The sequence below is a fragment of the Arachis hypogaea genome, chromosome 2, assembly GCF_003086295.3.
Source record: "Arachis hypogaea cultivar Tifrunner chromosome 2, arahy.Tifrunner.gnm2.J5K5, whole genome shotgun sequence".
NCBI classification, from domain to species: domain Eukaryota; kingdom Viridiplantae; phylum Streptophyta; class Magnoliopsida; order Fabales; family Fabaceae; genus Arachis; species Arachis hypogaea.
Window position 1 is genome coordinate 29,724,841 of NC_092037.1, and position 72,089 is coordinate 29,796,929.

Below are 72,089 nucleotides of genomic sequence, written 5' to 3' on the forward strand. Positions count from 1 at the left end.
TCCCTTAATAACTTTTGTTCCCACAATTTCCCATACTTAACTAGCATACACAATTCTATCTTAAGCTAACCAAAGATTCAATTTGGGATATACAATTGTTTTTCAGCTTAAGGTTAGTAATGTGGTAACATATAGAACAAATGAGATTTAAAGGCTCAAAGTGGTTAACAAAGGTATTTGAAAAGGGTAGGCTTAATTTGGATAAGTGAGTTTAAACAAATAATGGCCTCAATCATATGCAAGCATACAAACATAATAAATATTGGACATATAGGATGAAACAAAATATAGATTACAATCATAGAGAAGTAAACACACAAGAATAAAATAATTATGATTAAATAATGTAACCATGCATAAAGGCTCAAATCTTTACAGGTTGTGTGTTCTTTAGCTCAAAAATCATGTTCCAAATACAACTTCAAGCAGATTTATCAAACAAAATTTTTAATTAAAATTAGTGAAATTTTGTTCCAAAGATAGAGTCTTAGAAGAAACTTATTGTCTTTTCAATCAAGTAGAACATGCATGCAACTAACCTATTACTATGCAATTTATCCTATTCTATAAAAGAAAGAAAATCTAACTAAAATATCCTGATTTATTGGTGCTAGGGAAGAGAAATTACCTCCGGAAGTCAGGTACTGACCGACCTCCCCACACTTAAGGCTTTGCACCGTCCTCGGTGCCATCTGTCAGGAACAATGGTGTGCTGGTGGCAATGTCTCCATAGTCGGGGCCGTCATGGCTCCCTGTGCTGGTGAAGGAAGTGGAGTCTGGAGTCCCTGGATCGTCATCGGGTCGGTGATTGCCTGTAAGTAGCTCCTTGAGGTATTTGAAACGGCGGTGGTTGCGGCGTTCTCGGAGCTTTCTTTCTTTTCTTGTTGGTCGAACCGCTTCAGTATTTGATGCAGCAGCTGACTAGTAGATGGGGGAGGAGCTGTAGCATCCTCTGTGGACTAGCTGGTAGTGGTAAGTTGTGGCCTGAGATATCTCCCGTTAGGGACATACTGATCATCCTGTGGAAGAATGGCTTTGGTGTCTTAATGAGCGGATAATTTATACGCTTTTTGGCATTGTTTTTAGTATATTTTTAGTATGTTTTAGTTAGTTTTGAGTATAGTTTTATTAGTTTTTAGTTAAAATTCACTTTTCTGGACTTTACTATGAGTTTGTGTGTTTTTCTGTGATTTCATGTATTTTCTGGCTGAAATTGAGGGACCTGAGCAAAAATCTGATTCAGAGGCTGAAAAGGACTGCAGATGTTGTTGGATTCTGACCTCCCTGCACCCGAAGTGGATTTTCCGGAGCTACAAAAGCCCAATTGGCGCGCTCTCAACGGCGTTGGAAAGTAGACATCATGGGCTTTCCAGCAATATATAATAGTCCATACTTTGTCCAAGATTTGATGGCCCAAACTGGCATTTCAAATCAGCTCAAAACTGCCCGGCGTTAAACGCCGGAACTGGCACAAGAATGGGAGTTAAACGCCCAAACTGGCACAAAAGCTGGCGTTTAACTCCAAGAAAAGTCTCTACATGAAAATGCTTCAATGCTCAGCCCAAGAACACACCAAGTGGGCTCGGAAGTGGATTTTTATGTAATTTACTCATCTTTGTAAACCCTAGGCTACTAGTTCTCTACAAATAGGACCTTTTACTATTGTATTTTCATCTTGGTTCTTCTGGTTCCTTCTCTGTGGCCGAAGCCAATGATCACTATTATCACTTATGTATTTTCAACGGTCGAGTTTCTACACACCATAGATTAAGGTGTGGAGCTCTGCTGTACCTCGAGTATTAATGCAATTACTATTGTTCTTCTATTCAATTCAGCTTGTTCTTATTCCAAGATATTCATTTGCACTCAAGAACTTGATGAATGTGATGATTATGTGAGGCTCATCATCATTCTCAACTATGAACGCGTGCCTGACAACCACTCCTGTTCTACAAGCAAACAAGGCTTGAATGTTTATCTCTTGGATTCCTTAATCGGAATCTTCGTGGTATAAGCTAGAACTGATGGCGGCATTCAAGAGAATCCGGAAGGTCTAAACCTTGTCTGTGGTATTCTGAGTAGGATTCAATGATTGAATGACTGTGACGAGCTTCAAACTCCTGAAGGCTGGGCATTAGTGACAGACGCAAAAGAATCAATGGATTCTATTCCAACCTGATTGAGAACCGACAGATGATTAGCCGTGCCGTGACAGGGTGCGTTGAACATTTTCACTAAGAGGATGGGAGGTAGCCACTAACAATGGTGAAACCCTACATACAGCTTGCCATGGAAAGGAGTAAGAAGGATTGGATGAAGACAGTAGGAAAGCAGAGAGATGGAAGGGACAAAGCATCTCCATACGCTTATCTGAAATTCTTACCAATGAATTACATAAGTATCTCTATCTTTATCTTTATGTTTTATTCATCATCCATAACCATTTGAGTCTGCCTGACTGAGATTTACAAGATGACCATAGCTTGCTTCATACCAACAATCTCCGTGGGATATACCCTTACTCGCGTAAGGTTTATTACTTGGACGACCCAGTACACTTGCTGGTTAGTTGTGCGAAGTTGTGATAAATAGTTGAGATTGCAATTGAGCGTACCATGTTGATGGCGCCATTGATGATCACAATTTCGTGAACCAAGTTTTTGGCGCCGTTGCTGGGGATTGTTCGAGTTTGGACAACTGACGGTTCATCTTGTTGCTAGATTAGGTATTTATCTTCAGAGTTCTTAAGAATGAATTCTAGTGTTTCAAGGTGATGTTCTCATCATCACCAAAGCTGATTGATTCTCATCAATTTAGCTCTTGAATGCAATGTCCTGCTAAAGCTTGGCTAGGCATGTCTAATTCGTTTAGACTGAAGCTTTAGACTAACATTGCATGATTCCTGGAATTCTCATTAAGAATTTTGATATCTTTATTTTCTTTTCAATAAATTTTTGAAAAATCCAAAAAAAATTACAAAATCATAAAAACCAAAAATATTGTATGTTTCTTGTTGAGTCTAGTGTCTCATGTTAAGTTTGGTGTCAATTGCATGTTTCTGTTCTTCTTGCATTCATTCATGTGTCTTAAGTGATCTTCAAGATGTTCTTGATGATTTCATTGCTCTGATCTTTAAATTCTTTTGACTTGAGTGTTTTGTTGTTTCTCATATGCATTCTCATTTTGTTAGTCTCAAATGGTATACAAACTGCTAAGTCTGGTGTTTTGCATGCATTGTTATTTGATTTTAGTTGCATTTTGATTATTCCTTATTATTAAAAATCTAAAAATATTTTTAACTTGTGTCTTTTCAAGTCAATAATACAGAGAATTGAAGATTCAGAATATACAGCGGAGGAATTATACAGAAAAAGCTGGGCGTTCAAAACGCCCAGTGAAGAAGGCAAACTGGCGTTTAAACGCCAGCCAGGGTGCCTGGCTGGGCGTTTAACGCCCAAAAGGGTAGTGGTTTGGGCATTTAATGCCAGGATGGCACAAGAGGGAAGATTTTGTTATTAATTCAATTTTTTTTCAAGTTTTCAAAATTTTTCAAAATCAAATCTTTTTCAAATCATATCTTTTCAATCATATGTTTTCAAAATCAATTTCTTTCCATTTTCAAAAATACTTGCTATCAATTAATGATTTGATTCAACATTTCAAGTATGTTGCCTTTTCTGTTGAGAAAGGTTTAATGTCTGAATCATATCTTTTCTTGTTAGTCAAGTCATTAATTTTTAAAATCAAATCTTTTTAAATTGTTTTTCAAATCATATCTTCTCAATCACATCTTTTTAAAAAACCATAACTTTTAAATCATATCTTTTTAATCACATCTTTTTCAAAATAGTTTTCAATCATATCTTTTTGATTTCTAATTTCAAAATCTTTTTCAAAAATCACTTGATTTCTTTTCCACTCTTGGTTTTCGAAAATCAACTAGTGTTTTTCAAAATGTTTTCAAAATGTTTTTAATTTATTTTCAAAAATATCTTCCCCTCTTCTCACATCCTTCCATTTATGGACTAACACTACTCCTCAATGCACAATTTGAACTCCATCTTTCCTTGATAAGTTCGAATTTTCTACCTCTTCCTTCTATTTTTCTTTTCCTCTGACATCTTAAGGAATCTCTATACTGTGACATAGAGGATTTCATATTTTCTTGTTCTCTTCTCTTTCATATGAGCAGGAGCAAAGACAAAAGCATTCTTGTTGAGGCTGACCCTGAACCTGAAAGGACCTTGAAGCGAAAGCTAAGAGAAGCTAAGGCACAACTCTCTATAGAGGATCTAACAGAAATCTTCAAAGAAGAAGACATGGCAGCCGAAAACAACAACAATGTCAACAAGGCAAGGAAGGTGCTGGGTGACTTTACTGCACCTACTCCCGACTTCTATGGGAGAAGTATCTCTATCCCTGCCATTGGAGCAAACAACCTTGAGCTTAAGCCTCAATTAGTTTCTCTAATGCAACAAAATTACAAGTTCCATGGACTTCCATTGGAAGATCCTCATCGGTTTTTAGCTGAGTTCTTGCAAATCTGTGACACTGTCAAGACCAATGGGGTTGACCCTGAGGTCTACAGACTTATGCTATTCCCCTTTGCTGTAAGAGACAGAGCTAGGATATGGTTGGACTCACAACCTAAAGAAAGCCTGAACTCTTGGGAAAAGCTAGTCAATGCCTTCTTGGCAAAGTTCTTTGCACCTCAAAAATTGAGTAAGCTTAGAGTGGAAGTCCAAACCTTCAGACAGAAGGAAGGAGAGTCCCTCTATGAAGCTTGGGGAAGATACAAACAATTAATCAGGAAGTGTCCCTCTCATATGCTTTCTGAATGGAGCATCATAGGTATTTTCTATGATGGTCTATCTGAACAGTCCAAGATGTCATTGGATAGCTCTGCTGGAGGATCTCTTCATCTAAAGAAGACGCCTACAAAAGCTCAAGAACTAATTGAAATCGTTGCAAATAACCAATTCATGTACACTTCTGAAAGGAATCCTGTGAACAATGGGACTAATCAGAAGAAAGGAGTTCTTGAGATTGATACTCTGAATGCCACACTGGCTCAGAATAAAATATTGACTCAGCAAGTCAATATGATTTCTCAAAGTCTGTCTGGAATGCAAAATGCACCAGGCAGTACTAAGGATGCTTCATCTGAGGAAGAAGCTTATGATCCTGAGAACTCTTCAATGGAAGAGGTGAATTACATGGGAGAACCCTATGGAAACACCTATAATTCTTCATGGAGAAATCATCCAAATCTCTCATGGAAGGATCAACAGAGACCTCAACAAGGTTTCAACAACAATAATGGTGGAAGAAACAGGTTTAGCAATGGCAAGCCTTTTCCATCATCTTCTCAGCAACAGACAGAGAATTCTAAGCAGAGCCACTCTGACTTAGCAACCATGGTCTCTGATCTAATCAAAACCACCCAGAGTTTCATGACTGAAACAAGGTCCTCCATTAGAAACTTGGAGGCACAAGTGGGGCAGCTGAGCAAGAAAATTACTGAACTCCCTCCTAGTACTCTTCCAAGCAATACAGAAGAAAATCCAAAAGGAGAGTGCAAGGCCATCAACATGGCTGAATTAAGAGAGGAGGAAGAGGCAGTGAACGCCACTGAGGAAGACCTCAATGGATGACCACTGGCCTCCAATGAGTTCCCCAATGAGGAACCATGGGAATCTGAGGCTCACACTGAGACCATAGAGATCCCATTGGATTTACTTCTGCCATTCATGAGCTCTGATGAGTATTCTTCCTTTGAAGAGGATGAGTATGTCACTGAAGAGCAAGTTGCTAAATACCTTGGAGCAATCATGAAGCTAAATGAGAAGTTATTTGGTAATGAGACTTGGGAGGATGAACCCCCTTTGCTCACCAAAGAACTGGATGACTTGTCTAGGCAGAGATTACCTCAAAAGAGACAGGATCCTGGGAAGTTTTCAATACCTTGTACCATAGGCACCATGACCTTTAAGAAGGCTCTGTGTGACTTAGGGTCAAGTGTAAACCTCATGCCTCTCTCTGTAATGGAGAAGCTAGGGATCTTTGAGGTACAAGCTGCAAGAATCTCACTAGAGATGGCAGATAACTCAAGAAAACAAGCTTATGGACTTATAGAGGATGTTTTGGTGAAAGTTGAAAACCATTACATCCCTGCTGATTTCATAGTCCTAGAGATTGGGAAGTGCATGGATGAATCCATCATCCTTGGCAGACCCTTCCTAGCCACAGCAAAGGCTGTGATTGATGTGGACAGAGGAGAATTGATCATTCAAGTGAATGAAGAATCCTTTGTGTTTAAGGCTCAAGGATATCCCTCTGTCACCATGGAGAGGAAGCATGAAGAGCTTCTCTCAAAACAAAGTCAAACAGAGCCCCCACGGTCAAACTCTAAGTTTGGTGTTGGGAGGCCACAACCAACTTCTAAGTTTGGTGTTGAACCCCCACATTCAAACACTAAGTTTGGTGTTGGGAGGTTCCAACATTGCTCTGAGCATCTGTGAGGCTCCATGAGAGCCCTCTGTCAAGCTAATGACATTAAAGAAGCGCTTGTTGGGAGGCAACCCAATCTTATTATATTTATCTATTTTCCTTTGTTATTTTATGTTTTCTGTAGGTTAATGATTATGGGAAGTCACAAAATTAATTGAAAAAGCAAAAATAGAATGAAAAACAGAAAGAAAAATAGCACACCCTGGAGGAAGATCTTGCTGGTGTTTAAACGCCAGTAAGGGTAGCAAATGGGTGTTTAACGCCCAGTCTGGCACCATTCTGGGCTTTTAACGCTAGAAAGGGGCACCAGACTGGCGTTAAACGCCAGGAAAGGGCAAGAAGCTGGCGTTAAACGCCAGAAATGGGCACCAGCCCGGCGTTTAACGCCAGAATTGGCATAAAGGGCAATTTTGCTCGCCACTTGGTGCAGGGATAACTTTTCCTTGACACCTCAGGATCTGTGGACCCCACAGGATCCCCACCTACCCCACCACCCTCTCTCTTCTTCTTCACCCATTCACCAATCACCTCAACCACTCTTCCCCAAAAACCCCTCACCTATCAAATCCCATCTTTCTCTTCACCACTCACACCCATCCTTCATAAAATCCTACCTACCTCACCATTCAAATTCAAACCACTTTCCCACCCAAACACACCCTCTCATAGCCGAACCCTACCCCTCTCCTCACCCCTATATAAACCCATCTTCTCTCCTTCATTTTCACACAACCTAAACACTACTTCTCCCCCTTTGGCCGAACCACAGAGCCATCCCCATCTCCTTCATTTCTTCTTCTTCTACTCTCTTCTTTCTTCTTTTGCTCGAGGACGAGCAAACCTTTTAAGTTTGGTGTGGTAAAAGCATTGCTTTTTTTTTTTCCATAACCATTTATGGCATCCAAGGCCGGAGAAACTGGTGGACGAAATTGTGATTCCTATTTTCTTGTAATTGGATTTTAGAAATTGGCACTAGTGGACACAACTCCGTTCAACTAACCAGCAAGTGTACTGGGTCGTCCAAGTAATAAACCTTACGTGAGTAAGGGTCGAATCCACAGAGATTGTTGGTATGAAGCAAGCTATGGTCACCTTGCAAATCTCAGTTAGGCAGAAAAAAAGGGGGAATTGTAATTATTGGAATAATTAATAAAAAGAAATAATAAAAGGATAGAAGACTTATGCAGATTCATTGGTGGGAATTTCAGATAAGCGGATGGAGATGCTGTAGAGCTCTTGGACGCCTGCTCTTCTACTGCTTCTACTCAGTCCTTCTTACTCCCTTCCATGGCAAGCTTTGTATAGGGGTTCACCATCAACTGTGGCTACTTTCATTCCTCACGGGGAAATATCCTGTGCGGCTGTCACTCGCACAGCTAACCAGTCTGGAGGCATCACCCATGGCTGATGGCTACATCCCATCCTCGCAGTGAAAACTATGCTAACGCACTCTGTCACAGTACGGCTAATCACCGGTTGGTTTCCGCTCCTACTGGAATAGAATCCCTCTTTTGCGTCTGTCACTAACGCCCAGCAGGTTAAAGTTTGAAGCCCGTCACGGTCATTCATTACCGGAATCCTACTCGGAACACCACAGACAAGGTTGGACTTTCCGGATTCCCAGGATCCTACTCGGAATACCACAGACAAGGTGAGACTTTCCGGATCCTCATAAATTCCGCCATCTATCTAGCTTATACCACGAAGATTCTGTTGGGGAATCTAAGAGATACGCATTCAAGCTCTGTTGCATGTAGAACGGAAGTGGTTGTTAATCACGTGCGTTCATAAGTGAGAATGATGATGAGGGTAATTTGACTCATAGCATTCATCATGTTCTTGGGTACGAATGAATATCTTGGAATAAGAATAAGAGAGATTTGAATAAAAGAAGATAGAATTTCATTAATACTTGAGGTACAGCAGAGCTCCACACCCTTAATCTATGGTGTGCAGAAACTCCACCGTTGAAAATACATAAGCAAAGAGTTCAGGCATGGCCGAATGGCCAGCCCTCTCTAACATGATCAATGATCCCCTAAGATGAAGAATAAAACAAAACTGAGATCAAAGATGTCTAATACAATAGATAAATGTCCTATATATACTAGACTAGCTACTAGGGTTTACATGAGTAAGTAATTGATGCATAAATCCACTTCCGGGGCCCACTTGGTGTATGCTTGGGCTGAGCTTGATCATTCCACGAGCTAAGGCATTTCTTGGCGTTAAACTTTGAGTTATGACGTGTTTTGGGCGTTTAACTCCGGATCATGACGTTTTTCTGGCGTTTAACTCCAGACAGCAGCGTGTACTTGGCGTTTAACGCCAAGTTACGTCGTCATTCTTCGAATAAAGTATGGACTATTATATATTGCTGGAAAGCCCTGGATGTCGACCTTCCAACGCCATTGAGAGCGCGCCAATTGGAGTTCTGTAGCTCCAGAAAATCCATTTCGAGTGCAGGGAGGTCAGATTCCAACAGCATCAGCAGTCCTTTTGTCAGCCTTCTTCAGAGTTTTGCTCAAATCCCTCAATTTCAGTCAGAATTTACCTGAAATCATAGAAAAACACACAAACTCATAGTAAAGTCCAGAAATGTGAATTTAACATAAAAACTAATGAAAACATCCCTAAAAGTAGCTTAAACTTACTAAAAACTATATAAAAACAATGCCAAAAAGCGTATAAATTATCCGCTCATCACAACACCAAACTTAAATTGTTGCTTGTCCCCAAGCAACTGAAAATCAAATAGGATAAAAAGAAGAGAATATACTATAAAGTTCAAAATATCAATGAATATTAATTTAATTACATGAGCGGGACTTGTAGCTTTTTGCTTCTGAACAGTTTTGGCATCTCACTTTTTCCTTTGAAGTTTAGAGTGATTGGCTTCTCTAGGAACTTAGAATTTCGGATAGTGTTATTGACTCTCCTAGTTAAGCATGTTGATTCTTGAACACAGCTACTTATGAGTCTTGGCCGTGGCTCTAAGCACTTTGTCTTCCAGTATTACCACCGGATACATAAATGCCACAGACACATGACTGGGTGAACCTTTTCAGATTGTGACTCAGCTTTGCTAGAGTCCCCAGTTAGTGGTGTCCAGAGCTCTTAAGCACACTCTTTTGGATCACGACTTTAACCACTCAGTCTCAAGCTTTTCACTTGGACCTTCATGACACAAGCACATGGTTAGGGACAGCTTGATTTAGCCGCTTAGGCCTGGATTTAACTTCCTTGGGCCCTCCTATCCATTGATGCTCAAAGCCTTGGATCCTTGCTACCCTTGCCTTTTGGTTTTAAGGGCTATTGGCTTTTTCTGCTTGCTTTTTCTTTCTATTTTTTTTTTCGCCATATATTTTTTTTTTCGCACAAGCTTTTGCTTTTCACTGCTTTTTCTTGCTTCAAGGATCAATTCATGAATTTTTCAGTTCATCAATAACATTTCTCTTTGTTCATCATTCTTTCAAGAGCCAACAATTTTAACACTCATAAACAACAAGATAAAAAATATGCACTATTCAAGCATTCATTCAGAAAACAAAAAGTATTGCCACCACATCAATATAATTAAATTAAATTCAATAATAATTTCGAAATTTATGTACTTCTTGTTCTTTTGAATTAAAACATTTTTCATTTAAGAGAGGTGAAGGATTCATGGAATTATTCATAATCTTTAAGGCATGGTTACATACTAATGATCATGAAGTAAAGACACAAAACATAGATAAACACAATATTAAAAACGAAAACAGAAAGAAATAAGAGCAAGGAATGAATCCACCTGAGTGAGGGTGGCGCCTTCTTGAAGGTCCAATGGTTCTTTTTGAGCTTCTTTATGTCTTTTCCTTGCTTCTGTTGCATGATCCCTAGTGATTTTGGTGTTTTTAACATTATTTGCTCCCAATAGTTGTGTGGAGGACAACTTATCCCCTGAGGTATCTCAGGGATCTCTTGATTTGCAGCCACATGTTATACCACTGAGCTATGACGGCTTATATTTTCCATCTCCCAAGACTCAGAGGTGGAAGCTTTTGTCTTCCCTTTGAGGTTTCTCTGGCCTTGGGTGCCATTAATGGTAATGGAAAAGCAAAAAAAGCTATGCTTTTACCACACCAAACTTAAAATATTGCTCGCCCTCGAGCAAGAAAAGAAAGAAGAGAAGAAGAAGAAGAAGATAATGGAGGTGAGTGAGGGGAGATGGATTCGGCGATATGGGTGGGAGTGGGTGGGAAAGAGAAGTTGGGGTGTATGGGGAAGAATGGGTAGAAGCAGGTGGTGAATCAAAAACAGAAGGGATGACCATGAATGGAGTGAGAGAGGGCGAGGTAGGTGGGGATCCTGTGAGGTCCACAGATCCTGAGGTGTCAAGGAATTCCATCCCTGCACCAAATAGGCATGTAAATTGCCTCCATGCATCATTCTGGCGTTCAAACGCCCATTGGTGCATGTTCTGGGCGTTAAACGCCCATGTAATGCATGTTTCTGGCGTTGAACGCCAGTTTCAAGCTTGTTTCTGGCGTTCAGCGCCAGATTTCCCTCTGTGTGCACATCCTGGCGTTAAACGCCAGGATGTAGCTTGTTTTGGGCGTTCAGCGCCAGAAAGATGCTCTGTTCTGGCGTTGAACGCCAGCCAGATGCATCTTCTGGGCGTTGAACGCCAGCCCGTGCGTCCTCCAAGGTGAAAAATTTTTTTCTTCTGTTTTTGACTCTGTTTTTAATTTTTTTTGATTTTTTCGTGACTCCTCATGATCATGTACCTAATTCAACACAAAAATAACACCAAAACAAAATAAAATAAAATTAGATAAATAAAATTGGGTTGCCTCCCAACAAGCGCTTCTTTAATGTCAATAGCTTGACAGTGGCTCTCATGGAGCCACAAGATGATCAGATCAATTTAGTGTGTTGTCTCCACACCAAACTTAGAGTTTGGATATGGAATTTGAACACCAAACTTAGAGTTTGGTTGTGGCCTCACAACACCAAACTTAGAGTTTGACTGTGTGGGCTCTTCTTGACCTTGAACTGAGAGAAGCTCTTCATGCTTACTCTCTTTTGTCACAGAGGGATGACCATGTGCTTGAAACACAAGGTATTCCCCATTCAATTGAAGGACTAACTCTCCTCTGTTGACATCTATCACAGCTTCTGCTGTGGCTAGGAAAGGTCTTCCTAGGATGATGCATTCATCATCTTCCTTCCTAGTATCTAGGATTATGAAATCAGCAGGGATGTAAAGGCCTTCAACCTTTACTAAAACGTCCTCTACCATTCCATAAGCTTGTCTCAAAGACTTATCTGCCAATTGTAATGAGAACAAGGCAGGTTGTACCTTAATGATCCCCAGCTTCTCCATTATAGAGAGTGGCATAAGGTTTATCCTTGACCCAAGATCACATAGAGCTTTCTCAAAGCTCATGGTGCCAATGGTGCAAGGTATTAAGAACTTGCCAGGATGTTGTTTCTTTTGAGGTAGAGTTTCCTGAATCCAAGTATCTAAATCACTAATGAGCAAGGGAGGTTCACTTTCCCAAGTCTCATTACCAAATAGCTTGGCATTCAGCTTCATGATAGCTCCTAGATATTGAGCAACTTGCTCACCAGTCACATCTTCATCCTCTTCAGAGGATGAATATTCTTCAGAGCTCATGAATGGCAGAAGGAGATTTAATGGAATCTCTATGGTCTCTAAATGAGCCTCAGATTCCTCAGGATCCTTAATAGGAAACTCCTTCTTGCTTGAGGAACGTCCCAGGAGGTCTTTCTCACTAGGATTTTCGTCCTCCTCCTCCTTAGTGCATTCGGCCACTTTGATCAAATCAATGGCCTTGCATTCTCCTTTTGGATTCTCTTCTGTATTACTTGGGAGAATGCTGGGAGGAGTTTCAATAACTTTCTTACTCAGCTGGCCTACTTGTGCCTCCAAATTTCTAATGGAGGATCTTGTTTCATTCATGAAACTGAAAGTGGCTTTTGACAGATCAGAGACTATATTAGCTAAATTAGAATTATTTTGTTCAGAGTTCTCTGTCTGTTGCTGAGAAGATGATGGATATGGCTTGCTATTGCCTAGCCTATTGCGTCCACCATTGTTAAAGCCTTGTTGAGGCTTTTGTTGATCCTTCCAGGAGAAATTTGGATGATTTCTCCATGATGGGTTATAGGTGTTTCCATAGGGTTCACCCAGATAATTAACCTCTGCCATGGCAGGGTTTTCAGGATCATAAGCTTCTTCAGAAGCAGCCTCTCTAGTACTGTTGGATGCATTTTGCAATCCATTCAGATTTTGAGAGATTATGTTGACCTGTTGGGTCAACATTTTGTTCTGAGCCAATATGGCATTCAGAGCATCAATTTCAAGAACTCCTTTCTTCTGAGGGACCCCATTATTCACAGAATTCCTCTCAGAAGTATACATGAACTGGTTGTTAGCAACCATGTCAATGAGTTCTTGAGCCTCTTCAGGCGTTTTCTTTAGGTGAATAGATCCACCTGCAGAATGGTCCAAGGACATTTTCGAAAATTCAGAGAGACCATAATAGAATATATCTAATAGGGTCCATTCTGAAAACATGTCAGATGGACATCTTTTGGTCAGCTGCTTGTATCTTTCCCAAGCTTCATAGAGGGATTCACCATCTTTTTGTTTGAAGGTTTGAACATCCACTCTCAGCTTGCTCAGCTTTTGAGGAGGAAAGAATTTATCCAAGAAGGCAGTAACCAGCTTATCCCAGGAGTCCAGGCTATCCTTAGGTTGTGAATCCAACCATATTCTAGCTCTGTCTCTTACAGCAAAAGGGAAAAGCATGAGTCTGTAGACTTCAGGATCAACTCCATTCGTCTTTACAGTCTCACAGATCTGCAAGAACTCAGTTAAGAACTGATAAGGATCTTCAAATGGAAGTCCATAAAACTTGCAGTTTTGTTGCATTAAAGCAACTAGTTGAGGCTTAAGCTCAAAAGTTATTGGCTCCAATGGCAGGAATGGAGATGCTTCTTCCATCAAACTTGGACGTTGGCTTTGTGAAGTCACCAAGCATTCTCCTTGCATTATTATTATTATTTTCGGCCATCTCCTTCTCTTGTTCGAAAATTCTTGAAAGGTTGTTTCTGGATTGTTGTAATTTAGCTTCTCTTAATTTTCTCTTCAGAGTCCTTTCAGGTTCTGGATCAGCTTCAACAAGAGTGCCTTTATCCTTGTTCCTGCTCATAAGAAAGAGAAGAAAACAAGAAAAGAAAAAGGAATCCTCTATGTCACTGTATAGAGATTCCCTTATGTTAGAAGAAGAAGAAAGAGGTAGAAGAATGAAGAAGGATGAAGAAGAATTCGAAAATAATTTTTAAAAAGGGGTTAGTGAATTTCGAAAATAGAGATAAAATATAATTAAAATTAAAATTTAAAACAAAAAAGAATTTTTGAAAAAGAGAGGGAGAATTTTCGAAAATTAGAGAGGGATAGGTAGTTAGGTGGTTTTGAAAAAGATAAGAAACAAACAAAAAGTTAGTTAGTTGATTGAAAAAGATTTGAAATCAAATTTTGAAAAAGATAAGGAGATAAGAAGTTAGATAAGATATTTTGAAATCAAATTTTGAAAAAGATAAGATTTTTGAAAAAGATAAGATAAAAGATAAAATAAAAGTTTTAAGAAAAAGATATTTTGAAAAAGATTTAATTTTTAAAATTGACTTAACTAACAAGAACTACAAGATAAGATTCTAGAACTTAAAGATTGAACCTTTCTTAACAAGAAAGTAACAAACTTCAAATTTTTGAACCAATCACATTAATTGTTAGCTAATTTTCGAAAATTTGATATAAAGATAAGAAAAAGATTTTTGAAAATATTTTGAAAAATAATTTTGAAATTTTCGAAAATTATATAAAAAAAATGAAAAAGATATGATTTTTGAAAAAGATTTTGAAAAGATAAGATTTTTAAAATTGAAATTTTGACTTGACTTGTAAGAAACAACTAATTTTAAAAATTTTTGACCAAGTCAACCCAAAATTTCGAAAATTTGGAGGAAAATAAGGAAAAGATATATTTTTTTTTATTTTTGAATTTTTAAAGAAAAACACAAAAATGACCCAAAACATGAAAATTTTGGATCAAGACACAAGATGCATGCAAGAATGCTATGAATGTCAAGATGAACACCAAGAACACTTTGAAGATCATGATTAACATCAAGAACATAATTTTGAAAAATTTTTGATGCAAAGAAAACATGCAAGACACCAAACTTAGAAATCTTTAATGCATGAAAAATATGAATGCAAAAATGCATATGAGAAACAAGAAAAGACACAAAACAAGAAATCATCAAGATCAAACAAGAAGACTTGTCAAGAACAACTTGAAGATCATGAAGAACACTATGAATGCATGGGATTTTCGAAAAAATGCAAGAAAATTTTTAAAAGCATGCAATTGACACCAAACTTAAAAATTAACACAAGACTCAAACAAGAAACACAAAATATTTTTGATTTTTATGATTTTCTAAATTTTTTTGTATTTTTATTATATTTTTTTTTCGAAAAACATTTTTGTAAAAACGAAAAATAAAAGAAAAAATTTTGAAAAAGATTTTTGAAAAGAAAATTACCTAATCTGAGCAACAAGATGAACCGTCAGTTGTTCATACTCGAACAATCCCCGGCAACGGCGCCAAAAACTTGGTGGACGAAATTGTGATTCCTATTTTCTTGTAATTGGATTTTAGAAATTGGCACTAGTGGACACAACTCCGTTCAACTAACCAGCAAGTGTACTGGGTCGTCCAAGTAATAAACCTTACGTGAGTAAGGGTCGAATCCACAGAGATTGTTGGTATGAAGCAAGCTATGGTCACCTTGCAAATCTCAGTTAGGCAGAAAAAAAGGGGGAATTGTAATTATTGGAATAATTAATAAAAAGAAATAATAAAAGGATAGAAGACTTATGCAGATTCATTGGTGGGAATTTCAGATAAGCGGATGGAGATGCTGTAGAGCTCTTGGACGCCTGCTCTTCTACTGCTTCTACTCAGTCCTTCTTACTCCCTTCCATGGCAAGCTTTGTATAGGGGTTCACCATCAACTGTGGCTACTTTCATTCCTCACGGGGAAATATCCTGATGGCTACATCCCATCCTCGCAGTGAAAACTATGCTAACGCACTCTGTCACAGTACGGCTAATCACCGGTTGGTTCCCGCTCCTACTGGAATAGAATCCCTCTTTTGCGTCTGTCACTAACGCCCAGCAGGTTAAAGTTTGAAGCACGTCACGGTCATTCATTACCGGAATCCTACTCGGAACACCACAGACAAGGTTGGACTTTCCGGATTCCCAGGATCCTACTCGGAATACCACAGACAAGGTGAGACTTTCCGGATCCTCATAAATGCTGCCATCTATCTAGCTTATACCACGAAGATTCTGTTGGGGAATCTAAGAGATACGCATTCAAGCTCTGTTGCATGTAGAACGGAAGTGGTTGTCAATCACGCGCGTTCATAAGTGAGAATGATGATGAGGGTAATTTGACTCATAGCATTCATCATGTTCTTGGGTACGAATGAATATCTTGGAATAAGAATAAGAGAGATTTGAATAAAAGAAGATAGAATTTCATTAATACTTGAGGTACAGTAGAGCTCCACACCCTTAATCTATGGTGTGCAGAAACTCCACCGTTGAAAATATATAAGCAAAGAGTTCAGGCATGGCCGAATGGCCAGCCCTCTCTAACGTGATCAATGATCCCCTAAGATGAAGAATAAAACAAAACTGAGATCAAAGATGTCTAATACAATAGATAAATGTCCTATATATACTAGACTAGCTACTAGGGTTTACATGAGTAAGTAATTGATGCATAAATCCACTTCCGGGGCCCACTTGGTGTATGCTTGGGCTGAGCTTGATCATTCCACGAGCTAAGGCATTTCTTGGCGTTAAACTTTGAGTTATGACGTGTTTTGGGCGTTTAACTCCGGATCATGACGTTTTTCTGGCGTTTAACTCCAGACAGCAGCGTGTACTTGGCGTTTAACGCCAAGTTACGTCGTCATTCTTCGAATAAAGTATGAACTATTATATATTGCTGGAAAGCCCTGGATGTCTACTTTCCAACGCCGTTGAGAGCGCGCCAATTAGAGTTCTGTAGCTCCAGAAAATTCATTTCGAGTGCAGGGAGGTCAGATTCCAACAGCATCAGCAGTCCTTTTGTCAGCCTTCTTCAGAGTTTTGCTCAAATCCCTCAATTTCAGTCAGAATTTACCTGAAATCACAGAAAAACACACAAACTCATAGTAAAGTCCAGAAATGTGAATTTAACATAAAAACTAATGAAAACATCCCTAAAAGTAGCTTAAACTTACTAAAAACTATATAAAAACAATGCCAAAAAGCGTATAAATTATCCGCTCATCAGAAACCTCTAGAAAGAGGAAAGGGGAAGCAAAAGCTTCCACCTCCCTAGGAGAATTGAGTTCCAACATGGGACAACTAAGGGTGGAGCATCAAGAATATTCTATCCTCCTCCATGAAATTAGAGAAAATCAAAGAATCATGAGAGAGAAGCAACAAAGGCAAGGAAGAGACATTAAGGAGCTCAAGCACTCCATAAGATCTTCAAGAGGAAGAACAAGCCGCCATCACTAAGGTGGACCCGTTCTTTAATCTCCTTGTTCTTTATTTTCCTGTTTTTTGAATTTTAACGCTTATGTTTATCCATGATTGTGTCTTATGATCATTAGTGTCTTAGTGTCTATGCCTTAAAGTTATGAATGTCCTATGAATCCATCACCTTTCTTAAATGAAAACTATTTTTATTACAAAAGAACAAGAAGTACATGATTTTGAATTCATCCTTAAAACTAGCTTAATTATTTTGATGTGGTGACAATACTTTTTGTTTTCTGAATGTATGCTTGAACAGTGCATATGTCTTTTGAATTTGTTATTCATGAATGGTAAAATTGTTGGCTCTTGAAAGAATGATGAAAAAGGAGACATGTTACTGAGGATCTGAAAAATCAAAAAAATGATTCTTGAAGCAAGAAAAAGCAGTGAATACAAAGAAAAAAAAAGAGAGTATATGCAAAAAAAGAGAGAAAAGAAAAAAAAATAAAAAATAAATAATAATAATGAAGTTGTGATCCAAGGCAAAAAGAGTGTGCTTAAGAACCCTGGACACCTCTAATTGGGGACTCTAGCAAAGTTGAGTCACAATCTGAAAAGGTTCACCCAGTTATGTGTCTGTGGCATGGATGTATCCGGTGGTAATACTGGAAAACAGAGTGCTTTGGGCCACGGCCAAGACTCATAAAGTAGCTGTATTCAAGAATCAACATACTTAACTAGGAGAATCAATAACACTATCTGAATTCTGAATTCCTATAGAAGCCAATCATTCTGAACTTCAAGGGATAAAGCGAGATGCCAAAACTGTTCAGAGGCAAAAAGCTACTAGTCCCGCTCATCTAATTGGAGCTAAGTTTCATGGATAGTTCGGAGTTTATAGTATATTCTCTTCTTTTTATCCTATTTGATTTTCAGTTGCTTGAGGACAAGCAACAATTTAAGTTTGGTGTTGTGATGAGCGGATAATTTATACGCTTTTTGGAATTGTTTTTAGTATGTTTTTAGTATGTTTTAGTTACTTTTTAGTATATTTTTATTAGTTTTTAGTTAAAATTTACTTTTCTGGACTTTACTATGAGTTTGTGTGCTTTTCTGTGATTTCAGGTATTTTCTGGCTGAAATTGAGGGACCTGAGCAAAAATCTGATTTAGAGGCTGAAAAGGACTGCAGATGCTGTTGGATTCTGACCTCCCTGCACTCGAAGTGAATTTTCTAGAGCTACAGATACCCAATTGGCGCGCTCTCAACGGCGTTGGAAAGTAGACATCCTGGGCTATCCAGCAATATATAATAGTCCATACTTTGCTCAAGATTTGATGGCCCAAACTGGCGTTCCAAATCAGATCAAAACTGCCCGGTGTTAAACGCCGGAACTGGCACAAGAATGGGAGTTAAACGCCCAAACTGGCACAAAAGCTGGCGTTTAACTCCAAGAAAAGTCTCTACACGAAACTGCTTCAATGCTCAGCCCAAGCACACACCAAGTGGGCCCAGAAGTGGATTTTTATGTAATTTACTCATCTTTGTAAACCCTAGGCTACTAGTTCTCTACAAATAGGACCTTTTACTATTGTATTTTCATCTTGGTTCTTCTGGTTCCTTCTCTGGGGCCGAAGCCAATGATCACTATTATCACTTATGTATTTTCAACGGTGGAGTTTCTACACACCATAGATTAAGGTGTGGAGCTCTGCTGTACCTCGAGTATTAATGCAATTACTATTGTTCTTCTATTCAATTCAGCTTGTTCTTATTCCAAGATATTCATTTGCACTCAAGAACTTGATGAATGTGATGATTATGTGAGGCTCATCATCATTCTCAACTATGAACGCGTGTGATGAGCGGATATTTTATATGCTTTTTGGGGGTAATTTCATGTAGATTTTAGTATGTTTTAATTAGTTTTTAGTAGAATATTATTAGTTTTTAGGCAAAAATCATATTTCTGGACTTTACTATGAGTGTGTGTATTTTTCTGTGATTTCAGGTATTTTCTGGCTGAAATTGAGGGAGCTGAGCAAAAATCTGACTTAGGCTGAAAAAGGACTGCTGATGCTGTTGGATCCTGACCTCCTTGCACTCGAAATGGATTTTCTGGAGCTACAGGAGTCCAATTGGCGCGCTCTTAACGGCGTTGGAAAGTAGACATCCAGGGCTTTCCAGCAATATATAATAGTCCATACTTTGCGCGAAGATAGACGACGTAACTTGGCGTTGAACGCCAAGTTCATGCTGCTGTCTGGAGTTAAACGCCAGAAAAACGTCATGATCCGGAGTTGAACGCCCAAAACACGTCATAACCTGGAGTTTAACGCCAAGAAAGGGCCCTACTCGTGGATAGCTTTAGTCTCAGCCCCAGCACACACCAAGTGGGCCCCAGAAGTGGATTTCTGCACCAATTATCTTAGTTTATTCATTTTCTGTAACCCTAGGTTACTAGTTTACTATTTAAACAACTTTTAGAGACTTATCTTGTACCTCATGACATTTTCAGATCTGAATTACATCCTTTGTGATGGCATGAGTCTCTAAACTCCATTGTTGGGGGTGAGGAGCTCTGCAGCGTCTCGATGAATTAATGCAATTGTTTCTATTTCACTCAAACGTGTGTATGGTCCGATCTAAGATGTTTATTCGCGCTTAATTGTGAAAGAGGTGATGATTCGTGACACTCATCATCTCTCTCAATCTATGAACGTGTGTCTGACAAACACCTCCGTTCTACATCAGACTGAATGAACTTCTCTTAGATTCCCCAACAGAATCTTCGCGGTATAAGCCGTATTGATGGCGGCATTCATGAGAATCCGGAAAGTCTAAACCTTGTCTGTGGTATTCCGAGTAGGATTCTGGGATTGAATGACTGTGACGAGCTTCAAACTCCTGAAGGCTGGGCGTTAGTGACAGACGCAAAAGAATCAATGGATTCTATTCCAACCAGATTGAGAACCGACAGATGATTAGCCGTGCTGTGACAGAGCATAGGAACGTTTTCACTGAGAGGATGGGAAGTAGCCACTGACAATGGTGACGCCCTACATGCAGCTTGCCATAGACGTGCTTTACAAACAATTGAGTTAAATATTACATTGCAGGAATACAGAGGACAAAGCATCTCCAAAACTCCAACATATTCCCCATTACTGCACAACAAGTAACGCTATTATTCTCTATTATTTTAACTTACAATTTTAAATACTTTGACTTCTTACAATTAAATCCAAATCACCTTATTGACCTCCTGACTAAGATCAATAAAATAAACATTGATTGCTTCATACCAATAATCTCCGTGGGATCGACCCTTACTCACGTAAGGTATTACTTGGACGACCCAGTGCACTTGCTGGTCAGTTGTGCGAATCACAATTTCGTGCACCAAGTTTTTGGTGCCGTTGCCGGGGATTATTGAGTTTGAACAATTGAAGGCTTATTTTATTTCTTAGATTAGGAATAGTTCCTTTTTGTTGTTATAGAGTCATCAAATTCTGATAGGATAGTTTATTTTCAAAAATTTCTTTTCAAAAATTATTTTTCTTAATTAATTGTTAATTTTTTTTGTGAGTTTAGTGTCTTATTCTAAGTTTGGTGTTAATTGCATATTTGATATTTTTCTTTAAATTTTCGAACTTGTGTTCTTTGTTCTTCATTGATCTTCAAGTTGTTCTTGGTTATTTTTCTTGTTTGATCTTGAGTTTTTCTTGTTTTGTGTCTTTTCTTGTTTTTCTTGTGCTTTTTCAAAACATTAACTTTCAAAAATTATACTTTTATCCACAAAAATAATACATCTTTAAAATACATTACATTTTTAACTCAGTTGGTTATAGCGTTGGCTTATGTTCTTGGCAATTGGGCACCAGTTCTTTTGAAAATCTTTTTCAAAAATAATTTTTCTTGATTTAATCTGTGCCAAACTTTAAGTTTGATGTTTTCTTGTTAATTTTGATATAATTTTCGAAAATTTGTCTTGGTTTTCTAAAAATTTTAAGTTTGGTGTTCTCTCTTTTGTTCTTGGTGTTCTTGTGAATCTTCAAGGTGTTCTTGAGTCTTTCTTGTGCTCTGACCTTAAAATTCTTAAGTTTGGTGTTCCTTGGTGTTTTCCCTCCAAAAATTTTCGAAAATAAGGAGCATTGGATCTAAAAATTTTAAGTCTTGTGTCTTTTGTGTGTTTTTCTCTTTCATCATAAAATTCAAAATTCAAAAAAAATATATCTTTTCTAACTAATTTTAAACTTTATTTTCGAAAATTTTCTATAAAAATTCAGATTTCAATTTCAAAATATTTTCAATTTCTTCTTTTTGTTTCGTTTTTATTTTATTTTTTTTTTAAATAAAAAAAATATTTTTATATATTTTGTTTTTACTTATTCCATTTTTTTTAAATCAACATATAAATTATCTCTTGTAATCCAATATGGAAGCAAGCAGGAATGAACAGTCCAAGAGGACTCTGGGGTCATATGCTAACCCCACTACTGCTTCATATGGGAGTAGTATCTGCATACCCTCCATTGGAGTTAGTAGCTTTGAGCTGAATCCTCAGCTCATTATCATGGTGCAGCAAAACTGCCAGTATTCTGGTCTTCCACATGAAGAACCTACAGAATTTCTGGCACAATTTCTGCAAATTGCTGATACAGTACATGATAAGGAAGTAGATCAGGATGTCTATAGATTATTACTGTTTCCATTTGCTGTAAAAGATCAAGCTAAGAGGTGGTTAAATAACCAGCCTAAGAACAGCATAAAAACATGGAAACATCTGTCAGAAAAATTCCCGAATCACTATTTCCCTCCAAAACGGATGACACAGCTAAGGCTAAGCATCCAAGGCTTCAAACAAGGAGATAATGAATCCCTTTATGATGCCTGGGAGAGATACAGAGAGATGCTAAGAAAATGCCCCTCTGAAATGTTTTCAAAATGGGTGCAATTAGACATCTTCTATTATGGGCTTACAGAAAAAGCTCAGATTTCTCTAGACCACTCAGCTGGTGGATCTATACATATGAGAAAAACAATTGAAGAAGCTCAAGAGCTCATTGATACAGTTGCCAGAAATCAGCATCTGTACCTAAGCAGTGAATCTTCCATGAAAGAAGAAGCAAAAACAGTTACTGCAGAACTCAGTCCGGTGGATCAGGCTAATGAAATTAATCAACAATTGGACTTTCTAACTCAGCAGCTAGCCGAATTCAAGGAAATACTACAGGAAACAAGAATGGCTAACAGGAATATGGAAGTGCAATTAAAGCAGACAGAAAAGCAACTGTCAAAACAGATAGCAGAAGAATGCCAAGCAGTTCAATTAAGAAGTGGGAAAACATTAAATACCTCACTTCAAGACAGCAGGAAGCTAAGAAATGAACAGATGTCTACTCAAAATCCCTCTGAGGACAATCAGAGCCCAGAGAGGAATGATGCTGGCGCTGAACGCCCAGACCATGCTCATTCCTGGCGTTCAACGCCAGAAACAAGCATGAATCCGGCGTTGAACGCCCAAAGGGAACATGGTTCTGGCGTTCAAACGCCAGTAACTAACAAGAAAGTGGCGTCTAATGCCACTCCAGCTTCCACCCCTGGAATTCAAATGCCAGTGAGTGATCAGTCACATACAAGTGCTGATAACAACCCTTCTAAAAAGGCTTCTCAACCCACTTCTGTGGGTAATAAACCTGCAGCAACTAAGGTTGAGGAATACAAAGCCAAAATGCCTTATCCTCAAAAACTCCGCCAAGCGGAACAGGATAAGCAATTTGCCCGCTTTGCAGACTATCTCAGGACTCTTGAAATAAAGATTCCGTTTGCAGAAGCACTTGAGCAAATACCCTCTTATGCTAAGTTCATGAAAGAGATCTTAAGTCATAAGAAGGATTGGAGGGAGACTGAAAAAGTTTACCTCACTGAAGAATGCAGTGCAGTCATTCTGAAAAGCTTACCTGAGAAGCTTAAAGATCCTGGGAGCTTTATGATACCATGCACATTAGAGGGTACCTGTACCAAGCAAGCTTTATGTGATCTTGGGGCAAGTATCAACCTAATACCTGCATCTACTATCAGAAAGCTTGGTTTAACTGAAGAAATCAAACCAACCAGGATATGTCTTCAACTTGCTGATGGCTCCATTAAATACCCATCAGGAGTGATTGAAGATATGATTGTCAAGGTTGGGCCATTCGCCTTTCCTACTAACTTTGTGGTGCTGGAAATGGAGGAGCACAAGAGTGCAACTCTCATTCTAGGAAGACCTTTCCTAGCAACTGGCCGAACCCTCATTGATGTCCAAAAAGGGGAAGTAACCTTGAGAGTCAATGAGGAGGAGTTCAAGTTGAATGTTGTCAAAGCCATGCAACATCCAGACACCCCAAATGACTGCATGAGTGTTGATATTATTGACTCTCTGGTAAGAGAGGTCAATATGGCTGAGAGTCTCGAATCAGAGCTAGAGGACATCTTTAAAGATGTTCAGCCTGATTTGGAGGAATCAGAGAAGATAATAGAACCTCTGAAAATCCCTCAAGAAGAGGAAAAACCTCCAAAACCCGAACTCAAACCATTACCACCATCCCTGAAATATGCATTTCTGGGAGAAGGTGACACCTTTCCTGTAATTATAAGCTCTACCTTAGAGCCACAGGAAGAGGAAGCACTAATTCAAGTGCTAAGGACACACAAGACAGCTCTTGGGTGGTCCATCAGTGATCTTAAGGGCATTAGCCCAGCCAGATGCATGCACAAGATCTTACTGGAGGATGACGCCAAGCCAGTGGTTCAACCACAAAGGCGGCTGAATCCAGCTATGAAAGAAGTGGTGCAGAAAGAGGTCACTAAATTACTAGAGGCTGGGATTATTTATCCTATTTCTGACAGCCCCTGGGTGAGCCCTGTCCAAGTTGTCCCTAAGAAGGGTGGCATGACAGTGATTCATAATGAAAAAAATGAACTGGTTCCTACAAGAACAGTTACAGGGTGGCGTATGTGTATTGATTATAGAAGGCTCAATACAGCCACCAGAAAGGATCATTTTCCTTTACCATTCATAGACCAAATGCTAGAAAGACTAGCAGGTCATGAGTACTACTGCTTCCTGGATGGATATTCAGGTTATAATCAAATTGCAGTAGATCCCCAGGATCAGGAGAAAACGGCATTCACATGTCCATCTGGAGTATTTGCTTACAGAAGGATGCCATTTGGCCTGTGCAATGCACCTGCAACCTTTCAGAGGTGCATGCTCTCAATTTTCTCTGATATGGTGGAAAAATTCCTGGAAGTCTTCATGGATGACTTTTCAGTATTTGGAGACTCATTCAGCTCCTGCCTTAACCATTTAGCACTTGTTCTGAAAAGATGCCAAGAGACTAACCTGGTTTTAAACTGGGAAAAATGTCACTTTATGGTGACTGAAGGAATTGTCCTTGGGCACAAAATTTCAAACAAGGGAATAGAGGTGGACCAAGCTAAGGTAGAAGTAATTGAAAAATTACCACCACCTGCTAATGTTAAGGCAATCAGAAGCTTTCTGGGGCATGCAGGATTCTATAGGAGGTTTATAAAAGATTTTTCAAAAATCGCCAAACCTCTGAGCAACCTGCTAGCTGCTGACACGCCATTTATCTTTGATAAAGAGTGTCTGCAAGCATTTGAGACCCTGAAAGCTAAATTGGTTACAGCACCAATCATCTCTGCACCAGACTGGACATTACCATTTGAATTGATGTGTGATGCCAGTGACCATGCCATTGGTGCAGTGTTGGGACAGAGGCATGACAAGCTTCTGCACGTCATTTATTATGCCAGCCGTGTTCTAAATGATGCACAGAAGAATTACACAACCACAGAAAAAGAGCTACTTGCAGTGGTTTACGCCATTGATAAATTCAAATCCTATTTAGTAGGATCAAAAGTGATTGTGTACACTGATCATGCTGCTCTTAAATATCTACTCACAAAGCAGGATTCAAAACCCAGACTCATAAGATGGGTATTGCTTCTGCAAGAGTTTGATATAGAAATAAGAGACAGAAAAGGGACAGAGAATCAAGTAGCAGATCACCTGTCCCGAATAGAACCAGTAGAAGGGGCGTCCCTCCCTCTCACTGAAATCTCTAAAACTTTTTCGGATGAGCAACTCTTTGCCATCCAGGAAGTGCCATGGTTTGCAGACATTGCAAACTACAAAGCAGTGAGATTCATACCCAAAGAGTACAGTAGGGTGCAATCAAAGAAATTAATCACAGATGCAAAGTACTATCTTTGGGATGAACCATATCTCTTTAAGAGATGTGCAGACGGAGTAATCCGTAGATGTGTGCCTAAGGAAGAAGCGCAAAAGATTTTATGGCACTGCCATGGATCACAGTATGGAGGACATTTTGGAAGTGAGCGAACAGCCACAAGAGTCCTCCAAAGTGGCTTCTACTGGCCTACCCTCTATAAAGATTCCCGAGCATTTGTGCTTAATTGTGACAGTTGCCAAAGATCAGGCAACCTACCTCACAGTTATGCCATGCCTCAACAAGGGATATTGGAGATTGAGTTGTTTGATGTATGGGGCATTGACTTCATGGGACCTTTCCCACCATCATACTCAAACACTTATATTCTGGTGGCAGTGGATTATGTATCCAAATGGGTGGAGGCTATTGCAACACCCACTAATGACACTAAAACAGTGTTAAAATTCCTCCAGAAACACATCTTCAGCAGATTTGGTATCCCTAGAGTATTAATCAGTGATGGGGGCACTCATTTCTGCAATAAACAACTTTACTCTGCTCTGGTACGTTATGGAGTTAGCCACAGGGTAGCTACTCCATATCACCCACAAACTAATGGGCAAGCTGAAGTCTCAAATAGAGAACTTAAAAGAATCCTGGAACGGACTGTAATTAACCGTAGAAAGGATTGGGCAAGAAGCTTGGATGATGCTCTGTGGGCATACAGAACAGCATTCAAGACCCCCATAGGGACCTCTCCATACCAGCTTGTGTATGGAAAGGCATGTCACTTGCCAGTGGAACTGGAACACAAGGCCTACTGGGCAACCAGATTCCTGAACCTTGATGCCAAGTTAGCTGGAGAAAAACGATTGCTCCAGTTAAATGAGCTAGAGGAATTTAGACTCAATGCTTTCGAGAATGCAAAAATTTACAAGGAGAAAGCAAAAAGATGGCATGATAAGAAATTGTCATCCAGAGTCTTTGAGCCAGGGCAGAAAGTTCTGCTATTTAATTCTAGGCTCAAATTATTCCCTGGGAAATTAAAATCCCGGTGGAGAGGTCCATATGTAATTACAAGTGTATCACCATATGGATACGTAGAGCTTCAGGATAATGAATCTAACAAAAAGTTCATTGTTAATGGACAGAGAGTTAAACACTATCTTGAAGGCAATTTTGAGCAAGAATGCTCAAAACTGAGACTTGATTAAAAGCTCAGTAATAGTCCAGCTAATGACATTAAAGAAGCGCTTGCTGGGAGGCAACCCAGCCATTCACAAAATTTAATTTTATTTGTTTTTTTCTAATTGATCAAGTTTTATAGGTAGATGCTACAGTATCTTCAAAAGGTGAAATAGCAATTGGTTGAAGTCACAAAGTTATAGGGAAAATTGGAAGCTTACTAGCGTGAAAAAGCCAGTAAGAAATACTTTGGGCGTTGAACGCCCAAAAGAAGCACCCTCTGGGCGTTTAACGCCAGTAAGGGTAGCCATCTGGGCGTTAAACGCCAGAAAGGAGCATCTTCTGGGCGTTAAACGCCAGAAAGAAGCACCTTCTGGGCGTTTAACGCCAGTCTGCTAGCATCCTGGGCGTTCAGAAAAACGCCCAGTGACAAAGGACTTCCTGGCGTTCAACGCCAGAAAGAAGCACCAGATGGGCGTTGAACGCCCAGGAGAAGCAACATTTGGGCGTTAAACGCCCAAAACATGCATCATGTGGGTGTTTAACGCCAGGATGGTGGGAGGAGGTACAATTTCATTTTTAATCCTAAATTTTTTTAATTTTTATGTTTCAATTCATGATTTCTCACATAAACATGTTCCAAAATTTTTAATCCTAATTTCTAAAAACACTAATTTCTAAAATCCCTTTTTCAAAAATATCAAATATATCTTAATTCATAAACCCAAATCTTTTTCCAATCCAAATCTTTTTCAAATCTTTTTCAACTCATCATATCTTTTGGATTTCGAAATTGCCTCTCCCTTTATTCCTCTCCTGTCCTTTCTTTTGCTTGAGGACAAGCAAACCTCTAAGTTTGGTGTGAGTTGCCATGATCACTGAGCTAAAACTCATCAAGATCATGGAACCTAAGGGAACAAGTAGAGCAAGGATGTGAACTTAAGGGAGCTGAAGCGTCAGAAATTAACTCTTGAAGGCACCCTACAGACTAAAGGAACATCCACTTCCCAAAATACAGGTTGTTAAGTTCTAATTCTAGCTTTAACTCTGTGATAGTATTATTATAGGATTTTACCTTAGAAGTTATATAGGAGTAGTAGTAATTAGCATATCTATTTTGGTTTTATTTCCAATTAAGTTATAATTTATTTTTTCCATCATCATCAAACATGAATAAAATAGTAGATTTGTAGAATAAAGAGGCAATTTAATTTTTTTTCGAGTTCTTAATAAGGAAAATTCTAATTATTTATATGTGGTGGCAATACTTTTTGTCTTCTGAATGAATGCTTGAACAGTGCATATTTTTGATCTTGTTGTTTATGAATGTTAAAATTGTTGGTTCTTGAAAGAATGATGAACAAAGAGAAATGTTATTGATGATCTGAAAAATCATGAAATTGATTCTTGAAGCAAGAAAAAGCAGTGAAAAAAAAAAGTGGCGAAAAAAAATATAGAAAGAAAAAGAAAAATGCAAGCAGAAAAAGCCAATAGCCCTTAAAACCAAAAGGCAAGGGTAAAAAGGATCCAAGGCTTTGAGCATCAATGGATAGGAGGGCCCAAGGAAATAAAATCCAGGCCTAAGCGGCTAAATCAAGCTGTCCCTAACCATGTGCTTGTGTCATGAAGGTCCAAGTGAAAAGCTTGAGACTGAGTGGTTAAAGTCGTGATCCAAAGCAAAAAGAGTGTGCTTAAGAGCTCTGGACACCTCTAACTGGGGACTCTAGCAAAGCTGAGTCACAATCTGAAAAGGTTCACCCAGTTATGTGTCTGTGGCATTTATGTATCCGGTGGTAATACTGGAAAACAAAGTGCTTAGGGCCACGGCCAAGACTCATAAAAGCAGCTGTGTTCAAGAATCAACATACTTAACTAGGAAAATCAATAATACTATCTGACTTCTGAGTTCCTATGGATGCCAATCATTCTGAATTTCAAAGGATAAAGTGAGATGCCAAAACTGTTTGGAAGCAAAAAGCTACTAGCCCCGCTCATCTAATTAGAATCTGAGCTTCACTTAAAACTCTGAGATATTATTGCTTCTTGATTTCTTTTTATCCTCTTTTATTCATCTAGTTGCTTGAGGACAAGCAACAGTTTAAGTTTGGTGTTGTGATGAGCGGATATTTTATACGCTTTTTGGGGGTAATTTCATGTAGATTTTAGTATGTTTTAATTAGTTTTTGGTAGAATATTATTAGTTTTTAGGCAAAAATTATATTTCTGGACTTTACTATGAGTGTGTGTATTTTTCTGTGATTTTAGGTATTTTCTGGCTGAAATTGAGGGAGCTGAGCAAAAATCTGACTTAGGCTGAAAAAGGACTGCTGATGCTGTTGGATCCTGACCTCCCTGCACTCGAAATGGATTTTCTGGAGCTACAGGAGTCCATTTGGCGCGCTCTCAACGGCGTTGGAAAGTAGACATCTAGGGCTTTCCAGCAATATATAATAGTCCATACTTTGCGCGAAGATAGACGACGTAACTTGGCGTTGAACGCCAAGTTCATGCTGCTGTCTGGAGTTAAACGCCAGAAAAACGTCATGATCCGGAGTTGAACGCCCAAAACACGTCATAACCTGGAGTTTAACGCCAAGAAAGGGCCCTACTCGTGGATAGCTTTAGTCTCAGCCCCAGCACACACCAAGTGGGCCCCAGAAGTGGATTTCTGCACCAATTATCTTAGTTTATTCATTTTCTGTAACCCTAGGTTACTAGTTTACTATTTAAACAACTTTTAGAGACTTATCTTGTACCTCATGACATTTTCATATCTGAATTACATACTTTGTGACGGCATGAGTCTCTAAACTCCATTGTTGGGGGTGAGGAGCTCTGCAGCGTCTCGATGAATTAATGCAATTGTTTCTATTTCACTCAAACGTGTGTATGGTCCGATCTAAGATGTTTATTCGCGCTTAATTGTGAAAGAGGTGATGATTCGTGACACTCATCATCTCTCTCAATCTATGAACGTGTGTCTGACAAACACCTCCGTTCTACATCAGACTTAATGAACTTCTCTTAGATTCCCCAACAGAATCTTCGCGGTATAAGCCGGATTGATGGCGGCATTCATGAGAATCCGGAAAGTCTAAACCTTGTCTGTGGTATTCCGAGTAGGATTCTGGGATTGAATGACTGTGACGAGCTTCAAACTCCTGAAGGCTGGGCGTTAGTGACAGACGCAAAAGAATCAATGGATTCTATTCCAACCAGATTGAGAACCGACAGATGATTAGCCGTGCTGTGACAGAGCATAGGAACATTTTCACTGAGAGGATGGGAAGTAGCCACTGACAATGGTGACGCCCTACATGCAGCTTGCCGTAGACGTGCTTTACAAACAATTGAGTTAAATATTACATTGCAGGAATACAGAGGACAAAGCATCTCCAAAACTCCAACATATTCCCCATTACTGCACAACAAGTAACGCTATTATTCTCTATTATTTTAACTTACAATTTTAAATACTTTTTCTTCTTACAATTAAATCCAAATCACCTTATTGACCTCCTGACTAAGATCAATAAAATAAACATTGATTGCTTCATACCAATAATCTCCGTGGGATCGACCCTTACTCACGTAAGGTATTACTTGGACGACCCAGTGCACTTGCTGGTCAGTTGTGCGAATCACAATTTTGTGCACCAGCGTGCCTGACAACCACTCCTGTTCTACAAGCAAACAAGGCTTGAATGTTTATCTCTTGGATTCCTTAATCGGAATCTTCGTGGTATAAGCTAGAACTGATGGCGGCATTCAAGAGAATCCGGAAGGTCTAAACCTTGTCTGTGGTATTCTGAGTAGGATTCAATGATTGAATGACTGTGACGAGCTTCAAACTCCTGAAGGCTGGGCGTTAGTGACAGACGCAAAAGAATCAATGGATTCTATTCCAACCTGATTGAGAACCGACAGATGATTAGCCGTGCCGTGACAGGGTGCGTTGAACATTTTCACTGAGAGGATGGGAGGTAGCCACTAACAACGGTGAAACCCTACATACAGCTTGCCATGGAAAGGAGTAAGAAGGATTGGATGAAGACAGTAGGAAAGCAGAGAGATGGAAGGGACAAAGCATCTCCATACGCTTATCTGAAATTCTTACCAATGAATTACATAAGTATCTCTATCTTTATCTTTATGTTTTATTCATCATCCATAACCATTTGAGTCTGCCTGACTGAGATTTACAAGATGACCATAGCTTGCTTCATACCAACAATCTCCGTGGGATCGACCCTTACTCGCGTAAGGTTTATTACTTGGACGACCCAGTACACTTGCTGGTTAGTTGTGCGAAGTTGTGATAAATAGTTGAGATTGCAATTGAGCGTACCATGTTGATGGCGCCATTGATGATCACAATTTCGTGCACCATGTCTCCAGCTCTGTAGGATACTCCAGCTGCTGAGATAAGATCAGAGACCAATGCGGGGAAAGGTAGGTTGCCCGTGATTTGTACATGTTCCATAGCATTCCGGATATGTCTTGGTAAATTAAGAGGCTGGTCTGTGAGGATGCATCATAGTAGAACGGCCATATCTGCAGTGAAGGAGGACTCATGAGTACTCGGGAGGACGTAATCGGATATAATCTATGCCCATACGTGAGCCTCTAAGGTGAGTGCGGAAGCTGAGTTTCCCTTAGGACGGTAACGATGGTATCCGAAGATCCATTTGCTGCCAGGTCGAGCGATAACTCTGAGAACAACGTCCTAGACAAAGGTGTATGCCTGGCACTTGATTGCGGCTTTCTGAAAGGCGTCCAATCCTTCTAGAGCAGGTGGGATATTTAAGGCTTACTGTATGGCCTCTTCTGTAATGGGGACTTACTTTTGGCGTAAATAGACGGACTGCAGAGTCGGCAGGTGGAAGTTGGAGTAGAACTCAACAACCCAAGAAAGATTAACCTGCCGTGGCTGTCTCTGTAAGAATCTCCAATGTCTTTGTGCAATTTGTGGCTCAACAAATTCAGCAATACGAGGCAGAAGGATAAGAAGGTATTCATTGTTGTAATTTCGAGCTGCCAGAATAGGAAACATCTGCTCACAGTAGCAATTTGGGAATCGTGCAGTGTCCTTGGCTAGGAAGGCTCTCTTCTTTTCATCAACCTTGATAATCCTTTTAATTCTTTTTGTTGAGGGCTTGACTGCAGTTGAAGAAGGCTCTACCACTAATGCTCTCTTCGTTCCTTTCCTTGCTGTGGGTTTAGGGGTAGCTTTCTCTTTGCCTTTCTTGGTGGCCATTCTGAAAAAGGGAAAAGAAAGTAAGTTAAATCCAAAGAGATAAAGCAAGGAAGGGGATTGAGTGAGTGATAATCAGTGCACGGTAAAGATGAATGAAATAAACACATGGTCATGACAACATGTGAAAAGATCATTAAAGGAAATAGAACAAGTGCATGATAGGATAGGTAGATGTAAGATGATTATTGGCATTCCGGCAAGGGCATGAGTAGCATAGATCAAGCATCACTTCGTAACAAACTATCACATTTGTATTGGAAATTAAATTCAATTAGTAAAATGGTAAAGGGAATTTGTGAAAAATATGCTTTGAATAGTAGAAAGTATAATAGAGAAGTGCATAATGCCATATGGGCTTTTTCACAAACACATAGCATGCATGGTAAATAAGGTATAGAAAGTATTAAAGCAAACATGCAAGCAACCCTTTAAATAAAAATAATATATAATTGCCAATAATTTGCAACAATCTACAAGCAGATAATGAGGAATAATGACTCAAATAAATTTCTAACACCATGTAAAAAGGAAAGAAGAAGAAAGAAAATATGGATAATGAAAAGAAAAAGAAAAGAAAAGAAAATAACATATCAAATAAGAAGAATGATAGAAAAGGAAGGAGGGAAGAAGAAAATAAAACCTTGTTAATGGAGGTGAGAGAGAGAGAGAGTGAAAGGTGAGATAGAAGGAAGAAGGGAGAAGGAAGAAATAAGGAGGGAAAAGAAAAATTAGGATTTGGAGAAGAAAAAGATAAGATATTTTGGCAATTCAAGTTGAGCTGTGCGGCGCAATCGATGCGGCCACATAGGGCACGCGCTCGCGTGATTGCGCTTTAATTCAGGTGACGCGGTCGCGTTGGTCACGCGGTCGCGTGACCCATGTTATGCTTCTGGCGCGAGTGCAGCCTCGCGCCTGCACAACTCTCTGTTCGAATTTATATATTTGCCAAATTTGGGGTGACGCGATCGCGTGGGGCATGCGACCGCGTGAGTGGGCTTCAGAAACGAATCACGCGGACGCGTCGACGACGCGGTCGCGTGATAGGGATTGTGCATCCAGCACCAATCCAGCACCACTTTCGCATAATAATTCGTTGTGCACCCCTTTTTACGTTGAAAATCAGGGCACGCGGCTGCGTGGGGCACGTGGTCGCGTGGGAGGCCATTAATCTCATGTGACGCAGACACGTCATCGACGCGGTCGCGTGGGACGATTTGTGCCACTGGCACGCCTCCAGCCACGCTCCAGCGTGACTCTCTGTTCGTTTTTATTTTCTCCCCTCTCCTTTCGACGCAGACGCATCGCTGATGCGGTCGCGTCGCGTGTCATTATTATTATTTTTTTAATTATGCAAATGCAGATGCATGAAATGTGCTGATAAAGAGAAGAGTTATTAAATTGAAAAACTAAGAATAAAGAAAAGAACGATCATACCATGGTGGGTTGTCTCCCACCTAGCACTTTGCTTTAACGTCCGTAAGTTGGACGCTCCACTAGCTCAATCGTCTGCCATGTGGGGATCTTCTAAGAGGAAGATCTCAAGCTCTTTGTTTTTCTGCATCTTCTCGCCATGGTACAGCTTCCGACGTTGTCCATTAACTTTGATACGTTCAGAGCTTGAAGGATGGCTTAGGTGATAAACTCCGTATGGTTCGGCCTTCTCTACTCTGTATAGACCTTCCCATCTTGATCTCAACTTGCCTAGCATGAGCCTCAGTCGAGATTTGTAAAGGAGGACTAAATTCCCAGTTTGGAACTCTTTTCTCTTGATGTTCTGATCATGTACAACCTTCATCTTCTCCTTATATTTTCTTGAGTTCTCATAAGCTTCTAGGCGAAGGCTCTCTAGTTCTTGCAGTTGCAACTTCCTTTCAACACCGGCTTTCTCAATTCCCATGTTGCACTCCTTGACTGCCCAAAAGGCTCTGTGCTCTACTTCAACTGGGATATGACAAGCTTTTCCATAAACTAAGCGGAAAGAACTCATCCCAGTGGGTGTTTTATATGTTGTCCTATATGCCCATAGTGCATCTTGTAGCCTGGTGCTCCAGTCTTTTCTATGAGGTTTAACTATCTTCTGCAAGATACGCTTTATCTCTCTGTTTGACACCTCGGCTTGCCCATTGGTCTGAGGATGGTATGATGTTGCAACCTTATGAATTATCCCATGCTTCTTCATTAATCCTGTTAGTCTCCTGTTACAAAAATGGGTGCCTTGATCGCTCACGATTGCTCGTGGTGATCCAAAGCGGCAAATAATATGGTTTCTCACAAAGGAAACAACAGTGTTAGCATCATCAGTGCGGGTAGGAATTGCTTCCACCCATTTGGAAACGTAATCCACAACTAACAATATATAAAAATAACCATTAAAATTTGGAAATGGACCCATGAAGTCAATGCCCCAAACATAAAAAGTTTCACAGAAAAACATAATTTATTGAGGCATCTCATCCCTCCTGGATATATTACCAAATTTTTGGCATGGGAGACAAGATTTACAAAACTCAGCAGCGTCTCTAAAAAGAGTAGGTCACCAGAATCCACAGTCTAAGATCTTTATAGCTGTTCTTTAAGGGCCAAAATGTCCTCCACTCTCAGATGAGTGACAGACCTCTAAAATGGACTGGAATTCTGATTGAGGCACACAACGTCTAATTACCTGATCAGCACCACATCTCCATAAATATGGGTCATCCCATATATAATATTTAGACTCGCTTTTTAGCTTGTCTCTTTGATGCTTAGAAAAGTGTGGAGGAAATGTGCGACTAACTAGATAATTAGCTACAGGTGCGTACCAAGGGACTACCTCAGATACTGCTTGCAGGTTATCAAATGGAAAATTATCATCTATAGGAGTAGAATCATCCTTAATGTGCTCAAGGCGACTCAAGTGGTCTGCCACTAGATTCTGGTTACCACTCCTATCCTTTATTTTTAAATCAAATTCTTGTAATAGCAGTATCCAACCTATGAGCCTTGGTTTGGACTCCTTTTTAGCTAATAGATACTTTGAAGCTGCATGGTCCGAATACACTACTACTCTAGTACCAAGTAAATAAGCTCGGAATTTATCCAGAGCAAAAACAATAGCAAGAAGCTCTTTCTCAGTAGTAGTATAATTGGACTGAGCAGTGTTTAAAGTCTTAGATGCATAAGCAATAACAAAAGGATCCTTACCTTCACGCTGAGCCAGCGCTGCTCCTACTGCATGGTTGGAAGCATCGCACATGATTTCAAACGGCTAGCTCCAGTCTGGTCCTCTCACATTTGGAGCTTGAGTCAGGTCGGTCTTCAGCTTATCAAACGCTGGTTTGCAATTTTCACTGAACTCGAACTCAATATCCTTCTGCAGTAATCTGGATAAGGGAAGTGCTACCTTACTAAAGTCCTTAATAAATCTCCTGTAAAAACCTGCATGGCCAAGGAACGAACGGACTTACTTCACAGAAGAGGGGTAAGGCAAACTAGAAATAACATCCACCTTTGCTGGATCTATAGAAATGCCAGTATTGGATACAACATGTCCCAGTACAATCCCTTGTTTTACCATAAAGTGACATTTTTCAAAATTCAATACAAGGTTTGTATTGACACATCTATCTAATACTCTAGATAAACTATCCAAGCAAATGTTAAAAGAATCACCATAAACGCTAAAATCATCCATAAAAACCTCCATACAGTCCTCAATCAGATCAGAGAAAAGACTCATCATGCACCTTTGGAAAGTGGCTGGTGCGTTGCACAGGCCAAAGGGCATTCTCTTATAAGCATAAGTCCTAAAAGGACATGTAAAGGTAGTCTTTTTCTGATCCTCAGGAGCTATATGAATCTGGAAATAGCCTGTGTAACCATCTAAAAAGCAATAATGTGATTTACCTGACAGGCGATCCAGCATTTGATCAATGAATGAAAGAGGGTAGTAATCCTTACGAGTAGCTTGGTTGAGACGCCTGTAATCAATGCAGACCCTTCAGGTGTTTTGTACTCTGGTTGCTATGAGCTCTCCATGCTCATTCTTCACTGTAGTGACTCCAGACTTCTTGGGCACCACTTGTACTGGGCTCACCCATTCACTGTCTGAGATGGGGTAGATAATACCTGCCTCTAATAGTCTGGTCACTTCTTTCTTGACAACCTCTAAAATAGTGGGGTTCAGTCTTCTTTTGGGTTGATGAACAGGTCTTGCTCCTTCTTCTAAAAATATCCTGTGCTCGCAAACTTGAGGATTGATGCCTACTATGTCTGCTAAACTCCACCCAATTGCTTTCTTGTGCTTCCTCAGCACACTACGTAATTGCTCTTCCTGTTCAGGAGTGAGGTCCTGTGCAATGATAACTGGAAACTTCCGCTGGTCCTCAAGGTAAGCATATTTGAGGTGTGGAGGAAGGGGTTTCAATTCCAACTTCTGGTCATGATCTGGCTCTGGATTATCTGGAACTGGTGGCAGGGTAGAGTGCCTGCATTGTCCTCGGAATTCCCCACACTTGGACCTTGTCCAATGTACTTATCTTCAAACTCTTCCTGGTGAACTTCAGCTACGGTTTCATCTATGATGTCACACTGGAAGATAGAATGAACTTCTGGAGGGTTGTTTATGACTCCATTCAGATTGAAGATTACCATTCGGCCATCTATTTCAAAAGACTATGTTCCTGAAAAAGCATCCAATTTGAATTTTGATGTCTTCAGGAATGGTCTCCCAAGTAGGATTGATGATGGCTCATCTAAGTCATTATGGGGCATCTCCAAGATATAAAAATCAATGGGGAATGTGAGCCCTTTAATGTTTACAAAAACATCTTCAGCAACTCCAGCCACTATAATAATGCTTTTATCTGCTAACACAAAACGAGTTGCCGACCTTTTTAAGGGAGGGAGCCTCAAAACATCATATACAGATAAAGGCATTATACTAACACATGCTCCTAAATCACACATGCAGTCATAAATTACTACACCACTAATAGTACAACTAACTATCCAAGGACTTGGGTCACTACACTTTTCAGGTAAATTTTCCATTAAAGCAGATATAGAGCTTCCTAAAGGAATAGTTTCTAATTCATTAATTTTGTCTTTATGTATGCACAAATCTTTTAGAAACTTTGCATATTTAGGTACCTGTTGAATGACATCAAAAAGGGGAACAGTTACCTCAACCTTCTTGAAGATTTCTACCATTTTGGGATCGGGTTCCAACTGCTTCCTTGGCTTCCTTGCAAGTTGTGGAAATGGAATGGAGTGGTGTTTTCTGCAGTGTCTGTGCCATTTGGTGCTTCCTCCTGTAGTTGAGCTTCTTCTTCTTCAGCTATGTCTTGTATGTCCTCCTCCTCTTCAACATCTTCTATTTCTACTACCTCTTCAGCTGAGGCGTGTTTTGGTGGGCCTGGCTCCTCCTGATTCCTCTCATGCAGTGTGGTTCCAGACCTTAGGGTGATGGCATTAATGCCACCCTTTGGGTTGGGTAATGGTTGAGAGGGGAGTCCGCCAGAGCTTGAGGACTGGTTGTTGGAGTTGTTCATTGATCCAATATGTGAGACAAGTGTTTGTAAAGTAGAAGTCAAAACATTCATAGTTGTATTAAAATTATTCTCCATAGCCTGTTTTCTTCGATCAATGGCTTGTAGTAATTCATCATTAGGAGATGAAGAGGGGTAAGTGATCTGAGAGGTTTGCTGAGGATTTTGAGGCTGTTTGAGATGAGGTGCTCTGTAGGCCTGATTCTGATTCTGCTGCCTGAGGTTGTTATTGTTATTCCACCTCTGATTTCCATTATTATCTCTGCTTCCACTGTTAGAATTGTCCCTCCAACCCTGGTTAGAATTGTCTCTCCAGCCTTGGTTAGAGTTATCCTGCCATCCTTGGTTATAGTTGCCACCTTGATTGTACCCTTGATTGGGGCGGTCATGAAAGTTATGAGTGGCTGCTACAGTATTGTCTTCTGGTTGGAGTTGCGGGCACTCATCGGTATAGTGACTGTAATCTGCACAGATTCCGTATACTCTTTGTGGAACCAACTGTTGGCTGTGCTGTGGTGGAGAAGGCTGAACTTGTTGAGGTTGTTATTGATTCAGTTGCATCTGCTTCAGCAAGTTAGTCATTTCACATAAGCTCTGAGCTATAGCAGCAGTCTCTTTACTAGTGGATACCTCTGCAACAGCTCTTGACCGACTTTGTCTCTGCCTATGATTCCTAGTAGAGTCAGCTAAGTCGCTGATCAATTGTCATGCTTCTTCCGTAGTCTTGTACTTTCTCATAGAACCATTGCTAGCACCTTCTAGTGTGGTCCTATCTTGAGATTTCAAACCCTGTGTAAAGTAACCGAGCAACACTATCTTGTCAATCATATGATGGGGGCATGCGTCTCGAAGATTATTGAAGCGTTCCAGGTATTCATAGAGGGTCTCAGATTCATCCTGAACGATCATAGACATGTCCTTCCTCAGCTTATCGGCAACTTTAGCTGGAAAGAATTTATCCAGAAACTCTCACCTAAGTGTATCCCAGTTGGAAACAGTTGCTCCGGGTTGAGTGTAGTACCACTTTCTTGCCTTTCCCTCCAGAGAAAACGGGAAGGCTTTCAACAGAATGGAGATTTCATCAGTGCCATTACGCTTAACAGTAGAACAAGCAGTCTGGAAATCCCTAAGATGCTTGATAGGCTCTTGAGCAGGTAAACCATGAAACTTGGGCATCAAGTTGAGTAGTGAAGACTTTATTTCAAAATCTACAGCTACTGCTGGGTGGTGTGCTTGGAATGGTTGGAGCCTAAAATCAGGGGCTCCTTCCTCCTAGATAGTGACTCTTTTGGGCGCTGCCATGTCACCTGCACATAAATGAACTGGATCAGTAGAGAGGGAGCTTGTTTCTTCCTTAGATGACGGTTCAGGTTCATCCTCAAAGAGGAGTTGCCGACGCCGAGCTTGCCTTATACGTGAAAGAGTTCTTTCAATTTCAGGGTCAAATACTGGCAAGCTTGGATCAGGAAGTGAACGCGTCATTTAACGAAAGAAACGTACAGCTCATAGTGACAAAAATAAAATAAAATGCAAATAAATAAATTCTAATTAATAACTTTAGCACTCTATTGCAACGGCGCCAAAAATTGATGCGAGCAGAAATTGGCGAATTAAAAAATTATTAAAATATATACGTTGCAAGTATAGTTCTTAACTCGCCAGAAATCCACTTATCAATTTAGAAAGGTGTCACAGAAATTTGAAATTAAAATACTGGGAGTATGAATCCCAGGTCGTCTCCCAATGAGTTGTAGAAAAGTGTGCTATTTTATTAATCAGATGTTTTCAAAAAGGTTTGAGTTGAGTAAACAGGAAATAAAATTGGAGAATTTAAATAATGTAAATAAAAGCCTTGACTGGGAGTTGATTAGTTGGAAGTCCCAGTATTGTTGAATTACTCTCTAGATTAATTGATAATTAAAGGTTATCCTGTTTAGTTATCTCTTACTCGGTAAGGAAAAGTCAAACAAGTCGGAATGCAACATTCGTTCACAAGTTGCAACCCACTTAATTAAAAGGGATTGGTGTTAGTGACTAGAGGGCAATCCAACAGTAAACCCAATTACAATCTTTCTTTTAAGCCTTCCAACTCAAGGGTTCCTTTCAATCAACTCCCCATCAAGTTAGGGAACTACTCGCTCATTGTGAATGTAAAATTCATAACATATGAAAGGGAATTAAAGAAAGACATTGTAAATAAAAATCAAAATAATCAATTAAAAATAAAAGTAATCCTTGTATTAAATAATCCTAAAAATATTCCAATGGTAAAATTAAGCAAAGCAAAGGACATGGAAGAGTAAAGCCAAGTAAAGAAAATGAACTAGAATGAAGAAGTCTTGATGAGGTAATAACTCTTCTCAGTATCCCAATGCAAAAAGTGGTAGAAAAATAAAATCCTAAAGACTATGAATGTCTAGAGAGAAAAACCTAGAGGAGGAGTAAAAACTAGATCTAAAACTAAAACTGTGTAGAATGAATTTTTGTTCTGGTTTCTGCATGTTCTCTGACTCTAGTCAGCTGTTCTGGGCCGAAAACTGAGTCAAAATAGGGTCCAAAATGGCCCCCAGCAAATTCTGTAGATTATGCAGATCGCGCACGTCACGCGATCGCGTCATCCATGCGGACGCGTCATTCGCGTTTTTCCTTGCCACGCGTTCGCGTCGTCCACGCTTCCGCATCACTTGTGCTTTTCCAATCCGCGCGGTCGCGTGAGCCATGTGGCCGCGTCACTGCGATTTCTCCTCTTTCGCGCGAACGCGTGAGCCATGCGACCGCGTCACTTCTCTCTGGTTATCTCCTCACTTTCTCATGTTCCTTCCATTTTTGCTAGCTTCCTTTCCAATCTCCAACTCATTCATGCACTATAAAGACTGAAACACTTAACACACAGATTATGGCATCGAATGGAATAAAGGAGAATTACAATGCATCATTAAAAGTCTCTAGGAAGCAATTTTCAATCATGTAATAATTTCAAGTAGGAAATATAAATGCATGCTAAATTAATGAATAAGTGGGTAAGGATCATGATAAAACCACACAATTAAACACAATATAAACCATAAAATAGTGGTTTATCAGCATTTCAAGGTTTGAATTTGGGAATTAGAGAAGAATTTGGAATTTTGTGTTTGAGTCAATTGCATATTTCAAGTGAATTTAAATCAAAACTTCTGAAGGCTCATCGAAACGGTGAAGCGTTACGTAAGGTATTACCAACAGTTGAACAGGAGAAACAATGGAGAGTGTCAGAAGGACAGGATGGTTTTTGAAAGTTCAAGAACCAGATTGTTGTGCCAGATATTGGAGACCTGCGATAGAGAATCTTGAAGGAAGCTTATAACAGTGGGTTTTCAATCCATCCATGGAGCACTAAAATGTTCTGGTGGCCAGGTTTGAAGCATGATGTGGCATTGCATGTATCTAAATATTTAACGTGTTAGAAGGTTAAGATTGAGCATCAAAAACCATCAGGGACCCTTCAGCCTTTAGAGATTCCATAATGGAAATGGGAGAGTATTGCAATGGACTTTGTGATAGGTTTGTGGTGCACGAAATTGTGATCAATACTTTTCACAACTCAACTAATCCCCGGTAATGAATCCAAAAACTTGGTGTTCAATACCATGGCATAAACACAACTTCGCACAACTAACCAGCAAGTGTACTGGGTCGTCCAAGTAATAAACCTTACGTGAGTAAGGGTTGATCCCACAGAGATTGTTGGTATGAAGCAAGCTATAGTCACCTTGTAAATCTTAGTCAGGCAAACTCAAATGGTTATGAATGACGAATAAAACATAAAGATAAAGATAGAGATACTTATGCAATTCATTGGTGGGAATTTCAGATAAGCGTATGGAGATGCTGTGTTCCTTCCGTCTCTCTGCTTTCCTACTGTCTTCATCCAATCCTTCTTACTCCTTTCCATGGCAAGCTGTATGCAAGGGTTTCACCGTTGTTAGTGGCTACCTCCCATCCTCTCAGTGAAAATGTTCAACGCACCCTGTCACGGCACGGCTATTCATCTGTCGGTTCTCAATCAGGTTGGAATAGAATCCAGTGATTCTTTTGCGTCTGTCACTAACGCCCAGCCTTCAAGAGTTTGAAGCTCGTCACAGTCATTCAATTATTGAATCCTACTCAGAATACCACAGACAAGGTTTAGACCTTCCGGATTCTCTTGAATGCCGCCATCAATTCTAGCTTATACCACGAAGATTCCGGTTAAAGAATCCAAGAGATATCCACCCAATCTAAGGTAGAACGGAGGTGGTTGTCAGGCACACGTTCATAGGTGAGAATGATGATGAGTGTCACGGATCATCACATTCATCAAGTTGAAGAACAAGTGATATCTTAGAATAAGAACAAGTTGAATTGAATAGAAGAACAAGAGTAATTGCATTAATACTCGAGGTACAGAAGAGCTCCACACCTTAATCAATGGTGTGTAGAAACTCCACCGTTGAAAATACATAAGAACAAGGTCTAGGCATGGCCGAATGGCCAGCCTCCCAATGATCTAAGATAGCATAAGAACAAAGATAGCTACCCAGCTGATCTAAGAACTAGACGTCCAAAGATGAAAATACAATAGTAAAATGTCCTACTTATAGAGAACTAGTAGCCTAGGGTTTACAAAGGTGAGTAAATGACATAAAAATCCACTTCCGGGCCCACTTGGTGTGTGCTTGGGCTGAGCATTGAGGCATTTTCGTGTAGAGACTCTTCTTGGGGTTAAACGCCAGCTTTTACGCCAGTTTGGGCGTTTAACTCCCATCCTTGTGCCAGTTCTGGCGTTTAACGTTGGGAATTCTGATGGTGACTTTGAACGCCGGTGTGGGCCATCAAATCTTGGGCAAAGTATGAACTATCATATATTGCTGGAATGCCCAGGATGTCTACTTTTCAACGCCGTTGAGAGCGCGCCAATTGGGCATCTGTAGCTCCAGAAAATCCACTTCGAGTGCAGGGAGGTCAGAATCCAACAGCATCTGCAGTCCTTTTTAGTCTCTGAATCAGATTTTTGCTCAAGTCCCTCAATTTCAGCCAGAAAATACCTGAAATCACAGAAAAACACACAAACTCATAGTAAAGTCCAGAAAAGTGAATTTTAACTAAAAACTAATAAAAATATACTAAAAACTAACTAGATCATACTAAAAACATACTAAAAATAATGCCAAAAAGCGTACAAATTATCCGTTCATCACAACACCAAACTTAAATTGTTGCTTGTCCCCAAGCAACTTAAAGTCAAATAAGATAAAAAGAAGAGAATATGCAATGAATTCCAAAAACATCTATGAAGATCAGTATTAATTAGATGAGCGGGGCTTTTAGCTTTTTGCCTCTGAACAGTTTTGGCATCTCACTCTATCCTTTGAAATTCAGAATGATTGGCTTCTTTAGGAACTCAGAATCCAGATAGTGTCATTGATTCTCCTAGTTAAGTATGATGATTCTTGAACATAGCTACTTATTGAGTCTTGGCCGTGGCCCATAGCACTCTGTCTTCCAGTATTACCACCGGATACATACATGCCACAGACACATAATTGGGTGAACCTTTTCAGATTGTGACTCAGCTTTGCTAAAGTCCCCAATTAGAGGTGTCCAGGGTTCTTAAGCACACTCTTTTTGCCTTGGATCACAACTTTATTTCTTTCTTTTTCTCTCCTTTTTTTTCGTTTTCTTTTCTCCTTTTTTTTTCGTTTTTCTCCTTCTTTTTTTTTATTCACTGCTTTTTCTTGCTTCAAGAGTCATTTTTATGATTTTTCAGATCCTCAGTAACATGTCTCCTTTTTCTCATTATTTCAAGAGCCAACATTCATGAACCACAAATTCAAAAGACATATGCACTGTTTAAGCATACATTCAGAAAACAAAAGTATTGCCACCACATCAAAATAATTAATCTGTTATAAAATTCAAAATTCATGCAATTCTTTTCTCTTTTTCAATTAAGAACATTTTTCATTCAAGAGAGGTGATGGATTCATAGGACATTCATAACTTTAAGGCATAGACACTAAGACACTAATGATCACAAGACACAAACATAGATAAACATGAGCACTAAAATTCAAAAAACAGGAAAATAAAGAACAAGGAAATTAAAGAACGGGTCCACCTTAGTGATGGCGGCTTGTTCTTCCTCTTGAAGATCTTATGGAGTGCTTGAGCTCCTCAATGTCTCTTCCTTGTCTTTGTTGCTCCTCTCTCATGATTCTTTGATCTTCTCTAATTTCATGGAGGAGAATGGAATGTTCTTGGTGCTCCACCCTTAGTTGTCCCATGTTGGAACTCAATTCTCCTAGGGAGGTGCTCAGTTGCTCCCAATAGTTTTGTGGAGGAAAGTGCATCCCTTGAGGCATCTCAGGGATTTGATGATGAGAGGGATCTCTTGTTTGCTCCATCCTCTTCTTAGTGATGGGCTTGTCTTCATCAATGGGGATGTCTCCCTCTATGTCAACTCCAACTGAATAACAGAGGTGACAAATGAGATGAGGAAAGGCTAACCTTGCCAAGGTAGAGGACTTGTCCGCCACCTTATAGAGTTCTTGGGATATCACCTCATGAACTTCTATTTCTTCTCCAATCATGATGCTATGAATCATGATAGCCCGGTCTATAGTAACTTCGGATCGGTTGCTAGTGGGAATGATTGAGCGTTGGATAAACTCCAACCATCCCCTAGCTACGGGCTTGAGGTCGTGCCTTCTCAGTTGAACTGGCTTTCCTATTAAATCTCTCTTCCATTGGGCGCCCTCTTCACAAATGACTGTGAGGACTTGGTCCAACCTTTGATCAAAGTTGACCCTTCTAGTGTAAGGATGTTCATCTCCTTGCATCATGGGCAAGTTGAATGCCAACCTTACATTTTCGGGACTGAAATCCAAGTATTTCCCCCGAACCATAGTAAGCCAATTCTTAGGGTCCGGGTTCACACTTTGATCATGGTTCTTGGTGATCCATGCATTGGCATAGAACTCTTGAACCATTAAGATTCCGACTTGTTGAATGGGGTTGGTAAGAACTTCCCAACCTCTTCTTCGGATCTCATGTCGGATCTCCGGATATTCACTCTTTTTGAGTTTAAAAGGGACCTCGGGGATCACCTTCTTCAAGGCCACAACTTCATAGAAGTGATCTTAATGCACCCTTGAGATGAATCTCTCCATCTCCCATGACTCGGAAGTAGAAGCTTTTGCCTTCCCTTTCCTCTTTCTAGAGGTTTTTCCGGCCTTGGATGCCATAAATGGTTATGGAAAAACAAAAAGCAATGCTTTTACCACACCAAACTTAAAAGGTTTGCTCGTCCTCGAGCAAAAGAGAAAAGAAGAGAGTAGAAGAAGAAGAAATGAAGTAGATGGAAATGGCTTTGTGGTTCGGCCAAAGAGGAAGAAGTAGTGTTTAGGTTTTGTGAAAATGAAGGAGTGAAGATGGGTTTATATGGGGGTGGGGAGAGGGTTAGGGTTTGGTTATGGGAGGGTGGGTTTGGGAGGGAAAGTTGTTTGAATTTGAATGGTGAGGTAGGTGGGGTTTTATGAAGGATGGATGTGAGTGGTGAAGAGAAAGAATGGATTTGGTAGGTGGAGGGTTTTTGGGGAAGAGGTGTTGAGGTGATTGGTGAATGGGTGAAGAAGAGAGAGAGTGGTGGGGTAGGTGGGGATCCTGTGGGGCCCACAGATCCTGAGGTGTCAAGGAAAAGTCATCCCTGCACCAAGTGGCGAGCAAAATTGCTCTTTGTGACAATTCTGGCGTTAAACGCCGGGCTGGTGCCCATTTCTGGTGTTTAACGCCAACTTCTTGCCCTTTCCTGGTGTTTAACGCCAGTCTGGTGCCCTTTTCTGGCGTTAAACGCCCAGAATGGTCCCAGACTGGGCGTTAAACGCCCATCTGCTAGCCTTACTGGCGTTTAAACGCCAGCAGGTTCTTCCTCCAGGGTGTGCTGTTTTTCTTTCTATTTTTGCTTTTTCAATTGATTTTGTGACTTCTCATGATCATCAACCTACAGAAAACATAAAATAACAAAAGAAAATAGATAAAATATAACATTGGGTTGCCTCCCAACAAGCGCTTCTTTAATGTCAGTAGCTTGACAGTGGGCTCTCATGGAGCCTCACAGATGCTCAGAGCAATGTTGGAACCTCCCAACACCGAACTTAGAGTTTGAATGTGGGCGTTCAACACCAAACTTAGAAGTTGGTTGTGGCCTCCCAACACAAAACTTAGAGTTTGACTGTGGGGGCTTTGTTTGACTCTGTTTTGAGAGAAGCTCTTCATGCTTCCTCTCCATGGTGACAGATGGATATCCTTGAGCCTTAAACACAAAGGATTCTTCATTCACTTGAATGATCAATTCTCCTCTATCAACATCAATCACAGCCTTTGCTGTGGCTAGGAAGGGTCTGCCAAGGATGATGGATTGATCCATGCACTTCCCAGTCTCTAGGACTATGAAATCAGCAGGGATGTAATGGTCTTCAACTTTCACCAGAACATCTTCTACAAGTCCATAAGCTTGTTTTCATGAATTGTCTGCCATCTCTAGTGAGATTTTTGCAGCTCGCACCTCAAAGATCCCTAGCTTCTCCATTACAGAGAGAGGCATGAGGTTTAAACTTGACCCTAGGTCACACAAGGCCTTCTTGAAGGTCATGGTGCCTATTGCACAAGGTATTGAAAACTTCCCAGGATCCTGTCTCTTTTGAGGCAGTTTCTGCCTAGACAAGTCATCCAGTTCTTTGGTGAGCAAAGGGGGTTCATCCTCCCAAGTCTCATTACCAAATAACTTGTAATTTAGCTTCATGATTGCTCCAAGGTATTTAGCAACTTGCTCTTCAGTGACATACTCATCCCCTTCAGAGGAAGAATACTCATCAGAGCTCATGAATGGCAGAAGTAAATTCAATGGAATCTCTATGGTCTCAGTGGGAGACTTAGATTCCCATGGTTCCTCATTGGGAAACTCATTGGACGCCAGTGGACGTCCATTGAGGTCTTCCTCAGTGGCGTTCACTGCCTCTTTCTCCTCTCCAAATTCGGCCATGTTGATGGCCTTGCACTCTCCTTTTGGATTTTCTTCTGTATTGCTTGGAAGAGTACTAGGAGGGAGTTCAGTAATTTTCTTGCTCAGCTGACCCACCTGTGCCTCCAAATTTCTAATGGAGGACCTTGTTTCAGTCATGAAACTTTGAGTGGTTTTGATTAGATCAGAGACCATGGTTGCTAAGTCAGAGGTATTCCGCTTAGAACTCTCTGTCTGTTGCTGAGACGATGATGGAAAAGGCTTGCCATTGCTAAACCTATTTCTTCCACCATTATTATTGTTGAAACCTTGTTGAGGTCTCTGTTGATCCTTCCATGAGAGATTTGGATGATTTCTCCATGAAGGATTATAGGTGTTTCCATAAGGTTCTCCCATGTAATTCACCTATTCCATTGAAGGGTTCTTAGGATCATAAGCTTCTTCTTCAGATGAAGCTTCATTAGTACTGCCTGGTGCATTTTGCATTCCAGACAGACTTTGAGAAATCAAATTGACTTGCTGAGTCAATATCTTGTTCTGAACCAGTATGGCATTCAGAGTATCAATCTCAAGAACTCCTTTCTTCTGATTTGTCCCATTGTTCACAGGATTCCTTTCAGAAGTGTACATGAATTGGTTATTTGCAACCATTTCAATGAGCTCTTGAGCTTCTGTAGGCGTCTTCTTCAGATGAAGAGATCCTCCAGCAGAGCTATCCAAAGACATCTTGGATAGTTCAGAGAGACCATCATAGAAAATTCCTATGATGCTCCATTCAGAAAGCATGTCAGAGGGACACTTTCTGATCAATTGTTTGTATCTTTCCCAAGCTTCATAGAGGGATTCTCCTTCCTTCTGTCTGAAGGTTTGGACTTCCACTCTAAGCTTACTCAATTTTTGAGGTGGAAAGAACTTTGCCAAGAAGGCATTGACTAGCTTTTCCCAAGAGTTCAGGCTTTCTTTAGGTTGTGAGTCCAACCATATTCTAGCTCTGTCTCTTAGAGCAAAAGAGAATAGCATAAGTCTGTAGACCTCAGGGTCAACCCCATTAGTCTTGACAGTGTCACAGATTTGCAAGAATTCAGCTAAAAACTGATGATCTTCCAATGGAAGTCCATGGAACTTGCAATTCTGTTGCATTAGAGAAACTAATTAAGGCTTAAGCTCAAAGTTGTTTGCTCCAATGGCAGGGATAGAGATGCTTCTCCCATAGAAGTCGGGAGTAGGTGCAGTAAAGTCACCCAGCACCTTCCTTGCATTGTTGGCATTGTTGTTGTTTTCGGCTGCCATGGGTTCTTCTTCTTTGAAGATTTCTGTTAGGTCCTCTACAGAGAATTATGCCTTAGCTTCTCTTAGCTTTCGCTTCAAGGTCCTTTCAGGTTCAGGGTCAGCCTCAACAAGAATGCTTTTGTCTTTGCTCCTGCTCATATGAAAGAGAAGAAAACAAGGAAATATAGAATCCTCTATGTCACAGTATAGAGATTCCTTGAGGTGTCAGAGGAAAAGAAAAATGGAAGACAGAGGTAGAAAATTCGAACTTATCAAGAAAGATGGAGTTCGAATTGTGCATTAAGGAATAGTGTTAGTCCATAAATAGAAGGATGTGAGAAGAGGGGAAGAAATTTTCGAAAATTAAGTAAAAGATTTTAAAAACATTTTGAAAAACACTAATTGATTTTCGAAAATAAGAGTGGGAAAGAAATCAAGTGATTTTTTGAAAAAGATGTGATTAAAAAGATATGATTGATTTTAAAAAGATGTGATTGAGAAGATATGATTTGAAAAACATTTTTTAAAAAGATTTGATTTTAAAAATTAATGACTTTGCTAACAAGAAAAGATATGATTCAAACATTTAAACCTTTCTCAACAGAAAAGGCAACATACGTGAAATGTTGAATCAAATCATTAATTGATAGCAAGTATCTTTGAAAATGGAAAGAATTTGATTTTGAAAAAGATTTGATTGAAAAGATTTGATTTGAAAAAGAGTTGATTTTGAAAAGATTTTGAAAACTAAAAAATTGGATTTGAAAACAAAATCTTCCCTCTTGTGCCATCCTGGCGTTAAACACCCAGAATGGTGCACATTCTGGCGTTTAACGCCCAAACTACTACCCTTTTGGGCATTAAACGCCCAGCCAGGCACTCTGGCTGGTGTTTAAACGCCAGTTTGTCCTTCTTCACTGGGCGTTTTGAACGCCCAGCTTTTTCTGTATAATTCCTCTGCAGTGTGTTCTAAATCTTCAATTCTGTGTATTATTGACTTGAAAAGACACAAATTAAAAATATTTTTGGATTTTTAATAAAGAGGAATAATAAAAATGAAACTAAAATCAAATAACAATGCATGCAAGACACCAAACTTAGCAGTTTGTATACTACTGACACTAACAAAATGAGAATGCATATGAGACACATAAACACTCAAGTCAAGAGAATTTAAAAATCAGAGCAATGAAACCATCCAGAACAACTTGAAGATTAATGAAGACACATGCATGAATGCAAAAAGAACAGAAACATGCAATTGACACCAAACTTAACATGAGACTCTAGACTCAACAAGAAACATAAAATATTTTTGGTTTTTATGATTTTATAACGTTTTTGGATTTTTCGAAAATTAAGTGGAAAAAGAAAATAAAGATATCAAAATTCTTAGTGAGAATTCCAGGAATCATTGCAATGCTAGTCTAAGACTCCGGTCCAGGAATTAGACATGGCTTCATAGCCAGCCAAGCTTTCAGCGAAAGCTCCGGTCCAAAACACTAGACATGGCCAATGGCCAGCCAAGCCTTAGCAGATCATTGCTCCAACAGCAAGATTAATAGAAATCAACAAGCTCTTGTGATGATAAGTTGAAATCTCGGTCCAATAAAATTAGACATGGCTTCACAGCCAGCCAGACTTCAACAGATCATCATGAAACTCTAGAATTCATTCCTAAGAATGCTGAAAAATACCTAATCTAAGCAACAAGATGAACCGTTAGTTGTCCAAACTCGAACAATCCCCGGCAACGGCGCCAAAAACTTGGTGTACGAAATTGTGATCAATACTTTTCACAACTCAACTAATCCCCGGTAATGAATCCAAAAACTTGGTGTTCAATACCATGGCATAAACACAACTTCGCACAAGTAACCAGCAAGTGTACTGGGTCGTCCAAGTAATAAACCTTACGCGAGTAAGGGTCGATCCCACAGAGATTGTTGGTATGAAGCAAGCTATGGTCACCTTGTAAATCTTAGTCAGGCAAACTCAAATGGTTATGAATGACGAATAAAACATAAAGATAAAGATAGAGATACTTATGCAATTCATTGGTGGGAATTTCAAATAAGCGTATGGAGATGTTGTGTTCCTTCCGTCTCTCTGCTTTCCTACTGTCTTCATCCAATCCTTCTTACTCCTTTCCATGGCAAGCTGTATGCAAGGGTTTCACCGTTGTCAGTGGCTACCTCCCATCCTCTCAGTGAAAATCTTCAACGCACCCTGTGACGGCACGGCTATTCATCTGTTTGTTCTCAATCAGGTTGGAATAGAATCCAGTGATTCTTTTGCGTCTGTCACTAGCCTTCAGGAGTTTGAAGCTCGTCACAGTCATTCAATTATTGAATCCTACTCAGAATACCACAGACAAGGTTTAGACCTTCCGGATTCTCTTGATGCCGCCATCAATTCTAGCTTATACCACGAAGATTCCGGTTAAAGAATCCAAGAGATATCCACCCAATCTAAGGTAGAAAGGAGGTGGTTGTCAGGCACACGTTCATAGGTGAGAATGATGATGAGTGTCACGGATCATCACATTCATCAAGTTGAAGAACAAGTGATATCTTAGAACAAGAACAAGTTCAATTGAATAGAAGAACAATTGTAATTGCATTAATACTCGAGGTACAGCAGAGCTCCACACCTTAATCTATGGTGTGTAGAAACTCCACCGTTGAAAATACATAAGAACAAGGTCTAGGCATGGCTGAATGGCCAGCCTCCCAATGATCTAAGATAGCATAAGAACAAAGATAGCTACCCAGATGATCTAAGAACTAGACGTCCAAAGATGAAAATACAATAGTAAAATGTCCTACTTATAGAGAACTAGTAGCCTAGGGTTTACAAAGATGAGTAAATGACATAAAAATCCACTTCCGGGCCCACTTGGTGTGTGCTTGGGCTGAGCATTGAGGCATTTTCGTGTAGAGACGCTTCTTGGAGTTAAACGCCAGCTTTTACGCCAGTTTGGGCGTTTAACTCCCATCCTTGTGCCAGTTCCGGCGTTTAACGTTGGGAATTCTGATGGTGACTTTGAACGCCGGTGTGGGCCATCAAATCTTGGGCAAAGTATGGACTATCATATATTGCTGGAATGCCCAGGATGTTTACTTTCCAACGCCGTTGAGAGCGCGCCAATTGGGCTTCTGTAGCTCCAGAAAATCCACTTCGAGTGCAAGGAGGTCAGAATCCAATAGCATCTGCAGTCCTTTTTAGTCTCTGAATCAGATTTTTGCTCAAGTCCCTCAATTTCAGCCAGAAAATACCTGAAATCACAGAAAAACACACAAACTCATAGTAAAGTCCAGAAAAGTGAATTTTAACTAAAAACTAATAAAAATATACTAAAAACTAACTAAATCATACTAAAAACATACTAAAAACAATGCCAAAAAGCGTACAAATTATCCGCTCATCAGTTTGCCTAGGACCCGGTCTGGTTATGATGCTATTTCGGAAGCTGTGGATCGACTGTCAAAATCAGCTCACTTTCTTCCTATCTGAATAAGTTGTACAATGGAAGAATTAGCTCGAATGTATATTAAAGAGATTGTCAGGTTGCATGGCGTGCCTTCTACCATTATATTTGACAGGGATCCTCGCTTTACATCAAGATTCTGGGGAGCTTTTCAGCGTGCATTTGGGACTCAGTTAAGCTTGAGTACTACGTATCACCCTTAGACAGATGGTCAATCAGAAAGAACTATTCAGACCTTGGAGGATATGCTAAGGGCTTGTGTTTTGGACCAGTCTGCGAGCTGGTCATGCGAGGATTGGAATGGCTCCATATGAGGCTCTGTATGGTAGAAAATGTCAATCTTCGTTGTGTTGGTATGAAACTCGAGAAAGAAGTTTGTTAGGGCCTGAGATGATAGCTGAAACTACTGAACAGATAAAGAAGATTTGTAGTTGAATGCTTATAGCCTAGAACCGCCAAAAAAGTTATGTTGATCAGAGGTGAAAGCCTTTGGAATTTGAGGAAGGGGAGCATGTTTTTTTGAAAGTTACACCAACCACTGGAGTGGGAAGAGCTATTAAGACTAAGAAACTAAATCCCTGTTATATTGGACCGTTTGAGATCCTGAAGAGAATTGGGCCAGTGGCTTATAGAATTGCTTTACTGTCGTATCTTTCCAATTTGCACGATGTGTTTCATGTATTGCAGCTTCGGAAGTATACTTGGTGCACGAAATTGCAATCACACTTTTACAATTCCGCACAACTAACCAGCAAGTGCACTGGGTCGTCCAAGTAATACCTTACGTGAGTAAGGGTCGATCCCACGGAGATTGTCGGCTTGAAGCAAGCGATGGTTATCTTGTAACTCTTAGTCAGGATATCAATACTTATCAGGGTTGATTGTAAAAAGCAAAAGGACATGAAATAAGTACTTGTTTTGCAATAATGGGGAACAGGTTGAGGTTTTGGAGATGCTCTATCTTCTGAACCTCTGTTTTCCTACTGTCTTCTTCTTCAAGCATGCAAGGCTCCTTCCATGGCAAGCTGTATGTAAGGTTTCACTGTTGTCAATGGCTACCTCCCATCCTCTCAGTGAAAATGTTCAACGCGCTATGTCACAGCACGGCTAATCATCTGTCGGTTCTCAATCGGGTTGGAATAGAATCCAGTGATTCTTTTGCATCTGTCACTAACGCCCAGCCCTCAGGAGTTTGAAGCTCGTCACAGTCATTCAATCCTTGAATCCTACTCAGAATACCACAAACAAGGTTTATGCCTTCCGGATTCTCTTGAATGCCGCCATCAATTCTAGCTTATACCACGAAGATTCTGATTAAGGAATCCAAGAGATATCTACTCAATCTAATGTAGAACGGAGGTGGTTGTCAGGCACACGTTCATAGTTGAGAATGATAATGAGTGTCACGGATCATCACATTCATCAGATTTAGGAACAAGTGATATCTTAGAATGGAAGCAAGCATGATTGAATGAAAAACAGTAGTAATTGCATTAATCCATCAAGACACAGCAGAGCTCCTCACCCCCAACCATGGGGTTTAGAGACTCATGCCGTAGAAAATACAATGAGAAATGTGTAATGTGTCATGAGGTACAGATACAATGTCAAAAGATCCTATTAATAGTAAGCTAGTAGCCTAGGGTATACAGAAATGAGTAAATGACGTAAAAATCCACTTCTGGGTCCACTTAGTGTGTGCTTGGGCTGAGCATTGAAGCCTTCATGTGTAGAGACTTTTTCTGGAGTTAAACGCCAGCTTTCATGCCAGTTTGGGCGTTTAACTCCAATTTTTATGCCAGTTCCGGCGTTAAACGCTGGGAATACTGAGGCTGATTTGCAACGCCGGTTTGGGCCATCAAATCTCGGGCAAAGTATGGACTATTATACATTTCTGGAAAGCCCAGGATGTCTACTTTCCAACGCCGTTGAGAGCGCGCCAATTGGGCTTCTGCAGCTCCAGAAAATCTACTTCGAGTGCAGGGAGATCAGAATCCAACAGCATCTGCAGTCCTTTTTAGTCTCTGAATCAGATTTTTGCTCAGGTCCCTCAATTTCAGCCAGAAAATACCCAAAATCACAGAAAAACACACAAACTCATAGTAAAGTCCAGAAAAGTGAATTTTAACTAAAAACTAATAAAAATATACTAAAAACTAACTAGATCATACTAAAAACATACTAAAAACAATGCCAAAAAGCGTACAAATTATCCGCTCATCACAACACCAAACTTAAATTGTTGCTTGTCCTCAAGCAACTGAAAATCTAATAAGATAAAAAGAAGAGAATATACTATAGACTCCAAAATATCAAAGAAACTAAGCTCCAATTAGATGAGCGGGACTAGTAGCTTTTTGCTTCTGAACAGTTTTGGCATCTCACTTTATCCTTTGAAGTTCAGAATGATTGGCATCTATAGGAACTCAGAACTCAGATAGTGTTATTGATTCTCCTAGTTAAGTATGATGATTCTTGAACATTGCTATTGTATGAGTCTTGGCCGTGGCCCAAAGCACTCTGTCCTCCAGTATTACCACTGGACACATACATGCCACAGACACATAATTGGGTGAACCTTTTCAGATTGTGACCTAGCTTTGCTAGAGTCCCCAATTAGAGGTGTCCAGGGTTCTTAAGCACACTCTTTTTGCCTTGGATCACAACTTTATTTCTTTCTTTATCTTTTTCTCTTTCTTTTCTTTCTCTTTTTTTTCGTTTTTTTTTCAAGAATCAATTTGATGATTTTTCAGATCCTCAATAACAATTCTCCTTTTCCATCATTCTTTCAAGAGCCAACAATTTTAACATTCTTAAAACAACAAGTTCAAAAGACATATGCACTGTTCAAGCATTCATTCAGAAAACAGAAAGCATTGTCACCACATCAAACTAATTGAACTAGTTTCAAAGATGAATTCGAAATCCTGTACTTCTTGTTCTTTTGTGATTAAAGCATTTTTCATTTAAGAGAGGTGATGGATTCATAGGACATTCATAGCTTTAAGGCATGAACTTTAAATTTTTATTAATTATGAACTAAGAACAAGACTCAAAAATAGATATAGGATAAGACTAGTAGAAATAGAAAACAAAAATTTAAATAGGCTCCTAATGATAGATGTTATCACAGAGTTAGGACCCAACAACCTTGATTTTGAGAAGTGGATGCTCCCTCAACTTGAGAGGAGAGCTTTTGGCGTTTCAGCTCTTGAAGTTCACGCCCCTGCTTCTCTTGTTCCTTCAGCAATTTGCAGAGCATGCAGTTCTGATTCTGCTGTTCTTCCTTGATTTGCTCCATAGTTTCTTGTAACTTGGTGATAGATGCTTCTAGGCTGGTCCAGTAGTCAATTTTAGGGAATTCAGGGAGGAATTCCTGCGCCCTCCTCTTGATAGAGTTGTCTTGCATTTGTCCTTCCATTGACTTCTTGGTGATTGGACGTTCAATGGGTATGAATTCATCTACTCCCATCTTCACCCCAGCCTCTTTACAGAGCAAGGAGATTAAGCTTGGGTAAGCCAGTTTAGCTTCAGTGGAATTCTTATTTGCAATTGTGTAGATCTCACAAGCAATCAGATGATGAACCTCCACTTCTTTTCCAAGCATAATGCAATGAATCATCACTGCTCTCTTGATAGTGACCTTAGAACGGTTGCTAGTGGGCAATATGGAACGTCCAATAAAGTCTAGCCAACCTCTTACAATTGGTTTGAGGTCTCCCCTTTTGAGTTGGTTTGGGATACCCTTTGAATTGGTTATCCACTTAGTTCCAGGGAGGCATATGTCCTCTAGAACTTGATCCAACCCTTTATCTGCTCTCACCATTCTCCTATTAAAGGATTCAGGATTATCTTGCAGTTGAGGCAATTTAAAGATTTCTCTTATTTTGTCCAGATGGAAGTAGATAACTTTCCCTCTGACCATGGTTCTGTAAGTATGGAAAGCAGTTCCAGTCATTCTCTGCTTATCTGTCAGCCACAGATTTGAGTAGAATTCCTGAACCATATTTCTTCCAACCTTTATCTCAGGATTGGTTAGAACTTCCCATCCTCTGTTTCGAATTTGCTCTTGGATCCCCGGATATTCATCTTCTTTCAGATCGAATTTGACTTCCGGGATCACTGACCTCAGACCCATTATTTTATGATAATGGTCTTCATGTTCTTTGGTTAAGAACTTCTCTTGATTCCAAAGATTCTTTGGGTTATTCTCTTTCTTTCCTCTTAAATTGGTTTTTTTTCCCTTAGGAGCCATGATCTTGATAAATCTTGGCTTTAGTGATCACGGAAAAGCACACCAAACTTAGAGGTTTGCTTGTCCTCAAGCAAAAGAAAGGAAGGAGGAGAGAGAGGAGAAGAGCAAATTCAAATGGTGTGGGGGAATAGGGAGGCCGAACGTGTATATATAAGGGGGGAGGAGAGATTTCGAAAATTTGGAATCAGATTTGAGAAGATATGGAAAGAAATTGAGAGAAAGTTGAGTTTTGAACAAGATTTGGGAAGGATTTGAGAGAGATTTGAAGAATGATTTTGATTTTTGATGATTTGAAGATGAATGATGAAAGTTTGAAATGTGTTTGTGTAGAAAAGTAAGGGTCAAAAAAATGGAAAGTTTGAAAAAAATTTAATCAGAAAGCAAAATCTCTGTCCCCCACCCTTCTGGCGTTAAACGCCCAGAATGGCATCCATTATGGCGTTTAACGCCCATTTGCTAGCCATTGTGGGCCTTTAACGCCCAGCCAGGTACCCTGGCTGGCGTTAAACGCCAGAGTCCCCTTTGTTACTGGGCGTTTTGTTAAACGCCCAGGATGCTGCACACCTGGCGTTAAACGCCCAGAATGGTGCCCATTCTAGCGTTTAACGCCCAAAATGGCACCCTTACTGGCGTTAAACGCCCAGAATGGTGCCCATTCTGGCGTTTAACGGCCAAAGTACCTCTTACTGGCATTTTTTCGCCAGTAAGCTCTTTTTCTCTGCTTTTTGCACTGAATTCTTCTGTAACTCTGTGAATTCCTTCAATTTTGATAATTTCCCCTTGTAGAAATAAAACATATAACCTGCTAATGACTGGGTTGCCTCCCAGCAAGTGCTTCTTTATTGTCTTTAGCTGGACCTTTACTGAGGATCATTCCAGCCTCAGTTTTGAGCATTCCTGCTCAAAATTGCTTTCAAGATAATGCTTGATCCTCTGTCCATTAACAATGAACTTTTTGTCAGAATCAATATCCTGAAGCTCAACATATCCATATGGTGACACTCCTGTAATCACATACGGACCCCTCCACCGGAATTTAAGTTTTCCTGGGAACAATCTGAGCCTAGAGTTGAAGAGCAGAACCTTTTGTCCTGGCTCAAAGACTCTGGATGACAACTTCTTGTCATGCCACTTCTTTGCCTTTTCCTTATAAATCTTTGCATTTTCAAAGGCACTGAGTCTAAATTCATCTAGCTCATTTAGCTGGAGTAATCTCTTCTCACCAGCTAACTTAGCATCCAGGTTTAGGAATCTGGTTGCCCAGTAGGCTTTATGTTCCAGTTCCACGGGCAAATGGCAGGCCTTGCCATACACAAGTTGGTATGGTGAGGTTCCAATTGGGGTCTTAAATGCTATTCTGTATGCCCACAGAGCATCATCCAAGCTCCTTGCCCAATCCTTTCTTCGGGCCATCACAGTCCGTTCTAGGATTCTTTTTCAGCTTGCCCATTTGTCTGTGGATGATACGGGGTAGCCACTTTATGGCTAATTCCATATCGGACCATAGCAGAGTACAGCTATTTATTACAGAAATGAGTGCCCCCATCACTGATTATGACTCTGGGAACACCAAATCTGCTGAAGATATGTTTCTGAAGGAATTTCAGCACGGTCTTAGTATCATTAGTGGGTGTGGCAATTGCTTCTACCCATTTAGATACATAGTCCACTGCCACCAGAATGTAAGTGTTTGAGTATGATGGTGGGAATGGACCCATAAAGTCAATTCCCCATACATCAAACAACTCAATCTCTAAGATCCCTTGTTGAGGCATGGCGTATCCATGAGGCAAGTTACCAGCTCTTTGGCAGCTGTCACAGTTACGCACAAACTCTCGGGCATCTCTATAGAGAGTAGGCCAGTAGAAGCCACATTGGAGGACCTTAGTGGCTGTTCGCTCACTTCCAAAATGTCCCCCATACTGTGATCCATGGCAATGCCACAGGATCCTCTGTGCTTCTTCTCTGGGTACACATCTGCGGATCATTCCGTCTGCACATCTCTGAAAGAGATATGGCTCATCCCATAGGTAGTACTTGGCATCTGAAATTAATTTCTTTCTTTGCACGCTGCTGTACTCCTGTGGTATGAACCTCACAGCTTTATAATTTGCAATATCTGCAAACCATGGAGCTTCCTGGATGGCAAAGAGTTGCTCATCTGGGAAAGTCTCAGAGATCTCAGTAGAAGGGAGGGACGCCCCAGCTACTAGTTCTATTCGGGACAGATGATCAGCTACCTGGTTCTCTGTCCCTTTTCTGTCTCTTATTTCTACATCAAACTCTTGCAGAAGCAACACCCATCTTATAAGCCTGGGTTTTGAATCCTGTTTTGTGAGTAAGTATTTAAGAGCAGCATGGTCAGTGTACACAATCACTTTGGATCCCACTAGATAGGATCTAAACTTGTCAATGGCATAGACCACTGCAAGTAACTCTTTTTCTGTGGTTGTGTAATTCTTCTGTGCATCATTTAGAACACGGCTGGCATAATAAATGACGTGCAGAAGCTTGTTATGCCTCTGTCCCAACACTGCACCAATGGCATGGTCACTGGCATCACAGATTAGTTCAAATGGCAATGTCCAATCTGGTGCAGAGATGACTGGTGCTGTGACCAGCTTGGCTTTCAGGGTCTCAAATGCCTGCAGACACTGTGTGTCAAACACAAATGGTGTGTCAGCAGCTAGCAGGTTGCTTAAAGGTTTTGCAATTTTCGAAAAATCCTTTATGAACCTTCTGTAGAATCCTGCATGCCCCAGAAAGCTTCTGATTGCCTTAACATTGGCAGGTGGTGGTAATTTTTCAATTACCTCTACCTTTGCCTTATCCACCTCTATTCCCCTGCTTGAAATTTTGTGCCCAAGTACAATTCCTTCAGTCACCATAAAGTGACATTTCTTCCAGTTTAAAACCAGGTTAGTCTCTTGGCACCTTTTCAGGACAAGTGCTAGGTGGTTAAGACAGGAGCTGAATGAGTCTCCATATACTGAGAAGTCATCCATGAAGACTTCCAGGAATTTCTCCACCATATCAGAGAAGATGGATAGCATGCATATCTGAAAGGTTGCAGGAGCATTACACAGACCAAAAGGCATCCTCCTGTAGGCAAACACGCCAGAAGGGCAAGTAAATGCTGTTTTCTCTTGGTCCTGAGGATCTACTGCAATTTGGTTGTAACTTGAATAGCCATCCAAAAAGCAGTAATAATCATGACCAGCTAGTCTTTCTAGCATTTGGTCTATGAATGGTAAAGGAAAATGATCCTTTTTGGTGGCTGTATTGAGCCTCCTGTAGTCAATACACATACGCCACCCTGTGACTGTTCTTGTAGGAACCAGTTCATTTTTTTCATTGTGAACCACTGTCATGCCTCCCTTTTTGGGGACAACTTGAACAGGGCTCACCCAGGGGCTATCAGAAATAGGATAAATAATCCCAGCCTCTAGTAATTTAGTGACCTTTTTCTGCACCACCTCCTTCATGGCTGGATTTAGCCTCCTTTGTGGTTGGACCACTGGTTTGGCATTATCCTCCAACAGGATCTTGTGCATGCATCTAGCTGGGCTAATGCCCTTAAGATCACTTATGGACCACCCAAGAGCTGTCTTGTGTGTCCTTAGCACTTGAATCAGTGCTTCCTCTTCCTGTGGATTTAAAGCAGAGCTTATAATCACTGGAAAGGTGTCACCCTCTCCCAGAAATGCATACTTCAGGGATGGTGGTAGTGGTTTGAGTTCAGGTTTGGGAGGCTTATCCTCCTGAAGAATTTTTGAAAATTCCTTTGTTTCCTCTGGTTCTTCTTGATCAGGTTGAGCATCCTTGAAGATGTCCTCAAGCTTTGATTCTAGGTTTTCAGTCATATTGATCTCTTCCACCAAAGAGTCAATAATGTCAGCGCCCATGCAGTCATTTGGTGTGTCTGGATGCTGCATAGCTTTTACAGCATTCAACTTGAACTCATCCTCATTGACTCTCAGGGTTACTTCCCCTTTTTGTACATCAATGAGAGTTGCACGCTTGTGCTCCTCCATTTCCAGCACCACAAAGTCAGTTGGAAAGGCAAATGGCCCAATCTTGACAATCATGTCCTCAATTATGCCTGATGGATATTTAATGGAGCCATCAGCAAGTTGGAGGCATATCCGGGTTGGTTTGACTTCTTCAGTCAACCCAAGCTTTCTGATAGTGGATGCAGGTATTAGATTGATGCTTGCTCCAAGGTCACACAGGGCTGTCTTAGTGCAAGCACCTTCTAATGTGCATGGTATCATAAAGCTCCCTGGATCTTTGGTGGACGAAATTGTGATTTATACTTTCACACAAATCGAATAATTACACTCCTTGTGCTCGTATGGAATTTAGAAATTGGCACGAGTGGTCACAACTCCGTTCAACTAACCAGCAAGTGTACTGGGTCGTCCAAGTAATAAACCTTACGTGAGTAAGGGTCGATCCCACAGAGATTGTTGGTATGAAGCAAGCTATGGCCACCTTGTAAATCTCAGTCAGGCAGATTAAAATGGTTTATGGGTTTTCGAAAATAAAGATAAGAAAATAGAAATAATAAACGAGATAGAAGACTTATGCAGATTCATTGGTGAGAATTTCAGATAAGCAAATGGAGATACTGTATGGCTTAAGGATGCCTGCTCTCCTACTGCTTCTACTCAATCCTTCTTACTCCTGTCCATGGCAAGCTTTGTATAGGGGTTCACCATCAGCGGTGGCTACTTTCAATCCTCTCGGGAAAATGATCCTATGCGGCTGTCACTCGCACGGCTAATCGTCTGGAGGCATCACCCATGGTTGATGGCTACATCCCATCCTCGCAGTGAAAACTAATGCTCACGCACTCTGTCACAGTACGGCTAATCACTGGTTGGTTCCCGCTCCTACTGGAATAGAATTCCTTGATTCTTTTGCGTCTGTCACTAACGCCCAGCACTTGCAAGTTTGAAGCACGTCACAGTCATTCATTACCGGAATCCTACTCGGAATACCACAGACAAGGTGAGACTTTCCGGATCCTCATAAATGCCGCCATCTATCTAGCTTATACCACAAAGATTCTGTTGGGGAATCTAAGAGATACGCATTCAAGCTCTGTTGCATGTAGAACGGAAGTGGTTGTCAATCACGCGCGTTCATAAGAGAGAATGATAATGAGGGTTACTTATCATCACATTCATCATGTTCTTGGGTGCGAATGAATATCTTGGAATAAGAATAAGAATGATTTGAATAAAAGAAAATAGAACTTCATTAATACTCGAGGTACAGTAGAGCTCCACACCCTTAATCTATGGTGTGCAGAAACTCCACCGTTGAAAATACATAAGTAAAAGAAGTTCAGGCATGGCCGAATGGCCAGCCCCCCTAACGTGATCAATGATCTCTTAGGATGAAGAATAAAACAAAACTGAGACCAAAGATGTAACGTGGTCAAAAGACATCTAATACAATAGTTAAATGTTCTATTTATAATAAACTAGCTCCTAGGGTTTACATGAGTAAGTAATTGGTGCATAAATCCACTTCCGGGGCCCACTTGGTGTATGTTTGGGCTGAGCTTGATCAATTCACGAGCTGAGGCTTCTCTTGGAGTTGAACTTCGAGTTATGACGTGTTTTGGGCGTTCAACTCCGGATTATGACGTTTTTCTGGCGTTTAACTCCAGACAGCAGCATGAACTTGGCGTTCAACGCCAAGTTACGTCGTCAATCTTCGAATAAAGTATGGTCTATTATATATTGCTGGAAAGCTCTGGATGTTTACTTTCCAACGCCGTTGAGAGCGCGCCAATTGGAGTTCTGTAGCTCCAGAAAATCCATTTCGAGTGCAGGGAGGTCAGATTCCAACAGCATCAGCAGTCCTTTTGTCAGCCTTTTTCAGAGTTTTGCTGAAGTCCCTCAATTTCAGTCAGAATTTACCTGAAATCACAGAAAAACACACAAACTCATAGTAAAGTCCAGAAATGTGAATTTAACATAAAAACTAATGAAAACATCCCTAAAAGTAGCTCAAACTTACTAAAAACTATATAAAAACAATGCCAAAAAGCGTATAAATTATCCGCTCATCACAACACCAAACTTAAATTGTTGCTTGTCCCCAAGCAACCGAAAATCAAAGAAGAGAATATACTATAAATTCCAGAATATCAATGAATATTAATTTAATTAGATGAGCGGGACTTGTAGCCTTTTGCTTCTGAACAGTTTTGGCATCTCACTTTTTCCTTTGAAGTTTAGAGTGATTGGCTTCTCTAGGAACTTAGAATTTTGGATAGTGTTATTGACTTTCCTAGTTAAGCATGTTGATTCTTGAACACAGCTACTTATGAGTCTTGGCCTTGGCCCTAAGCACTTTGTTTTCCAGTATTACCACCGGATACACAAATGCCACAGACACATAACTGGGTGAACCTTTTCAGATTGTGACTCAGCTTTGTTAGAGTCCCCAATTAGTGGTGTCCAGAGCTCTTAAGCACACTCTTTTGCTTAGAATCATGACTTTAACCACTTAGTCTCAAGTTTTTCACTTGGACCTTCATGACACAAGCACATGGTTAGGGACAGCTTGATTTAGCCGCTTAGGCCTGGATTTAATTTCCTTGGGCCCTCCTATCCATTGATGCTCAAAGCCTTGGATCCTTGCTACCCTTGCCTTTTGGTTTTAAGGGCTATTGGCTTTTTCTGGTTGCTTTTTCTTTTTCTTTCTATATTTTTTTCGCCATTTTTTTTTCGCTAGCTTACTTTTTCACTGCTTTCTCTTGCTTCAAGAATCAATTCATGAATTTTTCATTTCATCAATAACATTTCTCTTTGTTCATCATTCTTTCAAGAGCCAACAATTTTAACACTCATAAACAACAAGATCAAAAATATGCACTGTTCAAGCATTCATTCAGAAAACAAAAAGTATTGCCACCACATCAATATAATTAAATTAAATTCAAGGATAAATTCGAAATTCATGTACTTCTTGTTCTTTTGAATTAAAACATTTTTCATTTAAGAGAGGTGAAAGACTAATGGATTTTATTCATAGCTTTAAGGCATGGTTACATACTAATGATCATGAAGTAGAGACACAAAACATAGATAAACACAATACTAAAAACCGAAAACAGAAAGAAATAAGGAACAAGGAATGAATCCACCTTTAGTGGCGTCTTCTTCTTGAAGGACCAATGATGTTCTTCAGCTCTTCTATGTCCCTTCCTTGCCTTTGTTGCTCCTCCCTCATTGCTCTTTGATCTTCTCTTATTTCTTGGAGAATGATGGAGTGCTCATGATGTTCCACCCTTAATTGTTCAACATTATGGCTCAAATCTTCTAAGGAGGTATTGAGTTGCTCCCAATAGTTGTTGGGAGGAAAGTGCATTCCTTGAGGCATTTGTTGATGATGAACTTCCTCATGTTCTTCTTGAGGGCCGTGAGGAACTTCTCTTGTTTGCTCCATCCTTTTCTTGGTGATGGGCTTGTCTTCTTCAATGGAGACATCTCCATCTATGGTAACTCCAGCTGAGTAACATAGATGGCATATAAGGTGAGGGAAAGCTAGCCGTGCCATAGGTGAGGACTTGTCAGCTATTTTGTAGAGTTCATTGGAGATGACTTCATGAACCTCTACTTCCTCTCTAATCATGATGCTATGGATCATGATGGCCCGATCCACAGTAACTTCAGATTGGTTGCTAGTAGGGATGATGGATCTTTGAATGAACTCCAACCATCCTCTAGCCACAGGCTTGAGATCCAGTCTTCTCAGTTGGACTGGCTTGCCTTTGGAGTCTATTCTCCACTGAGCTCCTTCCACACATATGTCCGTAAGGACTTGGTCCAACCTTTGATTAAAGTTGACCCTTCTAGTGTAGGGGCGTTCATCTCCTTGCATCATAGGCAAATGAAACGCCAACCTCACATTTTCCGGACTAAAATCTAAGTATTTCTCCCGAACCATTGTGATATAGTTCTTTGGATTCGGGTTCATACTTTGATCATGGTTCCTAGTGATCCATGCATTGGCATAGAACTCTTGAACCATCAATATTCCGACTTGTTGCATGGGGTTGGTTATGACTTCCCACCCTCTTCTTTGAATTTCATGTCGGATTTCCGGATACTCATTCTTTTTGAGCTTGAAAGGGACCTCGGGGATCACCTTCTTCTTTGCCACAACATCATAGAAGTGGTCTTGATGGCTCTTGGAGATGAATCTCTCCTTCTCCCATGACTCGGAGGTGGAAGCTTTTGTCTTCCCTTTCCCTTTTCTAGAGGATACTCCGGCCTTAGGTGCCATTGATGGTAATGGAAAAACAAAAAGCTTATGCTTTTACCACACCAAACTTAAAATTTTGCTCGCCCTCGAGCAAGAAAGAAAAGAAAAGTAGAAGAAGAAGAAGAGAATAGGGAAGAGAGGGAGAAGAGGTGGTTCGGCTATGTGGGAGAATGTGGGTTTGTGAGGTGTGAAAATGAAGAAGAGGGGAAGGGTATTTATAGGGAGAGGGGAGGGTGGGTATTCGGCCATTTTGGGTGGGAATGGGTGGGAAAGTGAATTTGAATTTTATGAAGGTAGGTGGGGTTTATGGGGAAGAGGAGGTTGATGTGAATGGTGAATGGGGTAATTGGGAAGAGGAATTGAGGTGATTGATGAAGAAGATTGGGAATTGTGACATGGGAAATTCAAATCACAAAAATAGGATTAGAAGGTAAGGTGGGAATATGGTAGGTGGGGATCCTGTGGGGTCCACAGATCCTGAGGTGGGGATCCTGTGGGGTCCACAGATCCTGAGGTTAAAAGAAATACCATTCCTTTACCACATAGGCATGTAAAATGCCTTGGTGCATCATTCTGGCGTTCAAACGCTCATTGATGCACGTTCTGGGCGTTCAACGCCCATGTAATGAATGTTTCTGGCGTTGAACGCCAGTTTCATGCTTGTTTCTGGCGTTCAGCGCCAGTTTGTCCTCTGTGTGCACATTCCTGGCGTTAAACGCCAGGTTGTTGCTTGTTTCTGGCGTTCAGCGCCAGAATGGTGCTCTGTTCTGGCGTTGAACGCCAGCCAGATGCATCTTACTGGCGTTGAACGCCAGTCTGCGCTACCTCCAGGGTGAAAATTTTTTTCTTCTGTTTTTGACTCTGTTTTTAATTTTTTTGATTTTTTCGTGACTCCTCATGATCATGTACCTAATTAAACACAAAAATAACAAAGAAACAAAATAAAATAAAATAAAATTAGATAAATAAAATTGGGTTGCCTCCCAACAAGCGCTTCTTTAATGTCAATAGCTTGACAGTGGCTCTCATGGAGCCACAAGGTGATCAGGTCAATGTTGTATAGTTGTCCACACCAAACTTAGAGTTTGGATATGGGATCTTAACACCAAACTTAGTGTTTGGTTGTGGCCTCACAACACCAAACTTAGAGTTTGACTGTGTGGGTTCTTCTTGACTCTGAACTGAGAGAAGCTCTTCATGCTTACTCTCCTCTGTCACAGAGGGATGGCCATGTGCTTTAAACACAAGGTAGTCCCCATTCAATTGAAGGACTAACTCACCTCTATTGACATCTATCACAGCTTCTGCTGTGGCTAGGAAAGGTCTTCCTAGGATGATGCATTCATCATCTTCCTTCCTAGTGTCTAGGATTATGAAATCAGCAGGGATGTAAAGGCCTTCAACCTTTACTAGTACGTCCTCTACTATTCCATAAGCTTGTCTCACTGACTTGTCTGCCAATTGTAATGAGAACAAGGCAGGTTGTACCTCAATGATCCCTAGCTTCTCCATTACAGAGAGTGGCATCAGATTTATCCCTGACCCAAGATCACATAGAGCTTTTTCAAAGCTCATGGTGCCAATGGTGCAAGGTATTAAGAACTTGCCAGGATCTTGTTTCTTTTGAGGTAGAGTTTTCTGAATCCAAGTATCTAGTTCACTAATGAGCAAGGGAGGTTCACTTTCCCAAGTCTCATTACCAAACAGCTTTGCATTCAGCTTCATGATAGCTCCTAAATATTGAGCAACTTGCTCTCCAGTCACATCTTCATCCTCTTCAGAGGATGAATAGTCTTCAGAGCTCATGAATGGCAGAAGGAGATTTAATGGAATCTCTATGGTCTCTAGATGAGCCTCAGATTCCTCTGAATCCTTAATAGGAAACTCCTTCTTGCTTGAAGGACGTCCCAGGAGGTCTTCCTCACTAGGATTTTCGTCCTCCTCCTCCTTAGTGCATTCGGCCATTTTGATTAAATCAATGGCCTTGCACTCTCCTTTTGGATTTTCTTCTGTATTGCTTGGGAGAGTACTGGGAGGAGTTTCAATGACTTTCTTACTCAGCTGGCCCACTTGTGCCTCCAGATTTCTGATGGAGGATCTTGTTTCATTCATGAAACTGAAAGTGGCCTTTGACAGATCAGAGACTATATTGGCTAAATTAGAATTATTTTGTTCAGAATTCTCTGTCTGTTGCTGAGAAGATGATGGATATGGCTTGTTGTTGCCCAGCCTATTGCGTCCACCATTGTTAAAGCCTTGTTGAGGCTTTTGTTGATCCTTCCAGGAGAAATTTGGATGATTTCTCCATGATGGGTTATAGGTGTTTCCATATGGTTCACCCATGTAATTAACCTCTGCCATGGCAGGGTTCTCAGGATCATAAGCTTCTTCAGAAGCTGCCTCTCTAGTACTGTTGGATGCATGTTGCAATCCATTCAGATTTTGAGAGATTATGTTGACCTGTTGAGTCAACACTCTGTTCTGAGCCAATATGGCATTCAGAGCATCAATTTCAAGAACTCCTTTCTTCTGAGGTATCCCATTATTCACAGAATTCCTCTCAGAGGTATACATGAACTGGTTGTTTGCAACCATGTCAATGAGCTCTTGAGCCTCTTCAGGCATTTTCTTCAGGTGAATAGATCCACCTGCAGAATGGTCCAGTGACATTTTCGAAAATTCAGAGAGACCATAATAGAATATATCTAACATGGTCCATTCTGAAAACATGTCAGATGGATATCTTTTGGTCAACTGCTTGTATCTTTCCCAAGCTTCATAGAGGGATTCACCATCTTTTTGCTTGAAGGTCTGGACATCCACTCTCAGCTTGCTCAATTTTTGAGGAGGAAAGAATTTATCCAAGAAGGCAGTGACCAGTTTATCCCAGGAGTCCAGGCTATCCTTAGGTTGTGAATCCAACCATATTCTAGCTCTATCTCTTACAGCAAAAGGGAAAAGCATGAGTCTGTAGACTTCAGGATCAACTCCATTCGTCTTTACAGTCTCACAGATCTGCAAGAACTCAGTTAAGAACTGATAAGGATCTTCAGATGGAAGTCCATAAAACTTGCAGTTTTGTTGCATTAATGCAACTAGTTGAGGCTTAAGCTCAAAGTTATTGGCTCCAATGGCAGGAATAGAGATGCTTCTTCCATCAAACTTGGACGTTGGCTTTGTGAAGTCACCAAGCATTCTCCTTGCATTATTATTATTATTATTTTCGGCTGCCATCTCCTTCTCTTGTTCGAAAATTTCTGAAAGGTTATTTCTGGATTGTTGTAATTTAGCTTCTCTTAATTTTTTCTTCAGAGTCCTTTCAGGTTCTGGATCAATTTCAACAAGAGTGCCCTTTTCCCTGTTCCTGCTCATATGAAAGAGAAGAAAACAAGAAAAGAAAGAGGAATCCTCTATGTTACAGTATAGAGATTCCCTTATGTTAGTAGAAGAAGAGAGGGGTATAAGAAAGAAGAAGGATGGATTCGAATTTTTGGATGAGGAGAGGTGAAGAGAAGTGTTAGTAATTAAATAATTAAATAGAATAAGAGAAGAGAAGAGAATTTTCGAAAATAATTTTTGAAAAAGAGGTTAGTAATTTTTGAAAATCAAAGACAAAATATAATTAAAATTAAAATTTAAAACAAAAAGAATTTTTGAAAAAGAGAGGGAGAATTTTCGAAAATTAGAGAGGGAAAAGTAGTTAGGTGGTTTTGAAAAAGATAAGAAACAAACAAAAAGTTAGTTAGTTGATTGAAAAAGATTTGAAATCAAATTTGAAAAAGATAAGAAGATAAGAAAAAGATAAGATATTTTGAAATCAAATTTTGAAAAAGATAAAATTTTTGAAAAAGATAAGATAAAAAGATAAAAAGATTTTTAAGAAAAAAATATTTTGAAAAAGATTTAATTTTTAAAATTACTTAACTAACAAGAAACTACAAGATAAGATTCTAGAACTTAAAGATTGAACCTTTCTTAACAAGAAAGTAACAAACTTCAAATTTTTTGAACCAATCACATTACTTGTTAGTTAATTTTCGAAAATTTGATATAAAAGATAAGAAAAAGATTTTTGAAAATTTTTTTTTTTTTAAATTTTCGAAAAAAAGAAAAAAAATGAAAAAGATATGATTTTTGAAAAAGATTTTGAAAAGATAAGATTTTTAAAATTGAAATTTTGACTTGACTTGTAAGAAACAACTAATTTTGAAAATTTTTGACCAAGTCAATCCCAAAATTTTGAAATTTTGGAGGGAAATAAGGAAAAGGTATTTTTTGATTTTTGAATTTTTAAAGAAAAACACAAAAATGACCCAAAACATGAAAATTTTGGATCAAGACACAAGATGCATGCAAGAATGCTATGAATGTCAAGATGAACACCAAGAACACTTTGAAGATCATGATGAACATCAAGAACATAATTTTGAAAAATTTTTGATGCAAAGAAAACATGCAGGACACCAAACTTAGAAATCTTTAATGCATGGAAAATATGAATGCAAAGATGCACATGAAAAACAACAAACAACACAAAACAAGAATTCATCAAGATCAAACAAGAAGACTTGTCAAGAATAACTTGAAGATCATGAAGAACACTATGAATGCATGAAATTTTCGAAAAATGCAAGAAAAATTTTTAAAAGCATGCAATTGACACCAAACTTACAAATTAACACAAGATTCAAACAAGAAACACAAAATATTTTTGATTTTTATGATTTTCTAATTTTTTTGTATTTTTATTTAATTTTTTTCGAAAATAAAGTTTGCAAAAACGAAAAATAAAAGAAAAATTTTTGAAAAAGATTTTTGAAAAGAAAATTACCTAATCTGAGCAACATGATGAACCGTCAGTTGTCCATACTCGAACAATCCCCGGCAACGGCGCCAAAAACTTGGTGGACGAAATTGTGATTTATACTTTCACACAAATCGAATAATTACACTCCTTGTGCTCGTATGGAATTTAGAAATTGGCACGAGTGGTCACAACTCCGTTCAACTAACCAGCAAGTGTACTGGGTCGTCCAAGTAATAAACCTTACGTGAGTAAGGGTCGATCCCACAGAGATTGTTGGTATGAAGCAAGCTATGGCCACCTTGTAAATCTCAGTCAGGCAGATTAAAATGGTTTATGGGTTTTCGAAAATAAAGATAAGAAAATAGAAATAATAAACGAGATAGAAGACTTATGCAGATTCATTGGTGAGAATTTCAGATAAGCGAATGGAGATACTGTATGGCTCAAGGACGCCTGCTCTCCTACTGCTTCTACTCAATCCTTCTTACTCCTGTCCATGGCAAGCTTTGTATAGGGGTTCACCATCAGCGGTGGCTACTTTCAATCCTCTCGGGAAAATGATCCTATGCGGCTGTCACTCGCACGGCTAATCGTCTGGAGGCGTCACCCATGGTTGATGGCTACATCCCATCCTCGCAGTGAAAACTAATGCTCACGCACTCTGTCACAGTACGGCTAATCACTGGTTGGTTCCCGCTCCTACTGGAATAGAATCCCTTGATTCTTTTGCGTCTGTCACTAACGCCCAGCACTTGCAAGTTTGAAGCACGTTACAGTCATTCATTACCGGAATCCTACTCGGAATACCACAGACAAGGTGAGACTTTCCGGATTCCCAGGATCCTACTCGGAATACCACAGACAAGGTGAGACTTTTCGGATCCTCATAAATGCCGCCATCTATCTAGCTTATACCACGAAGATTCTGTTGGGGAATCTAAGAGATACGCATTCAAGCTCTGTTGCATGTAGAACGGAAGTGGTTGTCAATCACGCGCGTTCATAAGAGAGAATGATAATGAGGGTTACTTATCATCACATTCATCATGTTCTTGGGTGCGAATGAATATCTTAGAATAAGAATAAGAATGATTTGAATAAAAGAAAATAGAACTTCATTAATACTCGAGGTACAGCAGAGCTCTACACCCTTAATCTATGGTGTGCAGAAACTCCACCGTTGAAAATACATAAGTAAAAGAGGTTCAGGCATGGCCGAATGGCCAGCCCCCCCTAACGTGATCAATGATCTCTTAGGATGAAGAATAAAACAAAACTGAGACCAAAGATGTAACGTGGTCAAAAGACATCTAATACAATAGTTAAATGTTCTATTTATAATAAACTAGCTCCTAGGGTTTACATGAGTAAGTAATTGGTGCATAAATCCACTTCCGGGGCCCACTTGGTATATGTTTGGGCTGAGCTTGATCAATTCACGAGCTGAGGCTTCTCTTGGATTTGAACTCCGAGTTATGACGTGTTTTGGGCGTTCAACTCCGGATCATGACGTTTTTCTGGCGTTTAACTCCAGACAGCAGCATGAACTTGGCGTTCAATGCCAAGTTACGTCGTCAATCTTCGAATAAAGTATGGACTATTATATATTGCTGGAAAGCTCTGGATGTCTACTTTCAACGCCGTTGAGAGCGCGCCAATTGGAGTTCTGTAGCTCCAGAAAATCCATTTCGAGTGCAGGGAGGTCAGATTCCAACAGCATCAGCAGTCCTTTTGTCAGCCTTTTTCAGAGTTTTGCTTAAGTCCCTCAATTTCAGTCAGAATTTACCTGAAATCACAGAAAAACACACAAGCTCATAGTAAAGTCCAGAAATGTGAATTTAACATAAAAACTAATGAAAACATCCCTAAAAGTAGCTCAAACTTACTAAAAACTATATAAAAACAATGCCAAAAAGCGTATAAATTATCCGCTCATCAATCTTGAAGCTTTTCTGGTAAGCTTTTCGGAATGACTGCACTGCATTCTTCAGTGAGAAATACGTTTTCAGTTTCTCTCCAATCCTTCTTATGACTTAAGATCTCTTTCATGAACTTAGCATAAGAAGGTATTTGCTCAAGTGCCTCTGCAAACGGAATCTTTATTTCAAGAGTCCTTAGATAGTCTGCAAAGCGGGCAAATTGCTTATCCTGTTCCGCTTGGCGGAGTTTCTGAGGATAAGGCATCTTGGCTTTATATTCTTCAACCTTAGTTGCTGCAGGTTTATTCCTTACAGAAGTGGTTGAAGAAGCCTTTTTAGAGGGATTACTGTCAGCACTCTCAAGTGTCTGATCCTCCCTTGACGTCTGAACGCCAGGAATGGGTGAAGATTGGGCGTTTAACGCCAACTTCTCTCCCTTTTCTGGCGTTTGAACGCCAGAACTGGGTAGAGAATGGGCGTTTAACGCCAGCTTTCCTCCCCTTTCTGGCGTTTGAACGCCAACAGTACTCCTCTCTGGGCTCTTACTGTCCTCAGAGGGATTTTGGACAGTGGTTTGGTTATCCTCTGTCAATTGTTCCTTATTTGGCTTTTTGCTACTTTGAGCAGTGTTATTCAATGTCTTCCCACTCCTCAGTTGAACTGCTTGACATTCTTCTTTTATCTGTTTAGATATCTGCTGTTTTGCTTGATTCAACTGCTGATCTATGTTCTTGTTAGCAATTTTAGTTTCATGGAGCATCTCTTTAAATTCTGCTAACTGTTTTGTCATCAGGTGTAATTGTTGATTAAGCTCAATCATCTGTTCTTGAGGATTAGGATCAGTGGCTACTGCCATGACTTCCTCTTTTGGAGAGAACTCATTGCTAGAATACAAATATTGATTTCTAGCAACAGTGTCTATAAGCTCTTGAGCCTCTTCAATTGTCTTCCTCATGTGTATAGATCCACCAGCTGAGTGGTCTAAAGACATCTGAGCTTTTTCTATAAGCCCATAGTAGAAGATGTCTAACTGTACCCACTCTAAAAACATTTCAGAGGGGCATTTTCTTAGCATACCTCTATACCTCTCCCAGGCATTATAAAGGGATTCGTTATCCTCTTGTTTAAAGCCTTGGATGTCCAGCCTTAGCTGTGTCATCCTCTTTGGAGGGTAAAAGTGATTCAGGAATTTGTTTGATAACTGTTTCCATGTCTTTATGCTTGCTGTAGGTTGGTTATTCAACCACCTCTTAGCTTGCTCTTTTATAGCAAATGGAAACAGTAATAGTCTGTAGACATCCTGATCAACCTCTTTTATCACGTACTGTGTCAGCAATTTGCAAGAATTGTGCCAGAAACTCAGTAGGTTCTTCTTGTGAAAGATCGGAATACTAGCAGTTTTGCTGCACTATGATAATGAGTTGAGGATTTAGCTCAAAGCTGCTTGCTTTGATGGGAGGTGTACAGATGCTACTCCCATATGCAGCTGTAATGGGGTTAGCGTATGACCCCAGAGTCCTTCTGGACTGTTCAATTCCACTTAGGTCCATGATGGATAAAGGGAAATGATATGGATTGCAAGTAGATAAATATTTTTTTTTGACCGAAAATAATAAAATAAAATAAATGGAAAATAAAATCAAATTTCGAAAACTAAAAGAAAATAAGATCAAAGCA